Genomic DNA, 63,908 nt, shown 5'->3' with positions numbered 1-63,908 from the left:
TAGCAACTGCTGATGAAGCAGCCCCAATAGGCAGGCAATCCGGCTGGAGGCCAGGCATTTAATTCCCATAAAACATCTTGGAGCCGTATCGATGACGATAAAGAAATCAGTTGATGGACTTGCCCCAAAAGGGTTGATTCTTCCCCCCCCGCAAAAAACTAGGCCCATCGCTCAGGATGTGTGATGGATTATGGCAAATCGATGCGGTGACAAGTGGTGCGAGGACCCTCATCAATTAGTCGTCAATGGCTGGAACTAATTTGTCGGGGGCGCAGCAAGAAAATTATCTGCCAAATTGAGCAGCAGTCAATGGGAAATAAATGTTCATAATAAAAAGATAATAGCATTCGCATCAATCGAATATTGATTTGATTGGGAAGGAAGCGACGAACAGCGACTGCGACTGCGGCTGATAGAGAGTGCGGAAGAGATAGAAGAAACCAATAAAAGATACATAGATGCAGGCAGTAACCAAAACGAATCGTGAGTCCAGCACCACACACTCTTCATCCATCGACATCGACTTCATACATCGAAAAGCCAGCCGCCATCCTCTGGGGCAGATTGGGCGAAACAGGACACAAATGCAGCGCCAGCAATTTTCCACTTTAAGCAATTTGTGTCGGGGGCAAGAGGCAGCCAACAAATATACGAGAACGAGTATATGTATAGCAAAATATCACTAACATGTGGCTTTTGCCCGAATTTCGAGCTGCCTGAACTGAGGAAGGGTGGCGGGGAGGGAGGTGCGAGTTGAGAGTGGAGCGCTGATAGTAGGACAAGCAAAATACTTATCTTCTCTCGGCGGATGTGGCTCTGGCCAATGGAAGTTTGAATGCCCTACGCGGCCGTAATTAAAGTGGCCAAATCGAATTCCACTCGGGCTTTAGGCTGTGGAGGGGGAGTGACTAAAACGAATAGAGGCAATCGAGTTGCCAAACTTTAAGCCTGATTTTGTTCTGACTGAAAGAGGATTGAACTTCAATTACATTTTAAATGTTAGGAAATAAAATGCTCAATTTGGTTTGAGAAAAATAAACAACAAACAAAGGCAAATCGTTTAAAGAATTCATGGAATAAAATTATACTATTGTTTGGATTGTTCATTTATGCAGTTTAGTGCCGCCCTTACAGTGTGTATAGTAATAGTGCCTACCTTTAAGAATATTTATAAGTACATCAGTCTTCGGTTGGAGTTATTTTCGCAATATAATTTCTCAAAATATTTTTACAAAATTTGACCACAAAACAGCCCGTGCCAAAGTTGTGTAGGGAAGCCGGAGGAAACATTAAGGAGGAAATCAAATCGATTCTCGGCAGGTTTGACAGCTTGTTTACATCAACCAGCGGCGTTAGGGGAAGCAGCGGCTCTGGCAATGGAGTCGATAAGACGAAGGAACCTATAACCATTCCGGCCAGACTCCCCTCCCCACCGGAATGTAGTTTGTAGCCAAATGGTGTAGTGATATTTTCTCGCTCCCAAACGCAAAAAGGAAACCGCCAAAACAACCGGAGGCTGGATACATGGAAGAGTGGATGGACATCTGCCAGCAATTGGTTATTTCGTTTAAATATTTTCACCTTTTTTCGCTGTTAATAATTCAATATATTTCACGCAAAAAGTTGTGCCTACAATGAATGCCAGTAAGTTCCCCTTGAAACCACACACTGTAGGGCCGAACTTTTTTTTTGAAAATGCTTCGCAAATTTGAGCAATTCCAACTTGTCCGAAACTGAACTCAAAATCGACTGGCAAGCCATGAAACAAAAAATACGGTGGCAGCAGCCCCACAGTGACTTCAAATATGGCAGAATGCTGTTCAGAAATTTATGAAAATTCGCCATCATAAGGTGACCTGATTTTTTAATGGTTTTCAAGTTGATTGTTTGCTAGGGTGCTGGGGGGCCAACGATGTCTCACGAAAGCATAAAACGAGCCTTACAAATTTGCGGGAACGAAAAGAAAACTCATTTTACATGTGACAGAAGACACGGTGGCGTCGTCAGCGGACCTGCCAGGCCAGCTCAAAAATTGGAATTGGTCCGTGTGCCATGGGGTGAAAAACTGTGCATAGAATGCGTTTACTGGCTGCCCGGGCGCCTTGTGATTTTTCCAGAGTGACACCCAGCCACAGGTTCGCCCTCACTGGTGCCGTTTCTCTTCTCCTCCCGAAAAAAGCCAATATCGTCGACGCTGACAGCAGCAGAGAAGAGTTGGGCCATAGCCCTGGTTCCTGTCTCTGGCCTGGCCCTGGCTCTGACTGTGGATCTGGTGATGCTGATGGTGACAACCACTGACATGCCCCACACACATTGCCGGAGGGCCCGCTGCGTGTCAGTATTGGAGTGTGGCGGTGCTGGTGGCGGGTTTGCAGTGTAGTCAGAGCTGTGGGGTGGGGTAGAAGCCATATGCAAATTCCGGCAGTGTGTCGCCTTTTGGTATTGGTTTTGTTTCGCTTATACGCTCAGTGTATCGATTTAACTGCCCGCGTGGCTTCCCGTGGTGCAGCGACCGCCTCCGGCGTTGTGTCCTCCACTCGTCCCTGTATGTCCTGGTCGCCCTGGCCTGTGGTTTGTTTTCGGGTTTCATTTTCTACCAATTTTTTACAGCCCTAAAGGCTTGTTGTAGTTGTCAGCATCAGCAGAACATTCAGGTTCCCTTTCACGTTCACGTTCACATTCGCTCGTTGTCAGCCTCATTGTTGTCATTGTTATTTCTGTCTGCAGGAAATTGTTGTATGCAAACATTAAATTTTTCAATAGGTCAATTTTTGCGCCAATCGCCTAAGCAAAAAAATGTTTACAAAAATGTATTCTGGTGTTTTTGTATGTCCCGGCTTAGCCATTTTACTGTTTGTCGGTGGCACTTTTGCTGCTTTATTCTTAAATTGAGGTTATCAAACAGATTTTCGCACTTTTGGCGATTCAAATAAATTGATTTGGACAAAGCCAGAAAGGAAATCAAATCAAAAAATGCTTGCGCAAATATCCAAATAATTGCCAGGGACTTTGATGGACATTTATGTACCTGACTGTACGTGTGCGACTATGTGTGTGTTGTCTGTTGATTTGCGGTTAGTTTCTCTCACGGATAAATATGTAGTAGTGTTTTTTTTGGGCTCGTGTCAGAGTGCTAATGTCGGGAAAAAGTTTCCTACATTTGTGTGTCACAGATCCATTCGGACATGGAATTTGTTGAACCTATTTTGACAGGATGATAAAAAACTTTTCTCGCTTCAGTGTCTGCTACTGTGATGAAGGGAGCACCTTTGGCCTGTTTTTGGACAGAACAGATATTAAATTTCCCAAATGATTCGAGCGTTGATGTACATTTCAAGTTGAAATTCTGACAAATATGTATTTATTCGTTGGTCGCCATTGAATAATTTTGATACGTTTGACACAGCATTTAATTACACGCTCACAGAATTAATATTCAGAAGAGAATGAATTATTTTCAAACAGAAATTGATGGAAATGCAATGGACAACAGCAATGCATGCAAATTTTGCTTTAAGTTTCATTGGAAATATGAATGTATAATAGCGATGAGTTGAAATGACAATTTTATTGAAAATGTTTATTCAATTACAGATTTATCTGTATTTTTATTTTTATTTTTATTTAAAAGTGATGGAACAATTGTTGAATGCTGCTCACATTTCAGTGCAACTCATATGGAAATGGAGCTGTCATCAATCCTCAGCTCTGTAATTAATCATTTCTCCTCACAATGGATCCTCAATTAACTCAATCATTTTTAATTCCAAATAATTTCTTTGTATATTAATGCATACCCCAGCCCATCAACCCATGAACGTTGCCATAGCGAAAAGCACTCCACTTTACATGCACTTTTCTTTAGAAATTCTCTTCAATAGTTCATTTTAATTCCCTTAATTTCCAGCAAGAACAATCAAGAACATCAACAGCACTCCAAAATTTCATTAGAAACCCCTCAGATTTTAGCAGGCAGACTTAATTTCTTTCCCAGACAACAAGTTTATTATAGTCTGCGAGAAATAATTTAAGCAGTCTGACAAAAATGTCAAACTCATGCTCAAGTTTGTACTTCAGCTGCTGCCACGGCACTCCTCCCTGATGCAGCTGTTAGCTCTGCTTCTACTGCTGCAAATTAGATCGTTGTCCGAAATTCGATTGTATCATTTGGGGAGTTTTGCTGTGAGAGAGACAAGGAGTGCATTTGGTGTCCGAGAAAAGTTTTGCGCACAGTTCTAATTAGCACACTAAAGATATTCAACACTCAACGTAATTAAATGGAATTTTAAGCGATGCATCGTCCCAGTTCCAGTGCCAGTTGCCACTTGGTCGAAAGCGCCTTTAATTACGGGCAGGAGGCTCCTGCTGTTGCAGCTGCAGCTCCTGATAGTGGAAGCAAACAATTCTGTAGATGGAACAACTTTTTTTGGTGGGCTGCAGCAGGAGCCTCCCCAGCAGCAGCAAAAACTTGGCCGCACAAATTAATCATAACTTTGGAGGCTGCTGCTGTGCTGCTGCTGTTGCATTGGACAAAATGTTGCCATCTCCGCCCATTAAATGTGGGTTAGGTTGGGCTCTATCTTCTGTCACTTCCTCCCCACACACACACACACACACACAAACACGCACACACACTTAAACTCATCCACTTGAAGATATGCCTTCGGAGTTTAGTTAAGTTTCTACATTTCCACATTCCATTTGGCTGGTGCAGATTTTCTTTGCGTCGGCGTTGCCGGCTGTTCCATAAATCTCAGCTGTGCCTTGACATTTATCAAAATTGCGGAAACTTTGTGAAAGGGTGCAGCTGCGCAATGGCCCAGAGACAAGACAAGTTCCTTGCCTTTGGCCTGGCAAGTTTTTCAGTTTGTTATCCCTCACAAAGTAGCCTACTCAAAAGAAGCTGGCGTGCTGTGCACCCAGGTATGTGAATTAATGTTTCTTTTTGCCGAAAACTTTCTCCTGTTGCAAGCATTTATTTCCCATTCCGCTCACGATCCTATCACGGGGCCATCCCTTGTGGATGTCATTTATGTCTGCTGCTGAATGTTGATAAGCAATAAGAACCAGGACAACAGCCGAGACGGCTGCAAGTTGCATCAAAGAAACTCCAAAGAGGCGGCAACTTCGCTGTCAAGGGCGGATGGGTGGTGGATGGATGTTGAGTGGAGTTGACACACCTTTTTGCACAGAAAATACAAAACATGGACCAAGTCTTTTGTTGTTGATGGCCATGCAGTTGCTTGAAAAATAGAGGAGATTACTTTGGGATCAATTGGGGACGGCAATGCATATATATAGTTGTAAAATGTATGTTTCTGTTAATAACATGGAATTATTCATTGAATTCATTCATTAAATTTTACACTATAACGTCCTCAGGTCGTATACTTTATTTTAACGATAATTTCGGATTCAAATATGCGATAAGCAGTGGCATAAAAACTGCTTGCTGGGTGTACTGCACTCCGAACTGCTTGGTGGACTGCTTTCACGACGCTGTAGATACGATTCACAGCAATCAGCTTATCATTGCTAGCTGCCAAACTGTTGTGCTGCCAGACTGTTGGAACAAGTACGAATCTAATGCGATATTTTCGGCGTGATGCTGCATGGACACACTACTACAAGTTTGAATTTGAATTTAAATTTTGAAAATATTCTCTTCAAATCAAATTCAAGGCATTTATTTTGTATGGATTTTTGTTTTGTTGTCAGAGACGAAAATAAATACAGATTTGTTTGTAAATAAATAATATAAATAGCTAAGATCTAAATGGAAGTACATAAATTAGTTTAAATTAGTTAAGAGAAAAGTCCAGTCGTAAGCACTAGCCCCCCGGTCGGACCACGGACCTAGACCTCATTGCACTCCAGATACATCTGGCGGCAGTCGAAGCCCGAGCGACCCCGGCGACCAGCATCGTACAGCTCCTCAAAGCTGCCGCCACTGCTGCGCCCGAGCACATAGCTGGTGGCGTATCTGAAACGGAGGAATTATGATTAAGAAATATCCCAGGAAGGGGCTGGCTCGGCCGCGTGACTTACGATCCCAGCTGGCAGAAGATGCTGCTGCCGCCAATCTCGCGCACGCACTCCGTGTTGGCGTCGCACATGTAGCGCTGCGTGCACTTGTCCTCCGAGTTGCGGTAGGTGCGGACGTAGCCCTTCATCAGGGAGATGCCCGCGACGACGGCATCGCTCACCGAGTCACGCTTGCCCAGGGAGCGGGCGGTTAGGGAGCGGTGCGAGAAGGAGGTCTTCAGGGCGTCCAGCAGATTCATCACGATCTGAATGAACTGTGAAAGGGGGAGCGTTGTTCAGTGGAAGGTGTGTTTTGTGGCATGTGTGTGTGTGTGTGTGTGTCGCGTGTGTATTTGTGTGTGTTTTTGTGTGTTGGTTGGGAGCGGTGGGCAGAGGAAGCATTAGTCAATTAGTTTTGCATTTGCTTGTGCCAATTCTAAGAGGTGTGTGTTTGTGTGTGTGAGTGTGTGGCAGTGTGTGTGGTGTAAGAGTGTGGTGTTGTGTGTGCATATAAAACATTTACATTCTCAGCACTAGGCAACAAGATTTGGGGCGTGATTTAGAGAAAGAGAAACATGCTGGAGGAAGCAATTTCAGGGGTAAAACTTCGTAGCTTAAGCTGATTGAACTTGATTCAATTCAACACCGGAGGCATTCATCAAGTAACAAGAATAAACCTAGAAATGGAAACCATTCTAAGTTGCCGACTAGCAGCTGTGAAGTGGCCCCGATCTTGTTGCCTAGTGTCTCTTGTTGAGTTTTGTTTGTATGTTCTGTGAAAGCAATAAAGATGTTTACCTCGCCAGCTTGCTTGGCCATCGAGTTGACTTGATCGGGGTCTCTGGAGCCCAAAACGGCAGACATCACAGCCACCAATATGCCCTGTGCGATTTATTAGAGAGGTAGAGGTACAGATACAGGTACAGGTACAGGTACAGGTAGAGGAGGTAGGCGGGAAACGAACATAAGAGAAGAGCCAAACACCCAGAATCAGTATAAGTTTAAGTATAGGTATAAGTATGTATGTAAAACGAAGTAATGAACGATCAACGAATTACGATAAAAGCAAAACAAAAGTGGCACAAAAGCAATCAGTAAGTGTACACCATGTTATGTGGCTAATGGATCGATCGATTTACCTGCATGGGAGATCCGCCATTGTCGACCTTGTCGATGCCATCACTGGGTGCTCCACCGCCCAACAGAGTGTTGATGATGCGAAGACCTAAGGAGGTACAGTATGAAGTTGGATCAGTCATGGGAACTGAGTGCGACTTACCCATGGAGATGACATTGGCCCAGGGACTGCCACCCAGTCCAATCGAGGAGTCCACATCATCGGACTTCGATGGCGCATTCACAGCGCCGTTGAAGAACATTGTCATCACGGTGGACAGCATGTTGGACCAGGTGAATCCGCCGGGTCCGCCCACAGTCTCCTGCAGCTGATTGTTCTCCAGATCATCCTCGATGTCGTCCAGAGCCACCTTCTTCGAGGCATTCGGCTTGACCGCGAACTTCCTGGCACTCTCCTCTCCCCGATAGACTGGCGATTGGGATAGCTGGTGCTGTCTCTGGTAGACCTCCTGCTGGGGGAAGGCGTAGGTCATCAGCAGGCAATTGCTGGCCACTATCGTGAGCAGCAGATAGGCGTGCACTTTGCTCTGATTCCACATGACTGCTGCAAAAGACAGAGCAAAACTGTTTGAAATTCATCGAAAGGCAAAGACCGCCCCCACAATTGGCATAACACTTTCACGTTGCCCAATTGTGTGTGTGTGTGTGTGAACGAGTTTCCTGAACCGCCGCACGAGTTGGGCATTAATATTAGGACTGTGCCCCCTTTCAGTGGCACATGCTTGACCTGATTTCCTATGAATTGGTAATAGTTTCATGCCTCAAATGGCAGAGAGTCCAAACAATGCCAAATGGCGAGTCTGGATTGCATTTAAGTGTTGTCTAATGGCAACTCAACTCAAATTTAAATGTTACATTTATGCTGTAGGAAACTTCATTGTAAATATGCTTTCTCCCATTCAAAAAATATGAATTGTCATGACTTGTGAAACACTTGTGAGTATTGCACTTAAATATTCTTGCATTGGGACCCAAAAAACAAGAGAGAAAAGAAAGAAAAGCTTCTCTCAGGTATTGTCAAAAATTGTCCATTTCTCATGGAGCAAAAATTACCTTACAATTTCCATGGAAACCAGATAAGAAAGTTGTTGCGGCGTGTAATTAAAGCCAAAGTCAGAGACAAAGCCAGGTTTGCTTCCGAAACAGCTAGAAACTAGTCTAACTGCTCCCAATTAAGGTGTCGGTCAAACTGAACCTGTTCCCCATCGTATCCGATCCCATCCCATGCCCATCTCCCAGTGGTCTCTGTGGCAGAAGCAGCAGGGAAATTACCCAAGTTGAGCAACATAAGCTAGAAAGCCGCCTGGCCACAGGTGGGGCACAGGTGAGGTGCCAAGTAAGAGCAATTAGCAGACTCTTCCCCAATGCGAGCATCACAGTTTTGCCTGATATTAGCATGGGGAGCCATCCAGAATTGAGCTCTTCATCCGAGCGATTTGGAATGGAAAAAAGTTCTTTCATCTTCGCTTTATTTCTGATCAGTGCCTTATTGTTTCTTCCCTGTTGCTGTGGCAAGAACCTGTTCCAGCTAGCGGTTCTCTTGCTCAGATGTCATGCAACAGGTTACCGTTACAATTAATAAAGCCAGCGAGTGTGTGGAGTCGTGGGGAATCTCTAGAGTGGAGTGGCAAGTCCAGCGGAATGCCAATGGCAGAACAGAGATTGCATTGATTTCCATTTAATTGCCGATCGCCGATCGCCGACCGCCGACAGACGAAGAACAGGCTCCCCAGAATGGGTCAAACTGCATTGAAATGTAAATTGCCTGATCATTAATCGGACAGAAGCAGTAAGCCGCATCTCACGGTTATGCCAATCGAGCTTTGATGGCTTTGTGACACAATTCGACACAGTTCCGTGGAAATTACGGTGGCCATGTAAATTTAGAAAGCTGTTAGAGCCAGCAGCTCCAGCTCCAGGGATCTGCAAGCGTGATCGAGTCGTTAAGATAATGGTAATTAATGACTGAGCTATGATACTCGCATGTGGCAGAGAAATTTCATTGATTATATGAGAGAGAAATGGTAAAATGGCAGGGAAACTGGGATGGCCACTCAAAGAACGCTCGTCTTTATGACAGCCATTTGCTGTGACATAATTCTCTCAACAAGTTGGGCCTTTCCCTCCACAACTGCTGTTTATATGTATTCATTTTTCACTACAACCAAACACGCCAACTTTAATTGAAAACTTCACACGCAACTCTTACTTTCATGGCCAGCAGCGGCACCAAATCGTTTGTCTAAAAATGGCAATTAAAATCTCTATAAAAAGCAGCAAAAGCAATATAACTATTTCGATATAGAGAGCAGCAATTACACGACTGCAGTTGGTCAAAAGTCGCAAATTAGAAAGTGTAGAAACCGCAAAAACACAAACAGCGAGAGAGGAAAAGCAATTCCACAAAGAGGGGGAGTAAACATACAGACATACGAGTACGAGTACGAGTATAACAATAACCAAGTTCTTTGGAGGCAAAAGGAGAAATATGATTGTAATTTATGTGATATTTATTTTCAGTTTCGTTTGCGGTCTCGTGCCGCGACACGCTCCACTGGGTTTCTGGTCAAAGTCAAACATGAGAAAGCGGTAAAAATGTTCGTGATTTGAGGTAAGTGAGCAGAGAGATGCACAGACACATACATACACAGATGCACGCCCATTGCTCTCTGCTCTTTTGTGAATCATTCTCCTCGGCGAAGACCTAAAAGAGGGTTGGCCAGATTTCTGGACAGTCATGGACTGGTTTCCGGCCACCGCCGCAGAGAAACTTGAGCAAAGCGGCCACAAATATTCAGGTTTCACTTTCTTTTTGCCCAGAATCCGAGCCAAGGTTTATTGACCAAGAAGGGGTTAACAGTTTTAAATAAATAGCAATTGTTTGGAGGCGCGTACTTAGCCTTAATTGGCATGCACTGCGGCTTTCTAGTCAGTTTGTGCCTTAAGTCTTTCGTCTTGTTTCGCTGGTCAGCAACCTCCAACGAACAACCACCAGCAAACCGTTGTCATTCGGCCAAATGACTGGCGGACAGTACTGCATTTTAATTCGGCCTCAAAGTTCGTGCGTGAGGGTAAAGAGTGTTGACCAGTTATATCGATTATTTGGTAACAAATTTCCAAAGTGATGCAACCTGAAGGCAAGCCGAAATGATCGCCAAGGGATGTCAGGTACGAAAAAGTTGACTTCAACTTGTCTTCAACTTTTACTGACCCCAAAATGCAGTCTGCAAATCCAACAGATAAACATAGTTGCAAAACTGCATGAAAGCAGAACAAATTGCACTTGCAATTGCCGTTGCCGTTGCCATTATGGTTATTAGTCAGCTGCAGCTGAGACACAAATTACAGCTGTCATAGCAGCCTGAAAGTCATGGAAGAAAAAGACTATTTTGCGTGAATTTTACTCACATTTCGAGATAACATGTCCCCCTCAAGGTTCAAGCATTCTCTCAAAGTGCAATCAACGAAAACAAATTCAATTTAACTCGACTGCAAAGGCAACTTAGCAGCTTCAAAGCAAAAACTTTCACCTCACTCGACTTGACAACCAAACAGCCAGCCAGCCAGTCAGCAAAACCAACAAATACAACCGCAAAATTCCAAAAGAAACCAACAACCAGCAGCCAACACAACAAACCGATGAATGAATGAAAGTTACCAACAAAAAAGTAAGGAAAAAAAGTCAAATAAAATAAAATAACTTGCTTCAAGGTAGAAGGCGATAAGAAATAAATAAAGGGCCGGCAGCAGAAAATCAGAAAATGGGTTGAATGCCAAGCAAATTGGCAAGCAAATGGCAGACAAACGTGACCTTTTACAGGCAATTAAATAAATAAAATAAATATACATTCTGTATGGGAAGTTTCCCCAAAGACTTGGCCAAAAGGCAGGCATTAATTGGCCAGCACAGACAGCAGAAAAAACTGAGAGAAAGAGAGTGAAGAGCAAGTGCAAGACAGAGACCCACATGGAATCAAGGCCACAGACAAAACGGCCGCAAGGCCTTCTCCAAAAAAGGGGAGTTGGGAGTGCCAAAAGCGTGGGCTGAGAGAGCCAAAACGGGAGGCCAGAAAACGAAAATTCTTTGGAAAGGTGAACAGACGGGCGACAGGCGCCCATTTGGGTCAGTGGGCGGCCATCATCATTGCCAGCGTCAGCGTCAGCGTCAGCAGTGCACATTGGAGGTTTGCTTCGCATCGGTTTGCTTTCCAGCGAACCTGGGCCCAGTGCACAGTTTCATATGTAGCCGGGTCTGTTGCCTGTTGGCCAAGAGTGCGTGCCCGGCTGGCAGTGTCGTCCCACCGCACCGCACCTCCAATACGCGTCTCTCCTTACCACAGGCCCCCCTCTCTCTTTTGACATGTTCCACGCTGCGTCCAGTCGATGGACGTTCTGTTTGCTTTTTCATGCAAAGTTGTTAACTCGTTTAACAGAAATTCTCCCCTACCTCTCGCTATCTCTTTCGCCCTCCCTCTCTGGCCGTTTTGTTGCTGTATTTATGCTTCAAGTTCTGTTATTTCTTTAGGCCTGACCCAAATATTTGGCTGTTGCCTCAATTTGTTGGACAAACAAAACGCATGGCACGACATCGGGACAGAATTGTGGCACTCAATCAATTGTAAATAACTTTCTAATGCTCTGGTTCTGGGCTATGACGCTGGATACAGTTGTATACAGTGCTAATCAATTGATTTGTGGATCAAGCTGCAAAGTCTCAAAGTGCATCAGCTGATCTTGAGGGAGTTTGATTGACTTCACAGGAAAATGTCTCCCCTTTTACATATTTAGCGGATGTAAAGCCGCACCGAAAATTAGTCACATATATTATTATTAAGAAATAAAAAAGTTAATGTTTCATCATTAAAAACTCCCAATTATATCCGCAAACTTTACTTTAGATGACTCAAGATGTAATAGGATTGACATATTTATGTTTATATTAATAAAGTCTTTGAATGTCTCTTAAATTAATCCACCATTCAAAAGGAGCTTTCAGTCAATTAAATTTTCAACTCAACTCTTTCATGGAATGTCTTTGAATTCAACAATTTCAGCTTGTGCGGTTCCATTTAAAAGTAGTTTAGTTGGACACATTTTTGTGGTGCTGGAACAATTTCTCTCACCTGTCTGTTAATCCCGTTAATGTCTGTCTTTCAGCTGGCTGAACTCAAAACAATTAAGCAAAATCGTAATTACTCCTTTGGCTGAGTGTAGCTTTGGCTCGTTGGCACTGGAAAAACGAAAAATTTCAGCACGCGATTGTCAAGCACACAATTCACTTAAAAATTCACCCAAAAATTGCACTGGAAAATTTCTCTCTCTATATTTTTGTTGTCGATCGATACCAACTTTCGTTTACTTCGATCCCACTTCGAGAGACTTCGGATTTCACTTCGCGATGGAGGTACTGCTGCTGCTGCTGTTTTGGTGGTGTTGCTGCGTCTGCTGCTAAAGTTGTCTGAAACGGCGATCGCCTTGAACTTGCGTTTATATAGCCTGGCCCATTTTCAGGGGCTTCGCGATGGAACTGGAAAACGAAGAAGTGCAAGCGAACATGTTGGGTCGCTCACCGCTCGCCGCTCACCTGCGCAGGTAAGAGCGCGTTGGACGCGGCTCGCTGCTCGCGGCCCAACATGTTGTCTCTTACTCGTGCGCAGGTGTGGCATGATCTGTCTTCTGGTTGATCTGCTGGCTCTGCCTCTCTTTTTGTTTGCCATTACTGTTAATGCGTTTACGGCCCATTGTTGTCTGGGCCTTTTTGTTGGGTTAAACGGTTTCTGTTGCGGTCTACCTGGCTGATCTTTCGTCAAGGTTTTCCACAACATTTGCATATCTCTGGCTGATTGATCATCTCCCTCTATTGTGGGTGCGGTACTTTTGGTTTTCTTCAACTAAGACCTTGACTAGGACGACTCAGAGGTGACTCACTAAAGGTGTGTATGTGTGTGTTCATTAAGCTTAATCCGGTCTTTAATCCTCACAGAGTTAAATCCCAGGCCCCCTCAAGTCTCCCGCAAATGAGGAAAGTTATTTGCCACCAGAAAAAGGGGCAGGAAAAACATTTTAAGGGATTGCCAAAGAACAAAAGATTCTTTTATTTTTTTGAATTTAACTAAAAGTGTGTAGTGGCAGGGTCGCATCCGGCTGCTCATCCTGCGCCTGCTGCCCAGCTAGCTACACGTGCAAAAAAGTTAAGCTGTTCAAGCAAAAGTTTGCCAAGGATGTCTGCCAGTCATTCAGTGTGTCCTACTCTTGCTCCTGCTCCCTGTCCGAGTCCCAGCCGCTGAGGCATTACAACCCTTGCGAACTCAAATCGGAAAAATAGAAATGGAACTTAGGTTCCATCTCCATCTCCAACTGCATTTGTATGTGTTTACATTTAGTTGTATTCGATTTGCATACCCGATTGGTATTGGCATTGGGATTCGGATTCGGAATGGTGAATGGGATTGGGCAAGGGTTCGGTTTCTGGGGTTAGTCTACCCCGTAAATCAATGCCAACAGTGCGGGCAATCAGCAAGTGGAGCTGGAGCCTCTGTTCGACTCCCCTTTAACCCATCCAAGTGGATTATTAAGTGGTCTTAAAGCCCAGCCAAAGTCGATTGCTGCTGCTGCTGTTTTTTCACCCATACACCCACACACCCACACACTCAGCACACATGTAGATGCTGAGTGTGTGGGTTGCTTATTGAATAAATGTGGTTGGATTTATGCAAATCCAAAGAACGACTGACGGTGCACTCCACTGACCCACACACACGCACACATGCTTGGATGGAGGTTTGCTGACCATTTGGGCATATGCTTAATGCGGCCATAATTGTTCCACATTTGTTATCACCGAACGAACTAACTTTGCATATCGATGGGGTTGCAGCTATGGCTGGGAATCAATGGGATTACTGATTTCCGCCTTAATTTATGTGCACAGCTCGTTTTTGTTTGCCAGTTCCAATATTTGTGTTTGCAGACCCTCCAATCGCATTAGCCTGATGATTTCCCTGTCAACCCAGAGAGGGAGGACCGCAGTCCAAACATGAAGCATAAATCAGCTTATCAAATTGGCATTCAGAAGTCTGGTTTATAATTTGTACAGCCAACACAATGTTTGGCCTAAATGATGGATTGTTTGACGAACAATTCGAGTGACTACAGTATATCTGTGTGTTGTGGGCAATATCGAGCAATATAGAGCAATATCCTGCTGCTGCAAACCAAGTGGAAAGTTTGCTCACTCCCGCCACTCGCGAAGCCACGCAAATTCTGTTTAAAGAAATCGAAACTCGGCAACAATTAGAAGACAATTTCATTCAATTAGCAAGTTCTGCGGCCCAAAAGATTCAAATTCTCTCTCAAATTAGCGTGCTACCCAAAGTATACCCAACAAAAAAGCTGACCCACATTTTGGCAAATTGAAATCAAAGCATTAACCGAAACGAAAAAGAAAGAAGAGCCGAAAAACTTCTGCATCAACAGCCAAATTGCTGGCGACAGAGTGCCAGGGATTTCGGTGCATACTTTCAGGCGTTTGTAAATTTATGCATACGTCCTGTTTGGATCCAGTTGGAGAGTATGCGTGTGTGTGTCTGTGTATCCCGCGTGTCGTCAGTCCTCTACTAATATGAAATCAATAAATTGGAAGCTTTTTTTTTATTGCCATCAACTTTGCTCGTGCCCCAAGAAGCTCTGTGTTTTTATTTACTCGAATCGTGTTTTATTCTCCCCCTTTTTTTCTTGCATAAAGGATAAAGATACCAAAGCAGAGCGAAAGACGATGACGATGTTGTCCTCCTAACCGAGGTCTGGAACTGAAATTTGGATTGTGGGGTCAAGGAGAGGCGCTGCTGCCACGCTCTGTGAGTTTATCAGCGCAACATTCACTTGAGAAATAATGATGTCTGCCGGAAGAGTCGTCGGGAAAGAGTAACAACAGAATCTGCTGTGGGTAAAGGCCAAGACAATATTGTCATGTTCCATATTAAATATACTTCTCCATGGATGGAATACTTGAATGTTCCTGTAGACGAACACTCTTGAACGCTAAAATGGCAGATAGATGCATTTGAGTCAGTTGCAAGCGAAAAGCTTTTTGTCATGGTTACGAAAACTGGGAGAGAAAAATAAATGTATAAAATTGGGCAAAGATTAGGATGAGATTTGGTAGAAAGGGTAGATGTATAGGTACAAAGACTTCCGCCAGAGAAATGGTTGGTAAATACAGCAAAGGATTTAGAAGGCAACTGTATATGTATCTTAAGATTAACGACATCTTAAATTTCTACACAAACGTGTTTGTTCAACGTGGATTTTATGTACCATGTATCATGAGTTTCATGTAGAATGTAGAACAAATGGTTGCCTCTCAAAATACCTACACTACACACATAAGCCGGCAGCATTTCCACATCTTCCGTATCACTGCATATTCAACGTCACCAGCAACGCCCTCGAATTAGGCCCACACAGTTTCGCATGTGGTCAAATGCAGGTCAACCCTATTCTAAGTAGTTGTCACCGCCCCCAAGTTCTCTCTCAGGGTTTGTCATTTCGGTCAGTAATGGACTTATGCAAATTACTGAGTTACACCGCGTCCAGAATATTGCATTTCAATCAATATCCTGGAGTCTGACTGACATTTGCATATGTGCGACTTGAAATTTATGAGCAGAGAGGGGCTGTGTGTATTAATGGGAGAGGTGTTAGTGGTGTTAATGCTGGAGAGAGCTGATGGAAATGGGTGCATAGTCCTCCCCAATAGAATGAAAAGGGTGGAAATACCTCCGTTGAGTGAGTCAAGCGCGGATGCTGATCAAGAGAAGGGACCCATTCAATTCACCCCTCTAAAGTACATTCAATCGGTTCTCTGCCCACTCGATTCAACCCACACACATATACATACATACATATCCCTGGCACTTTTTTTTATTACCATCCATCAAAATGGAAGTAAATCATTAAAAATACATGCTGGCAGCATTCCTTTCACCCATAAACATCAAAATCAAACATCTGTTAAGCATTTTTTTACGATAAAACTTTCGCTGGCTGCGGGTTCGGTTCAGGTTCATAATGCAAGTTTAATCGCAAAACAATGTATGGGAATTTACAAAGATATTTATAGATATATATAATTTAATTTACATGTAAATCTGCATAAGCATCCGGCTGGCAGACAGATGAGAAAATGCAAAATTGCTGAAGGAGACACAATGGCCTGCGCAGCATCTGGTGACTGATGTCCTGGCCCAGGGGTATAGGGTTACATTGGGTCTCGTCTCCCTTTTTCCACAGCTCCATGATTTCCATCACTCTCCTGGCTCTCTTTGGGCTCTCCTCTTTTCCGCGCATTGGGCACCGGCAAAGATAAAGTACATTTCTGTGATAAATATAACAACAAGTACCCAAGGCACGCACAAATGGGGCTCCGTCCCATTGGCCCATCAGGGCTCGGGTGAAAACGCATCCAAAAATTTCATGCCCAAACAAGGTTCCGGGTGGGGGGCAGAGAGTGGAGCCGAAAGGATAGGGGTACCTTCTGGCAGCTGTTATAATGATGCCGGCGATACATCATCGCAAAATGCTAACATTTTCGGCAGCGACGGCAGTCAACAGCTGTTGCCGCTGATGAATCCTTTGGGTCCGGCATGCCAAGGGTATCCTTTGCCACTGTTCAGAGTCCGTCCCATTCCATCCACTAATATTTCAATATTTTGCACATAAAAAGGCGTAAGTTATTTTTCATATTTTGCCAACGACCACTACCCAGACCTCTTCACCAATGCATTTTTGGCTAATTTCCCCTGCCCTTCCGTGAATAAATCTTTTGAATTTCCGAATGTTTGCCTTACAGGCAAAGCTATAGCCAGAGCGTGGAGCATCGATATAATTAACTATCATAGAATATTCAAGACACGATTTCAAATGCTTATTTCCCTTTGTTTGGGTTCCCTATTCCTGGTCTGCTTGGGTTCTGCCTCTGGCTGTTGCTAGTCTTCGCCATTTGTGTTTTTGTGTGTTGTTGCCACAATTCTTCTTGCTTCTGGGGCTCACATTTATGACTTGTTTTAATTTGCTGTGCGTGCTTTGTTTATGCGAAATCTGCATTTCCGTGTTTGTCTTTTGGTCGAATGCAGCTTAAAGCGAAAAATTAAAAAACTAGAAAAAACTAACTAGATGGATGATAGCGGACTGGGAGGGGAGTAAAGTGGAGTGGCCCAAAAGCCGCTTAAAAGGAATTGCATGCGTGAGGGAAAATTGGAAGTTTGGTCTGAAGAATTTTTCGCATTGCCAGTTACCAGAGAACTTGCACTAAGAGAAAGCGAGAAAGCACGAGAAAGTTGAGAGTACTTATAAGAAGAGAACAAGAGCAGGATATGCTAGGCAAGGAGGAGAAAGGGCAGAAAAAATCGCAGTAGAAAAGAGATTGAATGCTGAGGCAAAGGATGTTGCGGCAGGAATTGGACAAGAAAGAGTTGCACTTGTGGCCAAGGGAATTGTTTTTTGGGAAAATGGAAAACACGAAAACCACTAGACAGTTGTGGGTTATGAACAGAGAAGTTCAGTGTGCAACAACTACAATTATCAATATATGTCTATGTATACCTTGAAAAGTAAGCCAATTACAAAAGGGGATTATAAATATGTGGAAAAACAATAATAAATAAGAGCAAACCTTTCGGATGCAACATTTAAGCATTTAATTTCTGGAAATTCTTTAATAGTCATAAAACTATCCCACTAAGTGAGCAATATAGAAAAAACCGCATTGATCTACCACCGATAACCGAAACCCGTAGTAAATTATTAATCACTTAACACACTCAAGCACCGAAGAAACAAACAATGCGGCCGATGATTAGACAGCTCCAAGTCAATTTATATACTTATAGAGGATACCAGAAAAGAGGAGCGCCATGAGGTGGAATGGGAATGCTGTAGACAAGACAGAGCATACATCTTGGTCAGCAGACAAAAAGCTTTCATTAATTCAATATGCTTGCGGCGAGTAGGAAACCAGGGGTCAGTGAGGGGGGTCAACTATCATTAACTGGCGCTGCTCCAGACAAGCATCGTTCTAATGATGAAGGCGATGATAACCGACTGCACGGAGAGGGATATGTGGAAATGAATTAGTTTGCATTAAGTATACGCCAAAGTGTACACACAGTAGAAGCCGAGAGCAAAGAGCTCAGCAGGATTTAAGAAATATATATACATACAGTATACGTATATACATGTGTTCATACACATATATTCTCGTATATGTGCGGCAGTGTGTCTGCTGCACGACTTATGACTACCGCTCATTTAGCTGCTGTCGGAGAGAGTGAGAGAGGGAGTAGAAGCCTTCAGGGAGATTAAGAGGAGAGACTGCCCGCCAGCATCTGAGAGAGTGTTTTTGGGTGTGTGTGAAGCATGGAATATTAATTCCTTAAGTAATTCACAACATTTGCAACTAATGTTTGTTAATGAGCTATGCCAGCCATCGCCTGCTCTCTCCCTCTGTCTCTCCACCCACAGTGCCTGAGGTCAAGGCGAATACTGTGAAATGTCTGCAGCTTTGCGACTTGTTAAATGCTGGCATTACCAGAGTACCAAAGTGGAAAAGTGAAAAGGACTCCCAATAGGCAGTCCATGGCCTTAGGGCTCCTGACAGTCGCCGCCAAAACACTTAATGAAATAATTATGTAAAGCAAACAACCTGTCGTTATACCTGCCAGAGCATAGCCACCTTGGCCCCAGAGACTTGCTTTTGACATTCATTAATTTGATGATATCCAATCTTAGTTATTGTACGTATAATTACGAGGACGATGGCTGTACCGGAGGTCAGGACTTAACACAATGGATTTTACCTACCGGTGCACCGGTGGGGTCTTTTCTTCATTTGTCCCAAAGATAACCTTTTTCCTTGGGAGTATTTAGGATTAGATGACGTTGATGACAGGATATCCATCTTCTCTACTGATCCCTGTGAGAGCTTGTTGATCATCTCTGGCTAAATTATGCAGGGAACCCGGAACTATGCGAGCAAAACTTGTTTCCATCGTGCTAATCAGCCATGGCTCAAACCGCTCAAGCACACTTCCCTGCTAGCCCCATTAAATATGCAACAAACAACAAAAAGAATTCCACTTGCACGCTGTAGGACGTGGCAGGGATGGTTGAGGCAGCATGTAAAATAATTTGAAAACACGGCATTAGCGTAATGAAGCATGGAAAAGAGGGCGGGGTGGGGCGGGGCGACTGGGAACGGGATGGATGGGCGTGAGGTGGCAGTGGGAAAGTGGGTGAAGCCGTTGCAAGCAGGTGAAAAGCGCACATAAATGCCAGAAAATATGCAAGTCCTTAACTTTCATGAGTGGGCCAGGCTCATGCTGTGTGGTAGTGGCAGAGGCACTGCCAGAGTGCTGGCAAAGGGAAAACTGTTGTTGCAAATGCAGATAGAAATGACGGCGAGGCTGTCGAGGGGGCAACTGGCGTATCACACATGTTTGTCATGTGCCTCAAAGTGTCTGTCTGTGTCTGTATGGGTGTCTGCCCGGATTTTGGTTGAGTGCGAGTGTGAGCTCTCTCGCAAAACTTAACACAGGGTGTTGTGGTGACGCGGTGCTGTGGCAGGGGAGTGTATTCTTATTCAGTGCGTAATCTTCACCTTTTTCACAGTTTTGTCGTGCACTTTTATTGCATATATGGAGCTGGGCGTGGAGGCGAAGAAGCAGCAGGACCAGAAGCTCCAGCCAGAGCAGGCGCCAGACTATGACCGTGTATCGACAAAAGTTGCACCTTGAATTTGCCACTTTATGACCAAGCACCCCACCCACACCCACGGTCCCCGTTAAGTAGTTGTAAGCTGCATAATGTATTTACGCAAGCACCGGAAATTGGGTGCCGCGGGTTGGGCGGTGGCACGGTGCGGCGATGCGATGTGGCAGCCATCGTGCTAAACGCGCATAGACAAGTGTGATCCCTTGTGGATGGGATGTGGAAGCTGGTGAGGATGCACATGTGGATGCTGGCACGGATGTGCCTGTGTGATGCTGGGGAGGATGTGAGTGTGGGATGAGAAGGAGAAGGTATGAGCAGGAGGATGCCTTCACTTTTTTGCTTTATACCGGCATATTTTATGGCCATCTGAATCCAGCCAAATTGCAGCAACTCTCAGCTTGAGCGCGAGATTTGATTAATATGCAACGTATTACTGCATCCAGCGATTTATGAGGCTGCATGTAGTCCAGCCCTTAGCTGAGATTCTTAACTGCTTAGAGCCATCAACCTGTTAGGATTCATACTGATTAGATGGCACGTACCCCCTTGGATATCAAAACATTTAAGCTTCGGTCATTGCTGGAATTTCATTGCATAATTTTTGAAATTGATTTAGATATAAAAACAGGAAGACAGACAGAATGACGGCATTGTAGAAAAGGAAGAAGTTTTAACAAAGACACACAAAGACTTACAGGAAGCATAGCAGCATGGACTGGTGATGAGCTACAGTGTATGCCATGACCATAAGACAGTGCAGTAGCACATGTAGCACTCGAGAATTCGTATCAGTAACATAATACGACACTACTGAATGTATGTATGCCTATCTAATGTCTCTATTGCTTTATTTAATATCAATTTCTTTATTTAAAATACATCTTTAGATTTGTGATATCTTACCAAAAGGGACGTTGATTTTCGTTATACAACACCATTTTCTTAATTCTTTTCTTACCTTAAAATAAATCCAATGCTAAAAGAGGGGCTATAGACTCTGCGGACGTCACCAGATCTCAAACTCTGTTCTCCAAATGTTGGATTATACATATCTTTTTCTCGCACTGTTTATGCAGATGTTGGTAGATAAATTTTTGCATTTATGGGAATGAGAATTATATGTAAATTCTTTGTGTAATTGGGCAACATTTAGTTTTAATACTGCCAAAGAAAGAAGAGGGAGAAGTGGATACACAGATACCGGAAAGGTGCTTAAGGAGAGTAAAATATAGAGAGATGGAGATCTGACGATTCACACCCATTGAATCCATGGCCCAGACCAGAGACTACTTCCGTCCCCATTCTCAATGATTGTCCTGGTCCACGTTCCCGGCCCCCTCATCATTGTCATAATAATAATCATCATCACCATCATCATAGGGAGCCTTACCTCACCGCCATCAGGGGCACATTTTGTGCGGTAGTATGCAAATTAACTTAAATGTCAACGTTGGTGAAATTTTTAAAACGACAAACGCAGAATTCCATCTGAAAAGGGTGGCAATGGAAATTCGTTGGAAAATTGTGCACCAAATACGGAAACACAGAGAGATGGAGCGGGGGAAAGGAAGGGGAAAGAGAGGCGTTAGAGAAGGAGAGAGGGAAAATAAGAGACAAACTGCAAACGTCAACCGATTTTTCCCCGTCTCCTCTGTATATGTACAGTGACTGAGAGTGACTGAAACTCGGTGACAATGATGTTAACTAGAGTGTGAAAACTATGATTGGCTGACAACGACTGAGGAGAGCGTGATTTATCCACTGGAAAGGGATGGCCGCAGTGTTGCAGGAACACTCTCGTTCACACTCCCTGTAAAGCCTGATTTATGCCATATTCGTGCTCATCTCACCGCTCAGGGGTCGCCACCTCCGGTTCTCATTCGCATTCCAATTTCCACTACTTTTCCCAGCTCTTCAGGCACTTTGCATACGCTTGTTGAAACAAATGCCCCGAACGATTTTCATTTTCATTTTGATTTTCCTTTGCTTTGCACTTTCCAATTGCCTTCATACCCATGCTGCACCAAAAGAAGCAACCTCTTATGTTGTGCAATTAATGGTGGGAGTCCGGAACTCCAAAGTTGGATATAATTCTTATGCTCGACAATATGTGGGTCAACTCGTGAACATTTTCTGGCTCTTTAATGGGTGGACCATTTCTCATACATCAAAAAAGTTTTACCCCAAAAAACTAATAAAAATTCCTCAAAATGTTACCAAATTTATTGCTAAGCTATCAAATTCGTTAGTTAAAATAGAACTTCCCACAAAAATGTTCTCCATTTCATGTAATGAAATTAACAAAAATTAAATATGATGTAAATATTTTAAAAATTTCTTATTGACCAATGGAAGAGAACTCTGAACTAATGCCGAAACCAAAATCCATTTATCCGTATACCATATAGCTCACATAAAAGTTGGTTTATGCATGCCCACTTCCTGCCCAATAACCACAGAAAATTACTGCCGAATTCATTTGGTTTCGTTTTGTTCGTATTCCTTGAAATGGGATGCACCCCAGAAAAAGTTGCCTGCTGAGTCATGGGTGGAAATATTTTGACATTCAGTTGGTGTGGCATGGTCACAAATTTCAGAGGATTCGTCGTTAGTTAAATGTGTTGTAAGAGTGAATAATTTGTGTCTCTCCTTCGCTCTTATTTTTTGTTGGTTAGTTTTTTGTGGGTTCTTTACGAGTAGATGACACCTCGGTGGGGACTGGCTTGTGGTCCAGCTACGAGTATGAATGAATATTTAACAAACTTGTTCACAATTCCTAAGCGAATGTTTGAATATTTGAGTTGGTCCGCAGACCGGACCCAGGAGCATGTATGTGTTGGCATGAATATTTCCAGTAGAAAGAGGGAGATACATTTCTATTTCGCTTACCCTTTTTGGGGTCTACAGATATCTCACCTAATTTACACATTTCTACGTCGTTGTGCTGTACGAGATTATTATTCAGTGTGAAAATTGAGAATTTTCCAAAAAAGTTCAGCAACTAAAAGCAGTTTCTAATTCCATTGAAATTGTATTTTATTTATTTTTCATCTCCCTTACTTGTAATGGCTTAAGAATTATTGCAAACACTTCATTTGATTTCATTTCAATTGGCATTGCAATTTCATTAAATTTTGCGTTTGCCTTGGCATTTCAATTTAATTGTATGATGCTGTACATCACGTATACGCAACGTTGCAGAACACTCCATTCAATTTTGTTTATTTTGTTGATTAAGTTTTTGTTTTATTCTTTATGGGTCTGGCTGCGTCTAAAATTGTAGTAAGTCTTTTATATACTAACTAATGTGTACATGTAGTTATTCTTTTGGCTTTCTTCGGTTATATAATTAGTTGTGTGATGAATGCAGGGCCTCTGTCAACAAACCGCAGTACGAGTATAGCTCGCCTATTTACACAGTATTTATCATATATTCTTTAGGTTTTAGTCTTGAGAAATCAGAGCTTTATAATAGATCCAAAGTTATACGTACATATTTACAATTTATAGTTTAAAGAAACTCATCGAAATTTAAAAGAAACAAACATTTTAATTTTAATTTAAATATGTCTCTTATTCAAGATTAATTTTAATATATTTATGAATGAAGTTCCTAAATTTTAAATTTCATATTTCCTCTCTAGAGCAGTTCCTTTGATTTATATTCTTGCTGTTCATTATATATTTTTAGGTTTCTTTAAAATTAAATATTTTACAACCATGGCGGATTCCAATTGATAGAAAATCAGCAAAATAATCTTAATTTATGGGTTACACTGTGCCTGCTATTTACACAATTCTTGCAAATTGTTTATCGAAATATGCGATATGCCTTGAACCGAAAAATGTTTCTTAAACATTCATTTACACTCATATGGCAAACCAATATTAATTGTATATTTTTTAATATTATTCATGGAGCTATTAATGTATGGGGATGAATGTCTGTTTGTTTTTTCTTGTTTCGGGGGATAATACATCGAGTAAAATCTTAATTCATAGCCTCATTTATAGCATAAAATTCGAGGCCAGTGTCACCCTCCACTCAGGTCTTATCCTCTGCCACTTGTGTGCCACTAATTGAGCGGCAGACCTGGTCTATGTCCGTACCCAGAGTCCGCCCACTGCTGCTTCGGAGACAGCTGATGATGGGTGTCCTGGTTGCGGTGGCTTTGTTGGCTCGCGACTGGCAGATTTCCATGGCCCGCACAAATTTAATAATCCACAAAAGTGTCAGTAGCGTTGAAACATTCCGCCAGTGCAAATAGCCCCGACATCCAATTAGCACTCTCCAGCTGACGCTCCCCGACTTAATGGCAGAGGCAGAGTATTCACCTGCAAAAATGTGAAATCAGAGCGGAATACAGGTGAAAAGTTGATCAGAGAGGGTACAAAATGTTGCGGTTTTCGCGAACCAGCATAAGTCCCACCGGCATACACAAAAACTAATTCAATAATTACACTAGAATCCAACCTATTTGCCCTTGCTGAGCCCATCAGAATCAATTTCTATGCTGTACATAAATCCAAGCTGACACCTAGCCTCTACATTCGATTGGGCAAATAAAGTGCCCATTGTAATTAAATATTTCCATTGCAAAATTGAATGGTAAACACGAGTTGGCGATTGTGTATGCTTTCGAATTTTATGCATAGCTAATATGTCTGATAGGTTTTTGTGCCGTTCGCGTAAAATACGCAAAACCCCAAATATTTAAATTGCATAAACATGGCCACGCAATGAACTGAAAGTATTAGAGCAAATAAACCCGATTGGCACGTGTGCATGAGCATGATCTACAACCACATCGTTAGAGACAGGGTGACAGGCCATGGAATATATGCGATATATTAATTTGAAGCTTTATTGAAACCAAAAGATACATTTATCTTAACAGGAAAATAGGGCAAACTTTTTCTATGTGATGCTATAATATTTCTCTGGAAATTTATAGATATGTATTGTATAAAGTTCTGGTGAAACGGAGTGTCAGAAAAATTACCTTAATTATGTCAAATGAATAATGGTGTTGGTCGTTCTTTCCTCACAGCTATCCAGACTCCCCTCGTGTACACCCAAATATCAATTACCATAACCACGTTAGCGGCTACAAAATCAGGCGAGTCATCGAAAAGCGGGACTAAAAAATAAAAGCGAGCTGCAAAAGCGTTATGCATTGCGGTGCGGTGCTTGACAAATATGTACGAAATTATTTATTTAAAATAATTAAACTTGAATAATTTTAAACGGCAACCGCACTCTGACATTGCCACTCCATAGAAGAAGACTCCGAGTGGCAGGAGGCAGGGGAATAAGCAAATTAATTATGCCACATCGAGTGGAAGGAGAGGCTGGGCTAGGTCGGACTCGTTCTTGCTGATTTAATAAATCACAGAGAGGAGTGCAATTAAAATAAAAATCCCTGAATAAATAAATGATAATATCATTAAGTTATTAATAATCATTTGTCATGACGGCAACGGCTGCAGCAGCAGCAACAATTGCACAATGCCACAACCATGGTGCCACAGAAATGACATTAAGTTTATTAACCTTTGGCTCTTGCATAAAATCCATGTATGTAAAATTGTATTAAAATATAAAAGAAGATCAGGGGGCGGCAGAGCGGAGGCGCTTTTCCAGCCTGCAATTTCGTTATACACTGGCACCCTGCCACTCCCACCCGCTCGAAACACCCACACATATCTCTAGAGCATTGTTTTTCATTATCCAGCGGGATTTAACATGTTTTAACTCATTTGCACCGACTTAATAGGCGAGAAAAAACAGGGTAGAGTGAAAAGCTGGAAGCTTTTCCTTTATCTGTGCCAATTAGTCGAATATTAAAAATACATTAATTCATTGTTATAAATAATATTTGTTGTCTCCATTACAATGGAGCAATTTTGCAGCAAATTAAATTGTAAATTGAATTTTGAAAAAATACAGACACATAAATACAGAGTGCTGGGCTGTTGTTTGCCCTTTCTGGCCTAGACATGAGGACCACTTGACACCTCCTGCTCTCCTGTCATGTCCCTTCCGTCACTCGCAAGTCTCCCACTGTGAGGGCAGCATTTTTATGGCCGTTATTTGTAGCCTGGCAATTGTCACCGAGTCTGGTAGGGTAGAAGCATGTATCTGTCAGTTGCTCCTGGCCGAAAACGAATCCGCTCTTGCCCTGCGTCAGGTGTCATCAGTCACCATCATTCAGCATATGTTTGGTTGGTTTACCTCTCAGAGCTAGTGCCTCTCTGAAGAGTGGGGATTGTCAGCTCTTAAGTAGCATGCTTCAAACAACAAACGACAGGCGGAAAAAAAAGTGAGAGAGGAACACATGTCAAAGTTGACAGGAAAGAGCAGGAACAGGATCAGAGTCCAGAGCAGTTACAGAAACAGTAACAGAATCAGGAACTTTTTCTGCAGTAGGACCCACAACAGTGAGCTGAAAGGAAGGCCAAAACCGATTTAAATACAAACGGAAATTTGTGGGAACCCAGAGACAAACTAGACCAAACAGAGAGACAAATAGAGCAGCAAACAGAGACAACCAGACAGACTCTGAGAGGGATGGATATCCAGACAGATGGCTAAGTATTTAGAGACGGCATTTATAGGTCAGTCATCGCCATCTCCGTCTCTAGCGTCACGGACATTTACCTCGGCATCACTGTCATTGTTGTCACCGTCCTTGGCTCATGCTCCAACTCCAAATGGAGGGAGGACATTGTTGTCCTACTGCTCCTGTTGCCCGGCGGACATTGAGCAAATAACGCAATTGTGGCCATTTTCGAGATAACAATAAAACTGCAACCATTTCGTTTCGTTTCGTCTCGTCTCGACCCGTTGTCTCGTTTCGTTTGGTTTTGTTTGGTTTGGTTTTGGTTTTCATTTCGTTTCGTTTCGCTGCCATTGTGTTTGCCATTGTAGGAAATTGTGTAAACAGAATAAGAACCCCTCCAAATAGCCAGCCACAGTGGTTGTTAGTCCCGGAAAAGCCTTCATGCAAAATGGTGTAACCTTTTAAATGCGTTTTGCTATATGGCAATTGAGAGTTAAGAAACTCCTGGAAGTACATTTAATGGATATACTTTGCTGCTTGCGTCTGTATCGACGCTCTACATATTGTTTGTTATATTTTCTTATATTTATATTATTAAATATAGATATCACCAAGAATTCTAAGAGACTACAACTTTTAGATGTTTCCAAGTAAAAGACTTCCTTATCATCCCCAACCACTGTACGTAAATTTCGCGATAACCAAAAGTCAAACCAAACACAAACGTATCCGAATAAAATTCAATTAAGCTAAATGAAAACTTAATTCAATTCGCAAAGCCAAACAGAAACCAGTAAAGGGAACCTCTACATACCCCAGCAACTCCCCTATAGATATATAACCCTCCCTCCCATAGTGTACCCCCTTACCGTTTAGCACATGGAGCACAATGGTGCGGGGCGCACTGTTCGAGGGGCTGCAAGTGTAGTTGCCGGAATCCAGCTTCACCACCGCCGGAATGATGAGAGAGGCCGTCTGAAAAGGCGCACGGATACGTACAGGAAGACACACATACATATATAAGTGAACAATTTATACATATTTATTTATTTATTATTCAGTTGTCGAGACAGTTGTCAGACAAAGGAACGGGTGAGTTTCAGGGATGGGGGGAATTCTTGTGCAATATTAAAAATTATAATTTGACAAACGTTGACAATAAGCATTTAATAATAAAACTGATTTTACCTTCCACGCTTTCACGCCAATTTTCATAATGAAAAGGCATTTAATGTGACTGTTAAGTGTGTATGGGAGAGAGTGTGGATGTGGGGGAGTGGCACAAATGTGGTAAGCCACTTACCGTTATCTGTTTAATGAAACTGCTGCTTGGCAGCATTGTTGTTGTCGTCTCCGTTGTTGTTGCTGCCGCCTCTTCTGCTGGCGTTGCCGTCTCTGTGCTTGGCAACCAAGTGGTTGTTGTTGCTGTGGTATCTGCTGTGTATGTAACACCATCTTGTGCGGTGGCTGTAGATGCCAAGGTGAGCACTGAGGCTGCTGTCGTGGGTGTGGCAGGCCCAGCACGAGCACCAGGCGCCAAAGATGTTGCAGTATCGAATCCTCCATCAGCAACTGCCGGGGCCGTTGTCATTTCACTGACAGCTCCACTCTCCGCCCCGACTGCAGCCACTTCATTCAGGGATATGGCATCTAAAATATATGACCGGGTTATGGGACCTAAACCATTAACCGACTCCGACTGTGTTGCGGCTCCTGTTGCTGCCGGGGTTGTTGTTGTTATCGCTTGAGCTGTGGTTGTTGTAGTGGTTGTTGTTGTCGTTGTGGTGGTTGCCGCTTCCGGTGGCAGATCGATCCGTTCAATTTCCGTACGCCAACCGCGACGATTATGCAAATAGATTTGCTTCTGATTGTAAAACCAATTAATGAAAAGCGGCGGCTCCAGTGCCTGGCTAATTATGCAACGCAATTTCACTTGACTTCCGGCCTTCACATGGCGCGTCGACTCGCCAATTAATTCGGTTTTCGGCTCTGCATTGAGAGAGGGATTGAAAGGAAAGACACATACATATATAGAGAGTGGTTCAGCGAAAGGACAATCACTCACAGACAGCCTCAAAGGTTGCCTCGGCTCGCAAGTGCAACGGTCATTGATTTATTGTCTCTGTCATTGAAGATTTATAGGTGAGGTCAGAGCTCTGATTTTGATATCGGATTTGGTTTCGGTTTTGGTTTCGATTTCGTGGAGGCCAATGGGTCAATGGAATGTTTGAGCAGCGGTTTTGATGGACTGACAGTGACGAGAACTCAGTGCTTAGTATGTAAGTCTCCTGTTTACTAATTAAATAAATATAAGCACTTTCACGTAGAGCTAACAGGGATCTCGCAATTGGATTAATTCTTTATGATCTTGGCTTTAATGGCTCTCCGAGTTTTATTATCCGTGATGGAACGGTAGATAATTGCTTTTAGGTCTGACAAAATTGAGATGGGCTATGGCTGATATAAACAAGCTGCAACTAAGGACATCTCTGCACAGTCCCCAACCATACTCACCCACAATCCTTAGGTGAACAATAGCACTGGCCTTGGGCTCGGTGGAGACCTGACATTCGTATGTGCCCTCATCCTTCACCTGAACGTATTTGATCTGCAATGACCACCTCTCCGGATTTGGTGAGAAGACCGACTGGAAGCGCTGATCCGCGATGAACGTAGTCTGATCCACCGTAAGGATGTGGCCGTCCCGCATGCGTAACCAGGATATGGGTTTCTTTACCAGCTGCTTGACCTGCCCAATGACAAAGAAAATTTAATTTCAATTATCGGGCCCTGATTCGAAATTCGGGTTTCAATTTTGGAAATTAATTCAATTAGCCGTCTTTGAGCACACTCACACACCCACACACAGAGCAATTCAAACAGTAAATCCCAGCTGTCCGAGACCCCGAAGCAGGAAGTGGACGATGATGATGATGATGTCAGCAGAACTTTGTTTTGTTTGTGCCGTAACCACCTCTCAGTTCAGAGACTCCTTTTCACATCCAACTCTGCTCTGGGATGGCTCTGGGGCAAACGCTAACAGGAGGATAGGAGGGAGAAATTGTTGGTTAAGGAGGGCTTGGAGGGACTGGAGTTGGGTTGGGTTTAGGTTTAGGTCAATGAGAAGACGGTAAACAATAACGATAACAAAACGTCGATTCATTTGTGTCAATAATGGCAATAATAATTTAGTAGCAATTTGTCGGCGGAGCCTCCACTTCGCTCAACGAAAACAAAATAATATACATTAAATACGGTCCAATGAAGGGGAAGACGAAGTCTCCCGCACCTTATCATGGAAACGTGTTACAAGGATATGCCCCTGCCTTACATGAATAGACATTATCTGACGGGAACTGAGAGGTCTTCGACTAATTACACTGAGGGAGCTCCAACCTGCCAGATGTGATTATGATGAACAACGTCGTCAGAGCGTTCTCTCAGTGCATCATAATCAATGGAGTGGGTGTCATTGTGGTAACTGCCCAAAAAGAAGGAGTGTGGCGAATCGTGACAGAGGCAAATGACAGTCTTTGAACCACTGCCATCAACTACATTGTCGGTGTCAGGGTCTGGGCCCGGGCGCCGGCCCGGCCTCCCCAGACAAGAAATTCGACGTCGAGGACGCCGACGATGGTGACTACGAGAACGTCATGATTAGATACCATAATCATTTGGGTTTTATGTCCCTGTTGTTGGTCTTATTGTTGTCGTGGCTGTCGCCATGGCAGTGGCATAGGGGAGTGAATGTGGCATGTCTTGCCCCTCCAGGCACCCTTCCAATTGTTATTGCTCTTAGTGCACGTGCTGTCAAAAACTATCCTTTCTAAATGAATATGAACATCTCCGCTTGACTGACAAATCATCTTAACACAAATGAGCCTCCTGTCATCACCTGAAAGGAAACGACAGGAATCATGAAAGGAAATCGTGAGATTCAGCCAAAAGATGGCCTCCTACTCTTATTTTAAGAGAAAAATAGGATTTACTTAACACAGTGGCACATTTAATTATATTCCATTCAATAGGTAGATATGTACAATTAAATATACTCTTCAACGCCACTCTTTGAGTTTCACTGATTAAATCCGGTACATTGTCTGAATTGGCCACCTATCAAAAGCCAAATCGAAAAATCATTTGATCGCAGCCACTGTGCAGAGGACATATGAGAGAGAGAGGGAGAGAGTTTATTAAATTTTGCCACTGCCACGGACTCTTTGCAGTCTCAGGACATTATTATCGAGGCTGAGCATCGACATTATACTCGGTATTAAGTGAAGATGCTTATCCAGTCAGAAAGAAGGCAGCCAGCCAAGTCAGGAGACTTCGAGTACGTGGCAAGTGTAAGTAAGAGACCTGCCCCAGGCGGCACTGGAAATGCCTCGCCTTAGTCCCCGAGGCTGGAAAATGTCCCTGTGTGGTACTGCCACTGGCTTTGCAGAGGACTCCTCCCCTCCTTGCCACACGGCCCTGGCATTAGCTAATTTAAATTTTCGCTGTTTGGCGTAGATTGTGCTACAGTTCGCCATAAAGTGATGGCCTCTGTGGACGGCTTATCAAGATGCCTGAGATGTTTGCCATTGAAATATTGTTAATTAGTTTTAGACTGCAACTCAAACTGTGTCACTTCCTTGATGTCAGAAGAACTCTTGACTGAAACTCTAGGCGGTGTCGTAGTCGTTGTCATGGCAATAGCCAAACCCATATCCACGGCCATATCCTTGTCTCGTTTGGTTTTATGTTGCCTCTGGTGTCGTCATCGTCATTGCCATCGCCATCGCCGTCGCCTGCTTTGGTTTGGTTTGAGGCCCTGTCTGCAGAGCATCGTTTTCCATCACAGTCGAGCAGACAACAAAGTTTGCTCATAACATTGCGAATTTTCGTCTAAACTTGTTTGCAAATAATTTCTTTTATTTTGTTGGTTCTTCAGTGCACGGTCTTCCTCTTTCTTTTCACACAACAATACACCTCAAAGTGCCTGCCTTCATATCCTTAGCCAAAATAGAACAACAACAAAAACTGGAGAAACAACTTTTCGCTGACTTTGCCAGAAAAAACGAAAAGAAAAGTCTGAATGACAGAGGGTTCCAAGAGATGGAGAGATTCGTCGATTCTGGGTAAAAATATTCAAGTGCTCGCAGGCAAAGAATTTTCTCGGGTTGCCCTTCTCTTTTATTTTCTGTATCGTTTCGATTCGTTATATTTTGTGCGGCTCCTCTTTGTGACGCCCACGGTCCCGAAATGTATTATTAATTGATTAGGTTTAAGCAGATTTGAAGATTATTTCGGGTATATACATAAATACATATAGCGTAGCAGCGCACGGTGCCGATATGCCAGCAGCCAAAAAGCGAGTGAACGTGTATGTGGGTGTGTTCAAATTATCTGATAAATATTTTATGGTAGATTGTTTTTTGCGGGGAGGCTTGGAAATGGGAAGGACTTAGCGCTGAGGGGCTGATGCACAGCTATTGGGAATTCGATTTTAAATAGGATTTCAATGGTGAACTTATTTCTTTTTGCATATTTGGAGTTGACAATTTAACCAGATTCGGGGTGTCCAAATTTTAAAATAAATATCTGTTATTTGCAAGAAAAGGAAGCTCAAAACACAGGTAGTTTGCCAACAAAATAAAAGGTCAAATTAAAAGCCGAAAATTTAATAAAATGAAACCCTGCAAATGTCCATATCCTTTTCCGTGACCTTCTTTGCCTTAAGGCATGCAGCCAAATATTATTATTTAGTCATGATGACTTTGTATTTCTTCAACAATATTTAATATCAAACGATTTTCATGAATTTTGCCACAATTATTGAAGTAATATCATTTTTCAATTTTCTAGCAGCCATACAAATGAATAAGGGAAAAACAAAATCGAGAAAATAATTGTGATAAATGAATTTGACTTCAAAGGTGTGCAAATAAAACCTTTTTGTGCCTGCCACACCCCTGCAGAGTTGCATCTTTTAATTAACTAAACTAAACCGAGCGCCTCCCTCCCCTACTCCCTGCTGCTTTTTCTTTAGACTTGAGTTCATTTGAAAAAGCATCAGCTGAAAATATACCCAGCTTTCTGTTTGAGCATCTGCAGTTGTCAGCTAGATGGAATATTTATTTCTTCAACTTTAAGTTCTACAAGCAGACACTTTCTAGTAATTTCCTGGCCAAACAGTAACCAGCAGCAGAGGCAGCAGCAGAAGCAGCAGGAGCAGTAGAGTTGCAGTGTGGCAGTGGCATCCAGCAGCGCCAATTATAATTTGCAATGCGAGACGCGGATATGCGGATGCAGCTGTGGATGCAACTGCGGATGTGCATGCGGATCTGAATCAAGCAGGCACAGCGCCAAGGAGCGAGTGAGTAACTAAGTTATTAGCGGATGCCAGAGCAGCTCACTCGAACTACCCACTCCTGCTCCCTCTTTCGATTTGTGCGTACATAAACACTTATGCATTTCAGACACATACTACATAAATGTACATATATATCAGAGTAGTGCCAACTATTTGGGTCATCGTTTTTGAGCAGCTTCAAACAAATACAGCAAAATAGGATGAGTTGACTCGCTGAATCATCAGATACCCTTTCTGAGCCATAGTTCTTGCGTAAGGACACTCTAAACTATAATTTGTCACACTTTAAACATTTAAATTTGTATTTTCGACCCAAAAAAATATCTATACCAAAAGCATTGATACTTTAGAGTTTGCTTCTGATCAAAAATATGCACTGCTATTAAATCTTCTCAGTTTTCTATAAGCTCTTTGGAAGGGTATAATTTGTCTTCCGCTGCGTCTGCCACTTGAACTGCTTGTGTATGCCCTTTGGCCAGGGCGTGGCAGCAGCATCCACATCGGCATCAGCATCAGCATCCACATCGGCAATTTCCGGTTTTGTTTTCCTTCAGTTCCGACAGCGGCCAGCGTAAATTAGTTCAAAGCGCTAAAAAGTTGCTGCCCGGCGGAATGAGAAAAAATTCAAGGCGGAAGTCGGGCCAATCGATGGCACTTCCCATAGTCGGTCGACCCGCTCCACCCTCAATCGCGATCCCTACACCAATTACCACCCCAACCCGGAGGCCTGATTGGGCAAAGGCAAAGGGGTTCCTGTATAATCAGCTGCTTATTATGAATTATCAATGATTAATAAAAAATGTTTAGCAAATATTTTTGCAGCGAGCAATTAAATAAACGTTGTTAAATAAACAGAGTAGAAAAGAGTTTTCCTTGGGCTGGCTGATTGAATTTTCAGGGAAATTCGTGCCGGACTCCACCTTTGTTGATTCCCCTCTAGAAATTTGTGAGCCATTGATTGGGCTCTTGCTTTGCTCTTGCTATCAGACCCGTTGCTCGCTTCTCATTTCAAAGCCGAAACCCAATCAGTAGTGAAATATAATTGAAGGGAATGAGATCATGGAAGGGAACTTACGTTGCAGGGCAAATAGGCATGGGTCCCGGCCTGGCTAATTATTGTCTGGTAATCATCTATTGTTGGCGGCGGCTTCAGCGTGGTTGTTGCCACTGGCCTGCGTGTTGTTCTCCTTGTTGTCGTCGTTTTTGTAGTTGTCGTTGTCGTTGTTTCTGGCTCTGTTGTTGCGGTGGCAGATGCATTCGCAGAAATTCCTACTGCTGTGCCCGCCATGGATGTGAATGTGGATGCGAATGTGGCATTGTTGTCTCCGTGTGTGATTCTATAGATGTTCTCCGGCAATTGCTGCTGCTGGATGTTCCGATTGCTCATAATAAGATTCGCCTCCAGGGCAGCGGTCACAGTGGCCATTGTGGCAGTGGCTGTGGCTTGCTTCGATCCATTGTTGCTAATGTTATTAATGATGACATCGTTGGCGGCAGGAGGAGCTGCATCCAAAGCTGCAGCTATTGTGTTCCCAATTGCTACTGTGCCCCCATTTGCCTGGGTCATTTGCGTTGTCGCCGAAATTAATGCCGGCGATGCCTTAGCTGTCGCCTCTCGCTTTGATTGAGTTCTTTGAAATGTCTGGCCATTTATTTCGCTGCTCTTAAATATTGAAGATGGCTCAGGCCCCTCCCCGCAGGCAACTGAAAGATAAACAAAAAAGGGAGAATAAATAGATTGCGAGTGCAAATTAATGACTTAGCGTTTTGCTTAAGGTCTTCGCTTTTGAGGGCCTAGATATATTTCAAATGTCTTGATCCCCATTTATCTGGAGTGCTGGCCAACAACAATTAAAACGATTTACGGCCTTAGAGAGCCTTAGAGTATTTCTGTTCAATAAATTAATCTTCAGTGTGGGCCTGCAGCCGCACAATAGTCTTTAAGTCAAGTCTTTAGGTGCGGTATTGATAAATTCATCGAAATTAATTAGCTAATTACGAACTGGTACTCGTATTGATTGAATGGGGAGTCAGACTGCAAACAATAACGTCTTCTCGTGCTTTAATAACCAAAAATCAAGCTCCACCAGCAAGCTGTTAATTGGGGGATTAAAGTCGGTGAATGGTAGCCTAGTAGCCCCCGGTTACATGGCTACACGGAGTTCCACAGAGCTCAAGGATAGCTTCCATATACCCCACGGGCCAATACCCCACTAGAAATTGCAATAAAATATATATACTCGTATGTGAATTGGCCATCATTTATGCACCTATGACACTTGTTAGCCTTGCAACCATATCGAGGGCTCTTTGGCTGCTACACGGATGCAGATTCGAGCTGTGTACCCTCCATACACATGCAGCACGTAAATTTGCCAAATTGGCGCCATAAATTTCACCAGAAAACTTTTTCGAAAGTCAAAGATAGAGCGAGGGAGCGGAAGAGGTGACAATTTTTGGCAGCCTGTAGATAAGAAAGTTAAGCAAAGGTTCTGGCAATGACTTTCTTGAAATTTAATTAAAATTGAGTGCAATTTTTGATTTGCCGAGCAAATAAATGGCACAAGTGGTAGATGCGTAACTTTCTCTGAATCAATTAATTAAAAGTAATCGGAACAGACAGAGAGATGGATCCCGGTAATGATGGGATAGAGAGGAACATTTAATTAAATTGTATTAAATATTTTCAGCATAGGAATTAAACACGCGCCTTATTCGCAACTTTCGCTTAATCAACTAATGAACAGCGATCACAAGGCCATAAACACCAATATAGAGAAAGGGAAAGTGCAGGGGAAAGTGCTCTCCATTAAACATTGAGCCATGATGGGAAAGGGAGAGAATCCTAATCATGTTGAGCATTTTGTTGTGCTCAAAGTAAATACAAAACTCGGAAAGCCTCCTTTAACGAGACCCAGCTCAGTCGTGCGTATATCTATGTCGGGGTTCCCTCTCTCTCTCTTTGTCTGTCAGTCTGCATTTCTGCGAGTGTGGCTGTAGCTGTAGCTGTGTGGTGTGCTCAAGTGTGTTTAAGTGTGTGTGTGTTATCATGTTTTATGTTTATGCTTCGTGTACGTGCAATAAAGATAAAGCGATTCCATATAAAAAAGTTTTTAATTGCCCGCACTAATGATGCACTGCAGCCAACTTGATTATAATAAAGTTGCAAAAATTCCATTTCCCTTCGAGGACAGTGGGCCAAGTATAAGATAACTTAGAGTGACAATTCGGATAGTTCTCAAGCTTAGCCCATTCCTGAATGTCGTTAGATGTATAAAGTTGTAAGAGATTAAATTAAATCATTTTATAGGACACTTTTATAATATGTTCAATTAAATACAGAAACTTTTTGAAGCATGTGCAGGACATACAAAGATATACATAATTTAAGTTTTATCTTCAGTATGGATCGACTTTAGATATCTCTTTTGCCTACTTATTTCGGTATATTTTCATCCCTAATCAACGTTAGTCGTCCCACTGTTCATGACTTCAACTCATTTGCCCACAAACACACATATAAAAACCAACAGCTGTCGGCACCAAGTCCAAGGCAGCACAGAAGGGCCAGAGACAGAAGGCGGAGCAGTGGGGTGTTTGGTAGGGGGCGTGTCAGCCAGCGATGAAACAAATCAAAACAGCGTAAAAAAGTGCAATAAAACAGGAGGATTACTTCGGAGAAATACCCTTAGACCGGGTGCGAGCCGAAGGAAAATGAAAACAAAATAATAAACTGAAATTATTAAGAAAAAAATTATCATTTAGGACAGTGGCAAAGAGAGGAGAAAGGGAGAAGAGTAGACGACACTTGGGGGAGCCTTATAAAAATTTGCTTAATGTTTGTGCGCCAAAAAGAGAGAGAAAAACGAAACAAACTAAGAAGTTGTAAAAACACACACGAACACAGCCACACCACTGTAAAAACAAATTGTGCGCAAAGTAAAATATAAAATGAAAATAAGAAAGTAAGAATGAATTCCAGGAAGACCTTACAGATACTCTTACATATGCGGTATTCTCTTTTTGAAGCTGCTCAATTATAAAGCGACTTGTTAGATTTATTATATAGACAAATACAGGTAGAGGCAGTACCTTCTGTTGTAATATATGCACTGTATAAGGTCAGCAACAACTCAAACATTTATTTGAAATCATTTTACCCCTATGAAAGTATATAAGAAATTTTAAGAGGGCATAGAGTGTGGTACTAGCCAGTTAGAAAGCGGAAAATAAAGTCGAGCACTTGACGGAGGATGGAGAAAAACTTGCGTAATGAGCCTCGAAGGCGAGCAACTGGGGAAAATAGAGGGGGAAACTCACACATAAAATGAGCCTCATCATGCAGAATTTCATTGACTCGACTGGGGGAGGGAGCTGAGTGGCAAAGCTACAGAACAACTTGAGAAGGAGCTCTGTGCCTTTCTCCTTCTCCCCAACAAAATTAACCCTGCAGCCCGGCTCAAGTCCCGCGGGCATTTTTAGGCGAAGTGTTTTAATCAAACGCCTGTGTACACTGGTCCGAGGAGCATAGTTCCTCCGACTCCACCATTGTTGTTCTTGAGTACTTTGTTGTTATTGTTAAGGATTCGTTATTGTTAGGGTTACAACAATCAACAAAAATAAGAGCAGTAATAACAAGAGCCATGCGAAAAATCGCAGCTGAAAAGTAGAAATGTTCCACAAAATGATTGTTTTTAATTTGTGGAGCACCGCACACTCGAAATGACTGGGAGGGAGCCTTTCTTTCAGTGTAGTCTCCCAGCAGGAGGACTTTGAATGATGTCTCTCTAAGGTCCGTGACGGTTCGGACAACATTTCGACACTTTTCCTAATTATGATGGGCATGTTGCCGAGATGATGAGCCTAATGCTGATGATGATGATGGAAATTGGCTTAACCCCAAGGCACCACATCCCGGTACGGCCATAATCTCTCCTCAACACTTCAATGGGACACCACTCCACACCGCACTAGACACGATGCGGACACGACAGGACACTTTCATCAAAATGCCGGCCTAGTTTCGTGGCACCCTCTGGCGAGGCAGGAGTACGGAGGCAGGACAGAACCAGAACCGGGCCGTAACTTTGTGTAATAATTGTTGTTAAGCGTTTAAGTCGGGGCGTGCCACTTTGGCGGCTAACCGAAAGGCATCTCGTGGGAGTATAACCCGAGACTTGAGCAACTTATCGCTACCGCAAGGCTAGCCGGCCAAAAAGCCAACAAAATACCAATAAAGGAGCACAAGAGAGGGGGTCGACAGAGAGAAAAAAGAGGGATGGAATAAGTAAGCAAAAGAGAAAGGGTCTACTGAAGTCTGAAAGAGGAAACAGTAAGTATATAATAAGTGAGTGAGAAACCGGGTCTGCGGTTGATCTGGGAAGAGGCTTTCGGGTCTGGGCTCTCAAGGGCCTGCTCTCCAGACTTGCTTCACTTTTTGTTACAGTTCCTCAATGATGGTTCTCAACTGGCCAACAGAATTTGATTAAACAAAAGTAAAACTTTTTAACTTTTTTTCGCTCTTACTCTCTTGTTATTCTGATTGTTGTTATGTTTCGTTCAATTGCCGGAATCTCCCCAAGCGTTTCGCCCATCACTTTCATGGCCAAACGAATCGAACAACAAAAATAGGGTTAGAGGGCCATCGCCAAAGGATACGGGAGCTCGGGGATAATCAAAGTTTCAAGCTTTTAACGCAATTTAAAGCATCCACAGCCACACCCATCATCGCTCACCCATCGCTCGGCCTTGCTCTGCAGTTTTTTCACTGCACTCGAACTTTTTCTATTGCACACAAAAACAGTGGCGGCGGGCGGGGCGTTTGGGGGCGGAGACCGTTTGATCGAGTTTGGTTCATTGATGAAAATGTCGAGAGTCACTTTCGTTATGCTTTCAACCTCCCGTACTTTTAGTTTAGCAATTTGTGCCTTTTCATGTTGACATTTTGATTTTAATTACCTTTCTCTCTCCCGTTGCGCTTTCTCTCTCTGTGCTTTTTGCTTGCTTAACATTGCAGCTCAAGGACTCCCTCAAAGGGTTCGGTCCTTACAGGTCCTCTTTTTAATTGTGAAAGGTACAAATTGTTAACAATATCGCCCTTAGTTTTTGAGTTATTGAAAGCGATTTGAAAAAAGATTTAAATAAATAGGTACATTCGGATTGTCTACGAATTGCTTGCACTTCAGTGACTTTATTATTATAGTTTTTTTTTAACTCTGATGTCTAAGTTATTTTAGAGAATTATAGACAAAGGCAATCTTCCCATCGAAGTCTGAAATAATTTTTATGTTCCCCCTTTTATCAGAAGAAAATAAATTTACTCTTCTGGAAGAATAAACCTCAAACGGTGGAGGAGATTAAAGCTTGTTTCGTATATATTTCCCCGAAATTTACCTACACCCACATTTCAGACAGAAACAGCTTACATTCTTCCTTCCATAACTCCGGCGCACAAATTCCCACATAATTTAAATTGACCCCCAGAGAAACCAAGCAAAAATGCCCGAACAATGCCTAATACCCATGTCCTGCCCAATTTCCCGTTCGCCAACATACAGTGCCTGCTGAAATATGCACAAAGGCCGAAGATACGAGTACACACGGCAGCAAATGCTTTAAATTCACCCGCAAAATGCTTTTAAGCCGCGCATATCAAATTGTTTTTCCAGAAAAACATGATAAAAAGATTCACATTGAGAGAGAGGGAGAAATGTTCCAGAGAAAGTGAGCGAAAAAGAGTGAGAGAAAGTAATTTAATATGCGACAAATGTATCGTGAGTAATAATTTCATATATGACGGAGCTTACCCGGCAAACAGACGAGCACCGCCATAGTCATCGCCGAGAGGAGGATCAGGCCCCGTCGCATCGTGGCCAACTCCATTAAAATGCCAAGCAAATTGATAATCCTTGCACCGTGACACGCTGTGTCTGGGAACGCTGTACGTCCCGCGCGCTGCGTTCCGTGATTCGGGACTTTCGATTCTCGTTTCCTTGGTTCGTGGTTGGAGTCGAGGAGTAGTGGCTGGGATTTGTGTCTCCTTGGCCAGCTAAATACGCTTTAACTGGGTCACATCGGCTGTCTGGCCGCTCTGGAGCTGAAGCTGAAGCTGTCACTGAAGCCTGTGCAAATTTATCCTCCGCATGGGGCTCTCGGGCCCCGACAATTTTCGTTATCGTTGTGGCTGCTGTTAATACTGCTTATATGCCTTGACACGAGCTGCAGCGATATCTTCACCTCCCACTGGGTTCTTTGGTGCGCAAAATCGCATGGTTAACATATTTTCAAATTGCGCTTGCACGCGGTAAGCTTTCAGGGACAATCTAACACAACTAAAAGCAGAAAATGTGCTAGAGACCTTACTCAACAACGTGGCCAATTTTAAATATTCCACCACTGAGCGTCCGCCTAGCGGGGGTCATGTTCTATGTTCTATCTTCTAACATTCTCAGGGTCCCAAGTCCCGTGTCCCAGTTTATGGCCAACGTTTCTGTGCCGCGTCCTGTTTTGATAGGTTTGTGTAAGTTTTCGGTTGGCTAGGGTTATGTGGGCATACTCTTGGCATTTGTTGCCCAACCATTGTGTTCCCATCTATGGAAAATCTATGAAAAATCTCTGGAAACCACAAAAAAAAATGATAACTCTCCAAAATGGGATGGGGTAATGGGGGAGAGTGTGGATTCAATAAATTAATTCTTTATGCTAGCATAACAATTTCTTTACAACGGCCTATATAATTCACAGAGCTAATACTAACAGATCTACCAGAAATCGATTAATTATTGATTAAAATACCTGAGTAAAATATTACTTTTATAAATCCTCTATAAACCGACACTTGAACCATAAAGCGGAGGTGATTTCACGGCGAAAAGGTTTTCCAGAACCAGCATATGTGTCGTTGTATAAGCTTATGGTCGGGCATTCCATTTGGCCAAATGCTGCTGCTGCTTGCCTGGTTTCCTTTTTGTTGTGGCTTCTTGTGTTACCTCATCTTTCTTTTACGCCCCAGACTATTTGGCATTAACGAAATTTATTTATGCGGGTGTTTAGTGGGGCGTAAAAGGAGTACATATGGCCAGCCAGCCAGCCAGTCGGGCATCCAGCCATCCAAGCAGCCAGGCCAACACGCCCACCGAGTCAACTTACAAATGCAGGACACGCGCTGGATGAATTGAAAGGATTCTCCATGGCCAGTCAAGGTGTACGTATATGTGGTGTAGGTATACATATGTAGGTAGGTCGGGGCCTCTGCCACGTCTGGCTGAGAATAATGATTTAAATGCTGTTTTGTCTCAGCCAACAGATGGGCTCTGAGTGGGAGTCTACATAAGACTGGGAGTCTCAGTCGAATCTGGAGTTGGAGTTGGGTTTGGAGCTGGAGCTTGAGAAATGCCAGCGCCATACATAAGTAATGGCCGTGGAGTAGTAGGTGGCCCAATGATGCGTTAACTCAAATGTTAAACAAATGTAATGTTCCGGACGAATGAGTTGTATGCATTAAGGGGAAGTGAATGGCGTATGAGGGTAACGGTAAGGGAAGAGGAAAACGGACTTGGACCTTGAACAGCTCCGGTTGCCTTGGATAACACAAATAATATTAAATTGATTGCACAAACAAAACAGCGGCGGAAGTGTGAATGATTTAACACGATTCCAATTTCTTCTCCCGTTTCTCCCCACTCTCTAGAAGATGACTCCTAAATGCTATCCGTTCTCTGTTTTGGTCTGAGTCTTGGTTTTTGGCATCTGGTTCTTGAACACTGGGGCCCCCCCTTCGGCGGCGCGTAAAATGGGATATTTTCGTGTCTTGTAATTTACTTTATTACAATTGCTATTCAATTTCGTAACTAAGTATGACAGCAATTTTCAATTATTATTATTGTTTTATTTGATTATGTTGATATTGTTATCGTTCAAGGGCACATTATGCATTGAATCACGGTTTTTATCAGAAATGTTTAAAAGAGATAATTCTTGATAATATTGCAAAATAGATTATTTGTGAATTATTATTATTCTTTGTGGCTTAGGGTTTAAGCCATTTGTCATTCGATTAATTTGGAAGCTTTTGAGCATTTCATTGAAGGACATTTCATTGGACATCAAGTTCATGCAAAATTATGATCAGAATTTATTTGGCATAAATAATAATTAATTAAAATGTTGTTGACAAATGCATTAGTGCAGTAATGCCTATTGAAATATTTTCATAGTTGTTTCGCTGATTTGCTCTTTAAATTTAGTAAATATATAAACATTATAAGTATTGTTGATCAATATTGTTGTTGATCTCAGTGGAGTTTACTTTTTGTAATTTCTGTTCACATCATATATAATATTTTGTTTTTTTTTTACTCTCACTTTTTAGCGATAAAACATGTTTTTAACACATTTTTTTAAAACTTTTTTATATCGTTCTTTTTGATTTTTAAATTCACAAGTGTATTATTATTAACAAAGAGTCAATTTGATAAAGTAACAATTATAATTTCATATCAACCAACATGAACCATTCTCATTGCCATTTATGTTTGTTTGTTAACCATTAAATTTTCTATCTTTGAATTGTTTAACCGTTTTGTTAATGTTACGTAGCGAGGAACGCACCTCGCTTGGCACCGGCTAAAAGGAAACTAAGCCAACTGGCGAAACCTTAACATGGTCCAGCGAATCGTGAGCCGAGCCTGCTTCGTTTTGACTTCGTCGCGTATACGCAACATTTGATTTTGCATCACTAGCAGCTTCCCGTTTGGCGGTAACAGAGAAAGAGAGAGAGAGAGAGAGAGAGTCTGTTACTCAGAGAGCACAACTGTCAGCCAACATTTAGTGTTAACTTTGTTAGCCCTGTTAGCAGAACAAACGCAATTACAAGCCTAAATTGTTCTATTGTTAATAAAAATGCTTTATGCACACAGCATTCAGTTATGCAAATTGCGCCTTTGGAATTTTGATTTGAAATTGCATTAAATCATAGAAATACGAATAGAATTAGACCTGCTATCCGAACGTTTATTATCATTCAAATGACATCAATTAAAACCCGAAAATGGAGAGAGGTTAGGATGGTAATGAGACGATTACGAACAGCTTAACAGTGCGATAACATAATTTCTCATTAACGTCGAACTAAAGGGCACTCCTTCACACAATGTTGGACAAAAAAGGAGACCCGAGCCAAAAAAAGGAAAGCGCTTGAAAGGAATACGAAGGAAAGTGGGCCAACAGAGAAAACCGCATTGAGAACGCGTCTTGGCCGGATATGCAATGGCAAAGTGCAAAACACAAGGATAACCCAGAGCAAAAATGTCGCGGAAAAGCGCACAGAAGCGCAGTGGGGAATGCTGGTAAGAAAACAAAGGGCCAAATTATAATGCAGACGAACAGGCCATAGATGTCGCCGCGACTGGCAGGAACAGCGGGAAAAACTGGGGCTGATGGGTGGCAAGACAGTGTGCATTAGAAGTGGGGAGTGCATTGGAGGAAAAGCGGAAGCTTTTGCATAAAATTCAATTTGTCGTGTGCAGCAGCCATGAATATGCCGAACTCCGGCTTTAAAGGGGGTGCCAGATGATGGTGCCTGGTCGGGGCACACTCCCTCCGTTAGTCCCCGTCGCTCCCTTCCCATCGTAACATATGCGCGAAATTACTTACGTTGTGCTGTCACTGACAGTTTCGGCTTTGGCGCCCCAGCCCAGTCCCAATCCCAGCCACTCCCCCAACCCCCACAGAAGGCTTGTAAAACAATGGCTGCAGTATATGCACAAGACACATTCACTTTTTAATATAGTCTCACACCCTCTCATGTGCACTCGCATACAATCTCACGCAACCATTTTTATTGTCTATGCAGTTAAACAATTGAACAGTCCATTGGCAGACACAATCATTGGCAAATTAAAACGATTTTTGTATCTATAGAAATGTACAATCCTTTGTTTACTCGCATTTTGTGGGTAGAGGCCCGCACTTGATTATTTTTCCACAAAATGAAAACAATTAAAAGGAAAACTCCAAAATCGTTTGTCAATAACACAAAAATGTACCAGAGTTCATTACAGTAGGGGCCCTGGTATGGGGTTAGACGCAGGGGTAGAGGCCGGAGAAAGGGTTTCCAACAAAGTATTTCCCACAATTATGTATCTGGTTTGCTGTAGAGAGCTCTCACTTGCAGTTGGCCGGAGAGGAGAACCAAAGTTTTACGTATGAATTTTACATTCAGAAATGTTGTGAAACTATGGCCGAAATTGAAATTTAACAATTATTAACTTTTGCATAAAACTCTTTTCCATGAAAATGCGAGAAATGGTTATTGCACTTACATATGTGAATTTAATGGGATCTCAAGTGCATTTAGGAGTTGGATAAATATTAGTTTTTATGCAGAATATTTAAGAGTTTATTTGATCCTAGTTGGACTGTAGTTCCGATGGGGTATTACACTCTTTTCCATTTCTTTGAGCATCGTGATTAAGCTTCAATGAACTACCCCTGCCACTCTCAACAACGAACACAGAAATCAGCTTACCAGTGCATTTCCCTCAATAGAACTCAATCATGCAGGACTCGTGGAAATTAATTTCCCTGCTGCTCTTTTCCCTTCTATAACTTTTGCACACCTTTCACTTTTTCTTCACAAGCCATTAATCACCGAAGGATACGGACGAAGGACTGAGGAAAAATAATATAAAACTACTCAAGAGATAAAAAAATTGAATAAGAATGCGCCTGTCTAAGTGGGTCAGTGAAATTAATGCAGAATTAAATTGGTCAAACGCTTGTTTCGATCACAAAAGATAGTCAAATTAAGTTCCAAAACAGCTTCTCCAGCTTAAAGAGGGTACAAGACGTTCTAAAGACGTTTGATGAGACAGAGGGGGAGAGAGTTAAGTTAAGGACAAGTCAATGAAGTCCCAGTCAAAGTCTTCGACAGTTGAGCACTTTAATTAAGCTGTGGACTGACAGCGACAGGAGCTAACTGGAAAACAGTGCTATAGGGATTACGGTAAACAAATGGCTTCAACTGAAATTTCACCAGTTAATAATTGCCCCAAAATCAGGGCTTGACGGAAGGAAGAATGATGGCTGGCAGGAAAGCATAAATTGCAGGCAAAAATGTTCACCAGCCACCAATTAATTCAAAATTTATACCCGGTGAAGCACTGAGGCATCATCATGGTCCAGCCTCGGACACATTCATCCTGTCTGGCTAATGTGAAAGGGATAGGAATAGGGACTGGGGACGGAGACTGCAGAAAGAGGGCTTCTAATGTTGGTGATGGTTGAACTGCAACAAGGGACCGCATTAGCCACAATGGTCATGTGTGACAGCTAGACAAGAGTTGCACAACCCAGAGTGGAGGTTGGTCGGACCTGCCCGTGTCATTTATGCATTGCAGACTGATTGATTTGGCACTCTGGAGCAGCTCGGCAAGTAAATGTTGAATGAATGTTCCTGTGGCTGACAGAGCTCAACGAACGCTGCATCCATCAGCATCATCATCACCATCAGCATCATCATCAGCAGTACCCTCATGCTCCTTAATTGTGCGACTATCCCCGAGTAACCATCATATCACGCCCAGCTACTCCTACCATACAGAGACAATTTCAATTTCAATTTAAACAGACTTGATAGCAGGCATTTATGGCAGTAAACACTGTGAGTGGGAGTTCAGTAAATGAAGCCTTAAATACAATTCAAATGACAGTGAAAATCTTTTTGCAAATCCTCTAGGCAACAATTACACATTTGGATACAAACTCGGAACTGGACCCGGACCCAGACCAAGACCCGTGCAGACTTCTGCTCATACTCATACTGTCCTGGCATTAATGTGGTTAGATTGTGTAACCTTCATCCGAGTCACAAGAGACACTGGGGTAGCTCTGCTCTCATTCTCATTCTCCTTCTCCTTTTCTGGCTCATGTAAAATGCCAAAAAGTCTAAAAAAGGAAAATCCTTGTGTAGTTGTTGTTCCAGACAGCAACATGGCTGGAGGAAGGCATTCCTGCTCTGCATGACAACTCCACTCTGTTGCTCCATTTGCAACATTTATGGGATTCCGTATATTTGTTCTCCGTCCATGTGTGCCCGTATCCGGATGAGAGTGCGACTTCGAATGTATGCGTGGGAGACGTCATTTTATTGTTTCCAGACAAAATGGTCAAATGGGAATTTGGTTTTTGGCATCCAGCTTTTGCCTTTTCGTGTTTTTGTGTGAGTGGCCTATAGACTTAGATTGAACTGTCGAACATGCTACTGTGGGGTGCATCTAGGGTCTGGGGTCTGGTCTGGAAAAGGCAAAAAGGAATGGATAGTTCCAGAGATGGGACGAAAATAATGCAAATGATTAGAATAATCGAGATAGGTGTTTGAGCCTTAGCCAGCTTTCTCCCTCCCATAAAGACAAATTTTCTATTTGCCGCCATAAAAGTTTCCAATTTTCAGCATTAAAACAGTTTTATTACTCTCGATTGACTATTGGCCCCAAAGTGAATTTTATGCTCTCATTTCGGCTCGAAGTCCAGTTGGACACGAGGTTTCTTCTTCGAATTTCCGAGTCGTCGTGACCTAATTTAATTTATTCATTGAGAAATTATCAATTACCAGTTGCTGAAAAGTTCTGGTGCTTAAGGTGGGAAGCATCACAATCGTTAATACAAATTTATTGTTTTTTCGTGCTGACAGGGGAAGTAAATTTGGAATATAATTCATTCACTTGTACCTCCTGTGAGTACATTTGGTTGGGTCGTCAAGGCGATTCTTCTTTCATTTGCCTTCCTCTTAAATGCTAATTTCTGGAGTAGAAAATTGTGCCTTGATAGCAAATTGCCTTCCCCACTGCGTGGGCGAGGCCACACCTCGTAAATGTGTCCCAAAACTGCAAATGGTCGATTTGTTTTGGTTTCATGAATATTACCAAGAATAATGAATGCAAAACACAACTTGAGCAGCTCTGATTTATGAGCTTTTTGGTGTTCATTTCTTGAGTGGTTGAGAGTGAAATTAAAGCGAGTGAAGGATGTTCATTTCGGTTGCACAAAATAATCGGAAATCGAATTTATATAATTTTCAACTTTATTATAATTCACTCGATCCTAGTAACAGTTAGTTAGTTGCTTTAGTTAGTTTTGTTTTGGAGGACCTAGTATTTTTTCGATTTCGCAGAGTCTGTCCATGACTTGCTGATTGCGAGCCTTTTGGTCCTTCAGCTTCTCCCCAATGGCATCTAGGGTAGCCGCAATGGCCAACAGCGACACATCTGTCGTTTGTAGATCCCTCAGTAAGGGCGTTATCTTGGCTACTGGGACGGAGCTGAGATCAGTGGATGGAGAATCGATTGGTTCTTTTGCAGCGGCATCGGCAGCATCTGGAGGGGAGCTAGTTACGGAAACTTCTGGTGCAACAGTTTCGGAGATCTCAGCAGCAGGTTCCGGGGTAGGTTTGGCAGCCACTTCAATAGCTTCTGGGGTTTCAATAATGGTAGGTGGTTGTGTCTCTGGGGTAGAAGAAGCAGCACTTGGTTCTGGAGTCAGTACTTCGGCATCACGAGAAGCTACTGCATCCAGTACCTCCGGTAAGGAAGTTTCTACACCAGCAACTAATGGTTGTTCGGTAGCTATAATTTCGGCACCAGGAACAATGGTTTCAGTAGATGGTTCCGATATGTTTGCCGGAGCTTCTACATCGGCAGCAATCTCTGTAGCTGCATCTGGAACTTCAATAGTGGCCACAGCAGCAGTTTCTGCAGCTGCTGGTTGCGGTGTTAGAGTTTTTGGCTCCTCGGCAGCTTGTGGAATCTCTGAACTAGCAATGACCTCTGGCGTTTCTGTAACAGCTGCAGTGACTGGTGCTTCTATAACATCTACAGCTACTGGCGATTCTATAACAGCTGCAGTCACTGGCGCCTCAGGACTTACCGGTTGAGGAATGGAAACAGGTGCAGAAGTTACTGGATCTACAGTTGACACTGGAGCTGGTTCCGGTACCACAGGTGGAACTTCGACTGTTACTGGAGCAGCTGGAGTAGCAGCCAGAACTGTTTCTGGAGTGGGTGTGGGAATTTGGACAATATATTCGGGAGATGGAGTTGACACCGCTTCAGGAGCAACAACTGCCTCCGCGGATGCAGCTTGGCTTGGACAAACTTCTGGCGTTTCCATCACGACTGGAGCGACTGGAACCTCTGCAGGTACGGTAGATGTTTCGGTAACAATAACCGGTTCGACCGGAACCGACTTGGGAACTTCTCCGGTTGCAATAACTGACTCCGGAATGGACACGGGCACCACTGCAGCTGGTTGCAAAATAACTTCTAATGTTTCGTCAGTAGGAAGTGGAGTTGGTTCGATGATTGGTTCGGGTGGAATGGGGGCAGGAGCTGGAGCTTCTACGACGGCTATAACAGGCTCCGGAACGGACGAGGGAATGGGTATATCTGCAACAGCAGCAGCCTGTTCCACGATCAACGCTGCAGGTTCAGCGGCTGGAATTGCTGGAGTTTCTATGACGGCAGCAAGAATTGGCTCTGAAGCCATTGCCTGCACTACCGAGGGAGTCGCAGCCGTAATAATTGGAGCTTCGACGGTAGCAGAAGGGATAGCAGTTTCTGCGACGCCAGCAACAACCGGAGCTGGTATTGCTTCGGGAGCTTCGACGGCTGCAATAACGGGTTCCGATCCAATTGTCTCGCACACAGCTGGGAGCTCTGTAGTTTCTACGGCGGCTACAGCTACCTCCGGGACTGGCACTGGTAATTCTGCAGTGGCTGGAACAGACTCCGTAATCTGGACAGAAGTTGGCACGGCGGCTACGGCTGGTTCCTGGAAAGCCGATGGTGTTTCTGCAGCAGCAACAGAAGCAGGTTTTGCAGTAGCCACCGCAGCGTGGACAGTAGGAGTAGCCACAGGCGTTTCTATTACGGCAGCCACTGGTACTGGAATTGGTGGAGCTATCTGAAGAGAAGCAGCGACAGGTTCCGGAGTCGCTGGTGCAGTCTGGACAGGAGCAGCGGTAGTGGAAGTACCAACAGTAGTAGCACCAACAGCTGGTTCTTGCACCGGCACGGCTGTTGGAATGAATGCCGCTGGAGCAGGTACGGGAGCAACAGTGGCGGGAACCGCCGCAGCAATAGGTTGGACAACAGCTTGCGGCTCAGCAGCTGGCGTGACTGGGGCAGGAGCTGGTGCAGGAGTCACTGAGGAAGCATCTGGTGGCGAAATGGCAGCAGGAGCTGGGCTCGGATCAGCAGCAGCAGCAGCAAGAGCTGGAGCCACAACTGTAGCAGCAGCTGCAGGTGCAACAGTACCGGTAGCAACAGTTGGAGTCGGGGCAGAAACTGGGATAATAGGAGCGGCAGCAATCGGTATCGGTGAAGGAATTGATGCCGCTGGAGTCGGAGCAGCAGCTTGGGTTATAGGAGCAGCAACTGCTGCCGGAGTGGCAACTGATGGTGCTGCAGCAAGTGTGGGGACTGCAACTGGCGGCAAAGTGACGGTCGGAGCAGCAACAACAGGGGCTGCAGTAACAACGGGAACAGGAGCTGTAACTGGCGGCACGGTGGCAGCAACAGGTTTGGGTGCCACAGGCGCTGCCTCTGAAGGCACAGCAGCTGCCAACACTGGCTCAACAGTTCCCCCTTGTTCCATGTCTGAAGTTTTCTTTGGATCCCTCTAGAGTCTTCCACTCAATGTCCAAACGGAATTCTTTTGTGGCACTTGCACCCTTAGCTTTCCTCTTGTCCTGTACTCAGTGTCAGTGCTAGCAGAAGACTTTCCATTTCATGGTCAGCAGCCAACTGAAAGAAAAGAGCAGAGAGAAGTGAGACATAGAAGGGAAGGAAGCCTTTGAGAAGCCTGGCCTTGAATTGGGTCATTGTCTTGGAAAAACAAAGGGGTTTCCCTGTGCAAGCAAAACGACGTGTGAAGGCAATCAAGGTAAACGTAAAATAAAACTTGGCGAAATGTGAAAGCTCAATAAAGATTTCGTCGTTCTTAGTTGAGTCTCTTTTCTACCCCTTTTCCAAGCAATCGATCAATTTAATTGATTTTGTGTGTGCTCCCCTGGCGCCACGCAGACGGGTCTGCTTTCAAGCGGTTTTGGTGTGGAAATAATTTGCATACATTTTTGAATATTTTTTGAAGGGTTTCTCGACGCACTTTGAGGTTGCTGAGATGACAAAATGAGTTTTTTGAATAAATTTCCAGAAATCAAAGTCTTTTCGATCTGGGATTTTCACTTAAAAAACTGCTAGAACTGGAGACATTTAGATAATGAAGATTTTCCTTAGCTTGAAACCTATTTTAGGTGAGTTGCAAACTAGTTTTTCTTTACCAAATGGATTTTTGTATTCTTTTCTTCACTTCAACCGACCACTCGTTGACAAGACCCGCGATGAACTGGTCCGATAGCCAATTTTTCTTAGGTATTTTCGCCTCTTTTCGATGGTTTGCTTTCGTCCAGAAGTCTGACAACTGCCCATTGAAAAGTCAACTAAACGAAACGTTGGAATTGTTTCTATTTCATTTTGAATTTAAGATGCTTAACAGCTGACCTTTGGCAACATTATCGAATTATTTCCGGTAAACCAGAAAAAGGCTTTTGGATGGGCAACAAAATGTGTGTTGGAAAATATTTACATTCCATTTAATTTAAATTCTTGCATCACTTTATTGAATATCAATGACTTTCCCAATCGCATTCTTTTCGACTGGTTCTTTCATAGGATCTATACGTTCCTTGCACCCTTTCAGAGGTTTATCCTCGCTTGATTGCATACCGTTTACCACCCGCTTTGTCAGAGCCAGACACATAACTTTGTTATTTACACAATACTGATTACTTTGCCGTATTTGCAATGTAGTTGTCAACGAAATGATACTAGTATCTGGGACTCGTCCTCTTTCTCCTCCACCAGTCTGCCATTCAATGTCTGATGCAATGACAGTTGACAAACTGCCACGACACGACGTAGCCGTTGGATCTGAACACATTAGCTCGGTGGAAATGTAATCGCAAAGAACTAAGAAATAAATCTTTCAATTTTTCGAATGAATAGAAGAACTGGGAGAGCGCTATGTGCAGCCAAATGTGAAGCGATTCCTAGGAGTTGGATTCGGAGTTGGAGGTGCAGATTCACATGCACATGCAGTCCGCTGGAGCAAGTGTAATGTGATCTGCGTACAATTTGCAGCCCGTCGTTTAAAAATCCCAAACGCCACCCCAAACACACTTGAGACTTTTGCAAATAGTTTTTTCCACATATGAACAGAAAGAATTTGCTCAACAAAAAGAGGAATATACGAGTATGTATATAAATAAAGGAGAGATGGGAAAACGCTTATATGGAAATGATTTCGAAGCAAGGAGTGAACGAAGTAGTTGTGGAGATTGAATTGGCAGTTCAATTTCACGTATTATTGACATTTAAGCGTAAGCATTTGAATATAAACTGAACCCCACTGAAGCAGAGGCTCAGAGGATAGAAAAGATGTATAGATATGGTTGGAGTCCTTAGACAGGATGCACAGACATTGGCTGCCTATTATTTTCTGTGCGATAAATCAATCGCATGAAGGAAAATGCAGAGAAAATACCAAGATAAGTGGAAATGAAATTACATCAAGCATACAAATTGTATTTATACTTTATTCCATCCCTTCCTGCATCACTGCACTCAACAATTGATCCCGGCCAGGCAGAGTGAATAAGGGTTCTTCCACTCTACTCGTTCTATACATTTTGAATGCTTTATATTATATGGGGGAAGTCTTGCATTGTGTAAAGACGCTCTGAAGGCACAGATCAGATTTAACATCATATCCCTTATGCCCAGCGGGTGGTTTGGGCCAACTAAATAGTTCGTTTTCTCATTTATATATGTTTTTTTTATCAACTATACTGTCCACTTCTCTATTATTGAATTTTACTATAAATATTTCACTTTTCCTTTCTGATTCCTACCATTTTGTCGTTCAATTCTTGACCTCTCTTAACTTTATTTAATGTTTGCTCAGTTCAAAAAACATTGCGTTTCTTTTGCAAGCAAAAATATTTGCGCAATTTTTCCAAATTATTGACATCACATTTTCCACAGTGTTTTCCAGGTAAAAAAAAAACCAACAAAAAAAACAGAAAACAAGAAGAGCAACACATTAATTGCCATCATTTTGCACGCACTCCGATGGCGATTGAAAGCGGAGCCCGAATGCGAAATGCAAAGACCAAATACAAATAGGAACCCGAATCGCAATCGTTATGGCAATCGTCAGCTCAAGCTTCAATCCGGAACCGCTTCCGGGTGTATTTTGCTAAATTGCAAATATTTCTCGATTCGCATGCATCAGCAGAGAATGCAATGCAAACAATTTTCGCCCAGCGGCCACAATAAAAAGGGAAACCCCCTCCGAGCGCCAAAAAAAAAAGCCCACATCCACCATAGAGCCCAAGATATATTAAACAGTGGAAAATGCCGACGAATCCAACAGTTTTTCTGGAATTCTGCGAGTGTAGACCTATGCATGTGCCGAGGCTCCAAGACACACAAAGACAGCGAGAGATAGACTCCTACCTTACCTTCTGTTAAATATACCTTGGGGGAGGCATTTTGCTGGCTCGGCAGAAAAAATGTGCGCCGTATGGCAACCCTGGTCTCTCGGCGAGCTTCCATGCTGCGGCTGTTGCAACTATGGCGCAATTTATTTCCAGTTTGATTGGTTTTTTCGTGCTTAATTGCACTTGGCATGGGGGGATCGAGTTGGGAGCTCTTTCGGTTATGCGTGGGTGTGCCGTTGTGGCAGTGGCTGCCCCAATTGGTTGAAAGGTCGCGCTCATCACGTGCTTTAATAATTTATTCAAATTAACACGCGTCAGCCCACGTCTATCTCAGTCTCTTTCTGCCTGCCAGCTGCCTGCTTTCCTGCTTCCTGCCTGTCAGTCTGCCTATCTGACTGTCAGTGGGTCAGCCAGGTCAGGGAGCAGTCTGCTCTACGGTTAATGGCCAACACTTTTGCGGTCGGAGTAAACCGGAAAAACTGGCAGCCAAATGCAAAATATTGCACACAAGCATCCACTTAAGGGTGGGAATCCCTACCCAACACTTTAAGTGTGTAAGTGTGCAAATTACAACTACATATTTAATGCATTTTTATACACATTTCCAACAAACACGCAGGGGAAAATCCCAGACTATGAGCATGGCTCTGCTCTGCTCTGCTCAGGCACGAACCTTTTGACACTTGACAATTTGATTGTTTTTAAGGCAGAGTGTTAAATTATGCAAAGCACATAACAAACAAAAATCAAAAAGGCACAATCAACACCATGAGCCTGGGCAAACACTGAGACATAAAAAAAGTAAAATATTTAAGCGGAAAGTTCAACAGCAATTTGCATCAATTAAAATGGAAAAACTACTTGAAATATTTCAATGAATTGAGGAGATTTTTGTAGTGTCGAGAGTGTATAGAGGACACTTATATAATCAAGCTGAAAACGCAAAGGGATGAAGTATTAGTTGCTGAATAGGTTGAGAATTGTTAAGAGCACATCAGAATTAAGTGTTAAATTAGTTGAGAATGCTTGGATATTCTTAGAAAATCAATTGAAACATCTTACAGATAGGAGAAATACCTGTAACAAAGTCTGACAAGAAAAGAAGCTTAAATATAAAACCTTAGTAAATACCTAACCGATTCCTCCATTGGAGTCTCACAAGAGCTCTCCTCTCCAGAAGTGTACACATAAAGAGATAGCCTCAAACAGTTAATAAAATTCAAATGAATTACATATTAAATGCACAATATTTACTCCGTAATTGCAACTAATGTAGCAAGTTAAATGCCAGTAAACTAATTACGATCCCCTGGCCTGGTTCAACATAATTTTCATTGCATTTTTTTCCTTCTCAGTTTTTCTTTCCCGTGGCTCTGGCTCCAGGCTCTGCTCCTGTTCCTGGTGCCTTTTCCCTTTTGGCCATGTTCTCTTACTCCTTTTGCACTCCTTCTGGCTCCTTTCTTGTGGTAAATTAACTTGAATGCCGCAATGTATTTACCGCTACTCCTGGCCAGAAAGAACAACAACAAAAAATAAAAATAAAAATAAAGAAGGCGAAAAAACAATGAACAAGCGGCAAATGGAAAGGGTTAAAGAGCAAACAAATCCGACAAGCCAGGAGAAGTATGGTGCAACGTGTCCGGGAAGGATTCCGGAGCGGAAAGTATTCCAACCGAAGTTCAGTGCAGAAAGGTAGCCCCGGGGAGGCGTGAAGGCAGGCAGCTGTAGTCGCGTAACTTTTATCATTAGTCCGTTGGGAAATTTAACGGGCACTTAAGTTTTTCTCACTCGTTCTTAACTTATTTTTCCTGAACTATTGTTTAGCCATACTCATTGCGCCCTCTCTCTCTCTCTCTTCCTCTCTTCAGGCTGTCACCTTTCATTCGGCTGGGTCTACTCGTAGCCTGCAGCTCCTTGAGAAATTTATATTACATTCATTCCAAAAACAACCCACCGAAAAAAAGGGCAGCACCTTTGCTACATCATTTATAAGGAACTTTTATTTTGTTAAGGCTTGTTCTTCGCTTCGGTTTCTGCGGATATTTCTGCAATTTATTTTATTGCATTTTGTCTACAGTTTGTGGATTTAATTTGGAAGAAGGTTCCCCCATCCCATTGTTGAAACTACATCTAGTCTTGCCCGGGAACTTAACAAGCTGCCAAGTTTTTAATGTGTGGATAAGGCCTAAGCGTAAACTTTTTCGATTTGCTTGGGGCTCGCATTTCTTCCGCCTCTCATCTTTGCCTTCTTTTTATGATTTTATTAGGGTATGCTGTGCAGGGTACTCTTACACTGGCTATTATCCTATAATAGCCAGTGGCAGCCCTCAAAATTCGTTAAGTATTTGAAAATGGTGAAATTTCACTACTCACAATGTTGCTGCAGATTAGGTGACATTGGCTTAGCTCCTTGTCCCATGTCCATGTTCATCAACTGACCAGAGAATGGCTATCAATGTTCGCTCTGGACGATGACTCCAACACTTCCGCTGCAGACACGTACTTGGAAGAGAACCGACACTCACTCAGACGGCAACATGCTGCTGTTCGCCCGCAAAACGAGGAATAAACCAGAAGTTCTTGTTCTTGTCTCTGGTTTTTGGATATTTTCAAGATGTGAACATATGAACGCTTAAAGAAATGTCAATTACATTTGTCGATGTGGACATTGTTGTTGGTGTTTCTCGTGCTAGTGCTGCTGATTCTAGTTCTGTTGGTATTGCTGAAATTTCAAATTTCATTGTGTGGCAGCCTGGTGGCCCGGCAGCCCAGTTTCCATTTTGGCCCGAGTGACATTTGTTGAGCTGAGCCCACAACTCAGGCTCGGCTGTGGGGCACTCAGCACATGTCTTTCTCTGAACAAGAAATTATTCTCCTCCTCATCTTGTTCTGTATCTCTGTCCTTTGTCCTGTGTCCCGTGCCCTGACTCTCCGTCTCCATCTCTCTTTTTGTGGGAGCTTTGACAAAAGTTGAGACAATTTTAGCAGCACGCACGCATACAATTTATGAACTTTTCACTCAGCTGGTCTGGCAGCTTGCTTCTCGGTTTTCTGTCTCTCTTTCTCTTTCTCTCTCCCACTTCCTCCTTCGCATTCTGTCACCATTTGTGTCTCCATCTCTTATTCTTTTCTGTAAGTATTTGTATCCTTATTCTTCTCTCTATTTGTATCTCCATCTCTGGTTGGGCTTTGAATTTAACAAAAATGTTCTTTTGTTCATTTTTATTGCAGAATTCTAGCATAATTTGGATTGTTCTGCAAACATTTTGTTTGATAACAATTTCACCTGCTTTTCCACACACAGAAAAGAAGCTGCGGTCAGAGCCAGGCAATGCAATGCACTGCAAAAACCAAATCTAATTTATTGGAATCGACTTTTAGCTCAGCCTCGTACTTCTTTTGGCATTTTCCAAGCTGTGCAACGAGACGTATGTACATACGAGTATGCGTAATTTGCCAAACAGATTTGAAGCGGAATGCCACGTGAGAGCGATGCCATGAGGAACTGCAATGGCAAATGGTTAGGTAAATTCTTAAAAAATATGTAAAGTTATTTCGTTTGTTTTGGTTAGGTTTGCCTTGAAGGTAGGAAATTCCGGCTCTTGACGTGTGTGCAGCTTGCCATTTTTCATGCCTTGCTGCCGGTTCACCTGCTGCACTTCCTTTTCCGTTTCTGTTGTCTGAAATCCCCATTTCGCATTCTCCTTTCTCCATTCCGAGTCAATTTATTTTTTATTGAATGCATTGAAGCGCATTTCTTTTATTTACATTTCGCCATTTCTATGCATTTTCTCAGCGATTGTTGAGCTTCGCTGCCATTTGCATGGGAAATATTTGATTTCATTCCATTATTATGGTTGATTCCGAACCAATCAACAGATAATTACCATTCGGTTTGGGTTGCAAGGGATTCGAATTACTATTTCGCAGAAGCTACCGCTTAACCCAAAGCCAAAGGGAAATCTCACCCATAAATTCGAGCCACAAATGACCCAAAATGGTTCAAAGTGTGTTGGGCCATTCCCAATCAAAGGAGGAAGCGTCTGTTGACGGCTCTTGAGAATATGTGGTAAGCGAAGTCTCCATTCAGACTGAATTCTATGGGAATACTATACTATGGCACTTCTGTGCCCCTCATTCAATCCCGATTCAAAGCCATCTGCGAAACCGTGAAATAAGCGAATCGAGGGAAGGCCGTCGTGGCCCTAGCCGAGGTTCTGGCTTTCTTTTGACTTGGCCAAAAGTGTGTAAGTGGAGTGGGAAACCATAATAAGCTCCATTTCCGCCTTTCCACACCAAATTGCCAGGCACTTACACACACCTTCGAACGCGTCACTCCGCCGCACTCAGTGGCAGAGCGAAGCAGGTGCAAATAAAAAGCTAAATTTGTGTACATTTCGACGGTTGCAATGCGTGGCCGGAAAATTTTTGCACTCAAAAGGAATTGAAAAACATTTACCACAAAACCATTCACATACATGTATGTACATATGTACATATACTTGTACGTACGTGGAAGGAAACCCAGGAAAAGAGTGTAAAATTCTAGAAAGAGCAAGAAACTGAAAGCTGCAAAAATGGCATGAGATGTGCAAAAAACTAATGCAGGAAAAGCGTTTGCCCAAGAGCTGGAAAAACGTTGCCAGGTAAGCAAAGAAAAGAACAGAACAGAATGGAGCAAAGCAGAGCAGAGCAGAGCACATCAGAATGGAGACTTTCGCAGCTCGCAGGGCACCTAAGTGCCAAGCATATGTCTTCCAACAAAGTAGTAGATAGACACACACAAGAACCCGTTCGAATGTCGCTCTTCTGTTGCCAGCTTCACGTAGGTTTTTTCCTCGCGTCTGATTTTTCCACGTGCCCGGCATATAGGTTTTTTCCTTCTGCGGTGCTAATGTCGAGTCTCGTGTCCAGTTCTCCATTTAATCCTCTTCCCAGCCCAGGCACTTCTTTCACATTTTCTTTCGACTATTTGTGGGAATTTTTACTTTTTATTCGTTGGCAGGAAAAACTCCACGTTGTTCGCTGATGTCAGCATATGGCTGGATTTTCAGCTGCTATTGAATCAATAATACTTGAGCTTTGTCTCTGTGGTTTAGGTTTGCGCATTTTATACGATTTTTGATATTTTTTGCAATTTGTTTTACAATTCAAGTGCAATTTTTACACTCGTCTACGCACTCAGTTCAAAATAATTTCAATTAAATCTTTACATTGTACAAGTCTTTCGCCACCCCTGTTTGACATTCTTTATACACCCTCCAGAAATTCCCAAACTTAATTTCCCCGGAGTGCATTATGAGATCGTCTAAGGAAAAGGACTTCCTACACAATTTGTGGGCAGCCAAGCGGTGGACAGTAGGAAAATGATGTCCTTTGGCCATTTATTACCTTGGCACCGAAAAGTAAGTCATCATCCTGGTATTTACAGTTGTTTCGCGCCACCAAAGAGGTGCCACGTGCCACGCGGCACGGACCACGGACCAGGGACCACGGACCAGGGACCACGGAAAGCGAGGCACGATGCGGAAACAGGAACAGACTTCCTTCCTGGATAGCATCCCTGCAGACAAAAATAAACGAGCCAAAAAAGAGTTGAGCTCCGTTGAGTGGAGCTGGCTCTGGTTAATAGCTGCTCATGGATCTCTTAGCAGTTGTTTACATGAAAATACAGTCTTGTAAGCACAGGAATTGGGAACTTTTATCCAAGTTAATTGTTTAAAGAGCTTGAGACATACGTGAAAATGTCAAAGCAATTTCGCACGTTCCATCCTGGTTTATTCAATTATAATGAGAGACGAGGCTCCACTTGACTCTTAGCACCCCGTGAATAATGCAAATCAAATAACGTATTAGAGTCTATAATCTCATATATATCACGCATGCCAGCAGTCCGTGGGAGAAAAAATCATCATCAAGGAGAAATCTTTCCCATTTCCATTAAAAGCCTCCCTTCAGACAATCACATAAACACGCATTTGTGTCTGAGTGGGACAAATTAAATTACAGCAAAGCAGCTTTCATGTCTAGGACAGAAACAACCAGCGATGGCGAGGGAGGGCTCCTGGCCAGGACAAATCGTAATTCAAATAAAACAATGTAATTTACCACAGGAAGCCGAGAACGTGGTCTAATAGGCAAATGCCCTGCCAGACACAATGTACCACCCACGGCGGGACGACGAGGAAGTGTTCGACAACAAATGGAAGCTGTAACACACACTCATGGAGTGCCTGTCCTCCAAGGAACTGTCCAAATATATCTTTGAAACTTGACTCGAGTTCACCCAAAGAAAATCTCTTGAAAATAGGAAACAAAACAAAACAAAACAATTTTCATGGTGTAATTATAAATATTGAAATGAATTTTGCCAGCCAACAGTTTAACATTATGGTAGAGCTTAGGGTGACCTAGAGCCGTGTCCCTGAAATTGAGTACACAAAAGATAATTTCAGATTATCGCCAAAGAAACCGCAACGGCAAACCGAAAACTTTCTCTGGCACAACAAAACCCAAAGAAGATATCATTTCATTCGTACAAATATATGTATAGAGCCACATACTCGTACTTGTGTTCATAAAAGTACTCAAACATACACATATATTTATCCTTGTACGGATGTATGGATGTACATATACCACAGCGTTGCTCATACAATTTATGGGAAAACAGATGTATTTGGGTTTATTTATTTGGAGAGCCGGGGCCACTGGAGTGGGCGTCAGTTATGTTATGGAGCCGGGCCCCGCTTGTTGTCCTTTGTGCTACCGCATCACAAAAATAATCTCAAAGGAGCTCCCAAACGCACACAAACACATATCGCATATCCAGGACAAAGGCAGAAATCATATACGAATGCGTGGCAGTAAGAGGAGGAGGATGAGATGTGTAGTAGGAGCAGACCATCAGGACCCCGGAACAGCAGGAGTACCAGTAGCAGACATGAAAACAAATCCCTTTGCACATTTTCCGAAAATGAGAAAATGCAAAAGTTTTGCTTGCTTCGGGTAAGACAATGGTTGTGGACCGTGCAACCAACCCCTCGGCCTCATAGAGAAGCGGCAAATTAAAACAAACCTCAGGTTGCCCGTATTCGGAAATGAGCAAAAAACAAAACAAAAAATCCAAAACAAGAAAGGCAGTAAAGCACTCTTAGTAGAAGTTTTAGATACTCTTCATGCATTTTTGGTAATAAGTTTAAAAGATTATTAAGTCGATAGATACAAATATTGATACATAATATTAAAAATATTTGTTAAAAATATTCTATGTTTGCATATACTCTTCAGCATTGATTTCTGCTTATAGCTCCCCTTTTCCTCTCTATTCACAACATCTAGGCAAATTCGTAATACCCCCATGAAGGGTACATAAACAGAAACAAGCCAAATCCAGCCGAAACTTGAGAATATTTTTGGCCAACTTTTTCCCCCTACCCTCTGAAAATGCGTAGGGCTGGCTGCTTCTGTGCATTGGACCAAGTTGATGAAATGCCGAGGGGAGCTGTCTGGCATCTGCTTCTCTTTGTGGGAGTATGGGTGCGTTTCCACATTAACTCAGAGTCGAGTTCTTCGCACCCTCCACAGGGGGTCGGAGCTCTGTTTCGGTTCAGAGGTGCGGGTAAAAGCGTTAATGTTCGCTGATGTTTACGTACGGGAATTAACTTATTTGTCAGGTACTTGTTAAGCTAATAGGAGCACATTTAATGCAATGAACTGAAAATTACTGTCACACAAGATTCACCCAAAGAGTGTAACCTGTTTGGAGGAGCGGTGAGAGGATTTCAATATTTATTCAGTCAAGTAACGGACATCCAGGTGTAAACATAAATTTACGATTTAACTATCACATTTTAATTGTCACCATCAAGTGATTATAATCCAGAAAAACTTAACTTGAATGGGATAAATTCTCCTCTCTATTAATGATATCCATGAATATTCCTTGGCTTTTAATTAACTTAGATGGCATTGATCTAAGCGCCAATAAGCAATTGGAATTCCTGCACCACTGATTGACAGAAAGGATGCATGAGAAAAAAGGATTGAAAGGAAAGCGAAAAGTCTTCGCAGCAATACCGCTTACCGATATAACCCGTATCGCAAGGCATACCGAGACCCTACAGGGAAAATGTGTTTTTTCATTACGACTGGCAAGTGCGCTTTGTAGTGGGGCTTCGAGTGTTCTTGTCTGTCTCGAGTGCACTTCTTTGTCTCTCTCGGTGTGCAACCTTGCTCCGCTCTGCAGCCTTACCCGAAGAAAGTGAGGAGATTTTTCATAGCGTCAAGAAAAAGACAGTGACGAGGACGACGGTGTTGACGACGACGATGATGAGGACGAGGACGAGGACCAGGACCAGGGCGAAGACGATTCAGCGTCCTCTTCACAAATGAAGCGCAATTAAAATGTAATTTTTATGCAAATTCCGTGCATAAGTGAACTTTTAATTAATTCAGCGCGAAAATAAATGAGAACTTTGCCCATAATTATGCATTCCTTGGCCCCATCCTTATTCAGACTTCTTCTGCTTGTTGCATTTCACCTCTGAGCCTTCAGAACTTGCCACCTTATAACTCATAGCAGTTTGTGAAAAGCTGTTGTGTAGCTGTGTAGAATTATGCGAAGCTCCAACAACAAGCAACTAATTATTGGGAAACAAATTTCCCAGCATCAAATACATATCCTTCTGTTCTCAGCAAACAATGCACAAACAAATAAATGAATGAATGACTGAAGCACCGCCTATCAAAATGAACCACAACGAAATGCAAATAAATGAATACGAGTCTGGCAATATGCCCGACTGATTATGGTCTCGGTTTGCAATCATGTATTATACACGCCTCATCCTGAGGCCCTAAACTAAACGCTTAATTAAAATAATAAATGTTCTATTATACGAGTACTCGTACTCCACCCTGAGGCAAATGGCCTTATAAATGTGCAGCCATTTTTGCTGCCAAAAGACCGAAAGGCAGCACAAAAAACCGCGACACGTTTAGCAAAAAAAAAAAAGGAAAATATCAAAGTGTTAATTTAAATTGCGATACGTGATGGGAATCCAACGGTGGCGGAGCCCCTCCCCTTTTTTGCCTCTTCGCCACCCCCTCTCCCCTTTTTAGTTGGTTTCCTGCCCCATGGCCCGTGCCTCCGGGCATGTACGCCGGGACTGCGCACAATTTTATGCACGTCCAGCGTGTAAAACACCTAAAGGAACGCCATCAAGCCGGTGCCACGCCCACTTTACCTAACAACCCATTTCATTCGCCCCCAATCTGGGCCCTGCAATAGTTTTTACGAACCGCCCCCCCCACTGCCATCGATTAGTTTTCATTTTGCGAACAATTTTTGCATTGGCTGCACTGATTACAGCCTGCTGAGCTGACTCTTTGGGCGGTCATATAGGTAGGTGCCTTTTACTCCATTTACCCTTTGCCCCTGCAGCCATGCTCCCACTTACCGCTGCTACCATTTCTCCCCTCAACACCATTCTATTAGTGGCTACTAACCAGCCCCAAACCGAAATTTAGAGCTCCAGGTTAGAAGCATTGGTCTGACGATCTTTTGAGGTTGTAATCTCTTTACGACCTTTTTATGGATGGTTAGGATTAAAATCATTCCTGTTTTATTTAAAAAACAGTTGTAGTAGTTTTCTCAGCTGAAGGGTTATTCTCCTGCATATGTATGAAAGCATTAAAAACATAAATAAATATTCAGATGTATTTTTCAATTATTATTACAACTTTTTATTGCCTTACAGCTTACCTTACAGTACATAGCTTCCCCTAAAGTGACTTTCGCTTCGACGGGTACCATAAATAAACGAGAATTAAATGTTTAAATAACTGTTATTTATGATTTTTTTCTCGTTTTGGTTTCAGGGCGAATGTCTGATGTCTGAAATGGCTGCAGTGGTGCATATTTCATTTGGAAATGTTTATGTGAAAGTTTTGGCTCAGCGCTGAAGTGGCCCTCTCTCTGGCCCCGTCAGCCTATGCCACTGTTAGCCTTATCTTGTTAGCCAGCAATTTTTTGGCAACAGTGGCGAGGTGGAAGCAAAAGGGGTAGAGCAGTCACAGGTTTATCCGCACTTTGAAAAAATATAGAGCAATTCAGCGAGAGATTCTATGATACATCGACAAATTTCCATACAATCTCTGAACTTTTTAAACTTTGAGTACTGATCTTAGGAGCCAAACGTTCCCGTTCTTCCGCCTGAACGCACACCGCCAAACATATTGCATGGATGGATTTGTGTGTTCGATTTTGTGCTTGTTGGGGGATTCCCTCCTTTGGCTCTCTTCATGCATGGCCTGATTTTATGATTTTATCAATCAAAATGGTAAAATATATTGATCCGATTGATTTACGTGTTGCAGTTTGGGCACTGAATCCCACCTCAGCCCCTCCAATGCCAGGACGCTGCAGCAAGCACTCAAAAATTATAGCTTCATGGGCGGAATGCATACATAAATATACATAAAGCACAGAGAAGCATATATATGTACATACATACACGGAGAGATACATGGCTTGGGTATTTATCTACAACACATACTGACATAAACATGGCATTGTTGTACTCTGGAGGCAGCTGCTCGCCTTTTATTCGCGATACTTTAAAGGGAAGACAGGGATGTAATAAAAACCTGGAAAAGAATGACGAACTATTCAATATATTCATGAAAACTATGTAAATGCATTTTCCCTGCCACCAGACGAATCTTAAGCTCATTTTTTCTATTTCACATTTAAATTAAATAATTAATAATTAAATAAATGGCCATATCTGTGTGCTTATACACAGAGTATCCTCCAGTCGTTAGCTGTCTATGAAAGTCTACTCGTTTTGTTTTTGCTGCTGTCATTAAAAATGAAATGCATAATAAATGTCGCCCAGAAACACATTTACATACTCGAAATTGTGGGCGGTTGGACTGTCGGAACATCAGATATGACTCTGCACATAAATACGCACAGTAAATATGACTACGTTCGATGTCCAGTCTGACTGAAATTAAATACACTCTCTACAAGACAAGGACAATAGATCTTTACGAAAACCATATGATCATAATCATATGTAAGTGAAAAAAACCAAACACATAAGCGAACTTTATACAGTCATCGGTTTTCCGTGAATAGTCATCGTACCCTTAAGTCTACAGCAGAGTATCCTCTTAAGTAGCCATATCATTTCGGTTCGCATTCCTTATTTTCTTTTAATTTATGAATGTGTTCGGATTCAAGCGACTTATGGGCTTATGCTCAATCGATTCCTAGAAGCAAATGATCTCTGCCGAAAGACCCTCTACGCCTTTCGCCCTACCACCCACAATTTTCATCTTGCCAAGCGTTGGCCATTTAACAGTTGTCCTGGTAACGTCACTTCACCATGTTTACCAAATATCAGAGCTTCCTGCTATATATATACCTATGTACATATCCACATATGCCAGATACATACTTTTATTTTCAAATATATTACATCTGTGTGCATTTACT

At 42.8% G+C, this 63,908-nt stretch overlaps 3 protein-coding genes across 6 annotated transcripts; all 3 read right to left on the bottom strand.

Moving 5' to 3' along the window:
- Window positions 1-5,712: 5,712 nt before the first annotated feature.
- Window positions 5,713-12,631, bottom strand: LOC117586063. Of its 3 annotated transcripts, none has more exons than XM_034275909.1 (7): window positions 12,453-12,631; window positions 12,285-12,391; window positions 7,304-7,702; window positions 7,164-7,249; window positions 6,823-6,906; window positions 6,049-6,299; window positions 5,713-5,983 (listed from the first exon to the last, which is right to left on the bottom strand). In XM_034275909.1, exons 3-7 carry the CDS (start codon window positions 7,698-7,700, stop codon window positions 5,857-5,859), a joined length of 945 nt encoding a protein of 314 aa, XP_034131800.1. In that variant the 5' UTR covers window positions 7,701-7,702; window positions 12,285-12,391; window positions 12,453-12,631; the 3' UTR covers window positions 5,713-5,856. The 3 variants fall into 3 exon arrangements, with proteins under 3 accessions (XP_034131800.1, XP_034131799.1, XP_034131801.1); XM_034275908.1 differs by having other exon boundaries at window positions 5,714-5,983; window positions 7,304-7,705; XM_034275910.1 differs by lacking the exon at window positions 6,823-6,906 and having other exon boundaries at window positions 5,715-5,983; window positions 7,304-7,705.
- Window positions 12,632-23,565: 10,934 nt separating this feature from the next.
- LOC117586382 (mucin-5AC) lies at window positions 23,566-42,458 on the bottom strand. The gene is made up of 7 exons (XM_034276412.1): window positions 42,393-42,458; window positions 39,654-40,178; window positions 33,923-34,551; window positions 29,007-29,241; window positions 27,796-28,481; window positions 27,362-27,467; window positions 23,566-24,264 (listed from the first exon to the last, which is right to left on the bottom strand). The coding sequence occupies exons 2-7, from the start codon at window positions 39,727-39,729 to the stop codon at window positions 23,975-23,977; spliced, it is 2,022 nt and encodes a 673-aa protein (XP_034132303.1). The 5' UTR covers window positions 39,730-40,178; window positions 42,393-42,458; the 3' UTR covers window positions 23,566-23,974.
- Window positions 42,459-46,909: 4,451 nt separating this feature from the next.
- On the bottom strand, window positions 46,910-50,651 carry LOC117586333 (calphotin). Of its 2 annotated transcripts, none has more exons than XM_034276327.1 (3): window positions 50,635-50,651; window positions 49,095-49,646; window positions 46,910-48,812 (listed from the first exon to the last, which is right to left on the bottom strand). In XM_034276327.1, exons 2-3 carry the CDS (start codon window positions 49,495-49,497, stop codon window positions 46,975-46,977), a joined length of 2,241 nt encoding a protein of 746 aa, XP_034132218.1. In that variant the 5' UTR covers window positions 49,498-49,646; window positions 50,635-50,651; the 3' UTR covers window positions 46,910-46,974. The 2 variants fall into 2 exon arrangements, with proteins under 2 accessions (XP_034132218.1, XP_034132217.1); XM_034276326.1 differs by lacking the exon at window positions 50,635-50,651 and adding an exon at window positions 50,183-50,250.
- Between the last annotated feature and the right edge of the window lie 13,257 nt (window positions 50,652-63,908).

Source organism: Drosophila guanche, unplaced genomic scaffold (genome assembly GCF_900245975.1).
Source record: "Drosophila guanche unplaced genomic scaffold, DGUA_6, whole genome shotgun sequence".
NCBI classification, from domain to species: Eukaryota; Metazoa; Arthropoda; class Insecta; order Diptera; family Drosophilidae; genus Drosophila; species Drosophila guanche.
This window is presented reverse-complemented; position numbering and strand designations above follow the sequence as displayed.

What these genes read in the sequence shown, in the direction of transcription:
- LOC117586063 (XM_034275909.1), bottom strand. Translation starts at nt 7,700, where the DNA reads ATGTGGAATCAGAGCAAAGTGCACGCCTATCTGCTGCTCACGATAGTG. An exon ending in GGCCAATGTCATCTCCATGG is followed by an intron (nt 7,250 to 7,303) that starts GTAAGTCGCACT and finishes GTACCTCCTTAG; the next exon opens with GTCTTCGCATCATCAACACT. An exon ending in TGGCCAAGCAAGCTGGCGAG is followed by an intron (nt 6,300 to 6,822) that starts GTAAACATCTTT and finishes CCCCTTTCACAG; the next exon opens with TTCATTCAGATCGTGATGAA.
- LOC117586382 (XM_034276412.1), bottom strand. Translation starts at nt 39,729, where the DNA reads ATGGAGTTGGCCACGATGCGACGGGGCCTGATCCTCCTCTCGGCGATG. An exon ending in GTTTCATTAAACAGATAACG is followed by an intron (nt 27,468 to 27,795) that starts GTAAGTGGCTTA and finishes GCGCCTTTTCAG; the next exon opens with ACGGCCTCTCTCATCATTCC. An exon ending in TGTGCTCCATGTGCTAAACG is followed by an intron (nt 24,265 to 27,361) that starts GTAAGGGGGTAC and finishes ACATTTTTGCAG; the next exon opens with GTGAATACTCTGCCTCTGCC.
- LOC117586333 (XM_034276327.1), bottom strand. Translation starts at nt 49,497, where the DNA reads ATGGAACAAGGGGGAACTGTTGAGCCAGTGTTGGCAGCTGCTGTGCCT. An exon ending in TCTTGCTGCTGCTGCTGCTG is followed by an intron (nt 48,813 to 49,094) that starts ATCCGAGCCCAG and finishes CTGTCGCTGCTT; the next exon opens with CTCTTCAGATAGCTCCACCA.